Here is a 72,089-nt window from a genome sequence, read left to right on the forward strand (position 1 = left end):
GCTTAGCAGTATCTCTGTGGAGACTTTCTTAGTATCAGGGAAACAGACCTGTGACATGCAGCCACAGTACGGGAGACTTTCCATCAAAACCAATCTTCCTGTAATTCCTCTTGGCCTCTCCTTACTTCTGCTTCCCATTCTGTCATAGATGGTGTTGAAGAAGGTAGATAATGGATTCTGCTGCGGCTCACTGTGATAAAAGGCAACAGAGCTGAGTCATGTGATCTTGTAAGCTCTTTGTGTTGAGTGTAGAGGACAGATCATCCCACAGCAACAGGAGAGCCCATTGTTTCTTTCCCCTGAAAATGAATTCTGATCTGTAATTCCAAACATACTAAGAACAGGATACTGTGCATGATTTGAGACAAAAAAACAATTTTTCCTCCCAAAATCTGCTGCAAATGAATCATGTCAGAGCTTTCATGCCATTTTCCATTGCTCCCGTGTCTTTTTTTTAAATGTGAGTGTTACGGAAGAGTTAAACTACCGAATGCCTTTTTAAAAAGGAAAACATTACCGGGTCTGGCTCAGGCAAAGTGGAATTATAGCAAATTGTTCGTAAAATTAAACTGTATCAATATAGCAAACACAATTTAATTTCATGTCAGGCACATAAATCGTGTCTCCTCTAAAAGGGCTGCTTTGTTTTTATGCTGTTTGGGCTTGTTTCAGGTTCTAAGCACAATTTAATCAACCATTGCAGGTGCAGAAAGCAGAGTCGACTGTGGTTTGTGAGACAATAGCAAAAACACAAATTGGATTTTCCATTCACTTCTACAATTAAACAGTTGAGCTGCTGATTAGCACTTTTCAATTTCCCTCTTCACCAGCTGCAGCTGCTCTCGATCTATCTATCTATCTATCTGTAAGTCTAATTGTTCATTTTACACATCAAAACAAAAAAAATCTGCAGCCACCTGTTGTCAGTTGTGCAAAAGGCCTCATTCAGTTTTGATAATCTGCATTGCGGTTCCACTCACTGCTAATTCCAGTCATTATGATACGATCGCTGGTCCTGCACGACTGATTTACGTGACATCTGACAGTTTTGGTGCATTATTGCGCGTGATAGATGTGAGAAACAAAAGTCTATTTTTTTTAAGGTAATATAAATTTTTAAAAAGCAAACAAAAAATAGACGGTGTTATATGAGTGTTGCATTGATACTGTGAAAAGAAAGGCATACGTATATCTGATTAAATTTGCTTCCTACCAGTTTCTGCTTTCTCATTTTAAGCTTCACGCTGCTCAAAGTGTGATACTTGCTATTCAGAAAGCTCGTTAATATTTTATTTAAGAAAATGATCTCTGCGTTTTCATCTTCTTGTATCGAGACAAGCAAAGACAGGTGAAACAGGCTAATGGCCAGTACTTACTAAGGCAACGTGTGCCATTCTGATCAGAATATTAACACCAGCAGTCAGACACTATATATCTCCAACAAGTCAGGAAAGTACTTTCACACAGTTTCACACAGACCAGTTATTATTCCAGCTTCATATTTGTGACAATGCCAAAAGCTATATTTCTCTTAATGGAAATAAACGCTTCCAAAAAATTCCTGTTCCTGATCCGTCTCAGGAGTGACTCCAAAGGCTGACTCCTTTCCGTTAGGGTGATGGCCGCCGTCGTCTGGCAAATTTTTATTCTCATCTGCGTGCAGTGTTTTCATGTTGGTCAGAGTAATACGTAGCATTGGGTTTACTTATGTGAAGTATGAAGGAATGTCATACTGCACACTGAGCCCATCTTGCTTACATCATCTGTTCCGTGTTTAACAAGTGAAAATAAAATAAAATAAACAATAAAAGCAAAGGTGAATCAAATAGACCAATACGGCAAGGCCGGGATGGTCCATTTGGTAAAGTCAATCCGTTGGGCATCTTTCTTTGCCTTTAGACAATAATTCCGATGGCAAAAGAGCCAAACGGGACAGGCGGAAAAAAAGGGGAAAAGAAATAGAGGCAGCAACGCTTCTTTTCATGCTTGTTTTTGGTTGTGGTAGCAGCTCGGCCATCAAGTTTAATTATTATTACAAACTTTTTGTCTCTTTTCTCGCCCTGATACAACTTCCCCGAGAACATACCAGCACCTTTTAGAGCCTGAAAGTACACCAGGGAGTGTTTTTGGCTTATCATTCAAGGTTGTTTCTGAGTCCCTCCTCCAGTTTCAAAACCCCAAAATGACAGTGGAGAAAACACTCAACCTGAGGCTTCACAAGCTAGCTGGTGACGTCATGGTGTTATGTCCATCTATGATATGGACACGGACATAGCACCGTGTTGATATGTGCGACCAGCAGGTGCTGCTTGACCATAGACACCCACGCCACGAAGCTCTCGTGGTCATGGTCCGGGTGAGTTCTGGGTTTTTTTTCCACAGTGCCGGTGACTCCACCTCTGGGCGGAGTCGCTGCGTGTCAGCGTATTGGCTGCACCTGTGGGTAATTAAGCTGCTGGCATTTAAGACCAGCGCTCGCAATCACCCTTCACCAGATCTTCTGCTAACCATTGTTAGTGCAGGCGTCTCACTCTGGAGCTCCACCTGATATCTGTTTCCTCTCGTTGCAGTGACTCTGACTCTTCGCTGCCCCGTCACACCATCCCCTTAGCCCCACGCCACAGTGTTCATGTATAAACACCAGCCTAAGGGCTTCACTGTCTGGACTCTCTCACACTTTGCTCTTAGTTCATAGTTTAATTTGTCATTCTGTGTTTTCCACCACCTGTAAATAAAGCTTTGTTCACACGTATTCCCCGTGCCTCCGTTCTCCCGGGGGGGGCCGTGACACTCTCAGAGGAAAGTTTTTGTGCCGATTACAGACGAGGTTTGTAACTCTACAGTTACTGAGTCAGCAGAGCTTTGGTGATCTTTACACACTATTCACTGCCGTACTCAGTCATCCTGCTCTTTATGTGGACCGCCGTGGTTGAGGTTCCAGTAACTCCACTTCCAGCTAATGTTTCTAATGAGGGACTGCATGATCAGGAGTCTGATTTATACACCTGTGGCAAAGGGAACTTAAAACACCTGAATTCAAAAATTAAGAGCTGTGGTCAGACACCTTTGCGTTCACACAGTGCTTCTGTGATTCACACTTCATTTCTGGGGAGTGGTTGATGTTAAGAACTCCCTTTATTTTGTATTCTTGCATACTTCGTAAGTTTTCACGTTATTGAGCATGTTACAAAAGCTACACATATCTGAGATCTTAGAGCCTTTCAAGATTTTTGAAGTTATTCTGGAAATCCGTGGTAATATTTTACGACGGGTCAAATGAGAAACACATTTCAGCCACAATCACCTTGTGTTCTAAAGTTCAGTTGGAGTCTAAGTGTTGGTTTGACCGCTTTACAAAAGACACACTGTTCCACTCGCTGACCACAGCAGCCACGGACTTTGATTCATTCGCTGCAACCTTAACACAATGGATGTGAATGAAGCTTTGAATGGAGCCTCTATGCTGCATTTGAAGCTGGTAGTGGCTCCAGTTTAGTTTAAATTAACACAGAAAGCAAGAAGCCATTTTTAATTGCATTTTAAATGCTGCCAAATTATCTTTATTAACATATGTTGTTTTAACACAGTGTTTCGATTCTTGGATAAAAGCTGTCAAATGGTGACAAATCCTTAGAAAAATGAACTACGTCTGCAAAGCAGAAGGACTGTTTCTCATTGATTATTTATATTTTGCAAATGAGACGTTTGGGCAGTTTAATATAGGAAGATACATAAAGGTTGCATGTGCACACCATAAGTTTCAAAATGAATATCACCCTCTGTTGCAGGGATGATCATGAGAAAAGTGGTGGATCAGCCCAGGAGGAGCTTGTTAGTGATCTGAAGGTAGCTGGGACTACACTGACCAACACTGGTACCACACTACGCCGTAGTGGATTGAAATCTTGCATCTACACGTCTTCCTGCTCAACAAGGCACGTGTACATGCCCGGTGAAAAAGTGCTGAGTATGACACAAGCAACACCATCTACACGGAGGTGGAGACATCATGCTTTGGGTTGTGGAGGCAGCTGAAGCTTAGAGCTGACAAGCAGCAGCCAAGAAACCTGAAGGATTTAGAGTTTCTGCAAAGACTGGAGCCAAAGTCCTTTCTAAAATGAACCCAGTGACGACCTCCAAGAAATGTTTTACTGCTGTGCTTCCTAACCCTAAGTCATGATTTCCATGGAGACCAAATACTTACTTCACTCAGTGACATGTTAATCAATTTGGACCTTTTATGTCTATATTTAGGTCTGTTTTTAGGATTTTTGGTTGATATTCTGCTTCTCTCCACTAAAATGAAACTATTAGTAAAAGTAGAGACTGTTCATTTCTTTGAGTGAGAACACTGGACTTCACCTCACTGTACTTTTTCATTCAACGATACCACACTGTTAGTTTTGAAGCATATTTATCTGATAACTTCCAATTTAAAGAAAACTGTTCTATTGTTCCTGAGTAAATGCAAGCAGAATTAACAAAACTGGTTTATTAAAAAATATTCTGAAGGATTTGAGTGCTACTTATAAATAAAATCTCAGGACTTGTGAGTTTCCTTCAGGCCAAGAATTTCTCCCTGCAGGAAAAACCCTCCTTTATGGTCACATCCAACCAGCTAAAAGTAACTGATGTGAAAGATAAAATGCTAAAGTTCCTCTTGCTTCCACTTTATATGCTAAGCTAAACTAACCATCATGTGGCTCGAGCTACAGTACAAACAGAGTGTAATCAATCTTCTCATCGAGCTCTTGATAAGAATGTAAATGTGCTTGTTTCCAAAAAGAAGAAAAAAACATTTCCCCTTAAAATCCAACCACATTAAGCTGCGAGCTTTTCTGCACTTCTTTCTGTGCTCCTCTGGGCTTCAAAGCTTTATGTGGTGATTGGAAAAATCAGGCAATTAAAGTGCAGAGGGCAACAGCAGCATTCCAATTGGCCTGTACAGGCGCCCCCACACAAATTCTTTCAAACTCAAAAAGCCTTTGACAGGTTTTCTAAAAGTCTCCAGAGCTCACACAGGCGCTGCAGTTCTACATTCACCGACTCGCTGAGAGCTGCCAATCCACAAGCTCTGACACACACTCGGTTTTTTTTGTGTGCAGGCGCGATAAAGATCTGGTGAAGGTCGAGAGAGGGATCTCATTCTCAGCAGAGATGAGCCTGCCGATAGCGTCAGTCCTGCGGGAAGATTAGGCCAGTCTGATTCCACTGCCGCCCCAGTCGTCCCAGTGGTGTCATAGCTGCAGCACAGATGCTATCTCGCGCAGCCAGCCGCTGATGACCCTTAAAGTCCATTAAAGATTCCATTTAAGTCAGTAAGTGCGTGTGTGCATGTGTGAGCCCGAGCATGTGGTTTTGTGTGCGCTTCCATTCGTGTGGGTGAATAAAATCTGTACCTGCTACATTTTGATTTGACTAAGAGCTGCCAAGTACTACCCAAAGTTTTCTGAGCAGCTCAAGTGGAGTAATTCTGGCACCTCAAGGCTGTCTGCTTGGGGAGTTCTCCCCTCCTAGAGTTTCCCAGCCAGCCCCGGACTCAAGAATAATAATGTGGAGGTCAGAGAAATGGTTACACTGACAGCCCGAAGGTGAAAGACAGACAAAGAATAGAAGAAACGTTGTCTTGTCTGTGGTTGTTGTAGCTGTTACACCGTCGAGCTCGGCGTTTAGCGGGAGGCTGCTTTTCTTTGTTGCTCTCTCGATGATTCGAGCCTGACAGGACGATCGGCTTTAATCCCGGAGATCTTAGAACACGCGGTCCAATTCGCTACTTTGAATTTCACTTTATTCACCGCTTATCGCAGGTTGTTTTTCTTTCTACACCAAAAATGAGTTTGTGTGTGAAAAAGCCAAGTTAAAAATAAAAAAGTGCTTCAAAAAGACGCTGCTGAAGAAAAGATTTGTTGTTGTTGTTGAAAACCTTTACTCTTTGTCAGTAATTAGAGCGCTTTCATTAAAGCGTCACGCCGAGACGCACGTTCAAAACCATCTCTGGATACAAACACGTGTTTTGGCTGAAGACGACTCATCTGCGTGAAATATATGTTTTGCGTGGTCGACTAATTAAGGAGGGATATTAGCCGATATACCCCTATTATCCTTTTAAACATGAAAGACCTTTAGTGATGGATTACACAGGTTTATAGCAAAGATTATTATAAGGTTCTTTTTCTGGTATTTATGAATTGGCACAGGATGAAACTGGAAGGAAATATTTGCAGTGATATTTCCATTTTGTTGGACTGCAGTGTCAGGTTGTGATAATCCTGTTGGTTCTGCTCTTGTTTGATTAGCTCCTCTCCTTATTTGTGCATTCCTGTGGCCTGATTCACGTTTCAGAAGCGGCATTTAGTGTCGGAGTCAGATGTAGCACAGCGGCCGCTGTTTTGTCTAATTGTTCACCCAGAGTTCTGATCATAAACAAAACAGGCAAATTTGATTTAACGCTGACTTTTGTTAATCTGCTGTAAGAGGAGGCTACGTGTTCGTTTTGTACAGAGTTGTTCCACAGGGCACGCAAAGAAGATAAGTCCAGTAATTCTCATTGAATGTGACAATGTCAACCTGTTATCGAGAAAAATGCCCATAAAAGTCAAATAGCTTGTTATCGTGCAGCTCGGTGCGAAACAATATTTGCCTCAAAAGTCATTTGAAGAAGTGAAATACTTACTTCATTACTGCAAATAGTTTTATTGCCTTTGAGGAACAAACTTCACGATATTCTGCAGAGAGTGATGATGGCAAAGAAATTAGCCAGAAGGGGGATAGGACTGCTGAGAGGGCAGGCAGGACGCCAGCATAAACAAAACGTATAAATTAAAGCTAATGCAGTGATGAATGGACTCTGCACGATATCCAGATGTTCAGCAGCTTCGGAAGGAATAAAGAAACCCATTGGCTGATATCTAGTCAAATATGTTTACATGTAAAAGAATTTTTAGTTAAATAATGGAGTTGTATCAATAGCTCTGCTATGTCCTTCAGATTGTTTAGTAACATTTAATGCAGTCTGATGCTGAGAGAAGGCGAAGAGTCGAGGCCACAGACAGATGTAAGGGCCCAGTCTGACCAGTCTAGAGACATGTCACTGAAAAATGAATGTCATGCAACTAGTTGGCAGGTGGTTGGAGTTGGTAGGTGAAACTGGTCACAAATAAAACATCTCTGTGATTGCTTTGGTCACAGGAGGTTGGTGTGTTCTTCCACAGCAGAATGGATGAATGACAGTTTCTCTGCAAACACTGAGACCTGATGTCTTCAAATAAAAGATGCATGTTTTGGGTTTGTTTGTTTTTTGGTAAGGCACAACTTTTACTTTGGCATCTTCCATGAAAACTACAAGTGACTGCTGCAGTCTGAGCAGGAAGTTCTTGGTGCAGCATCCTGTATGCAGCTGATTTCACCTGGAGCCATCTGGTCAGAGATTACATGTATTTCCCTCGTGGTTGCTGACTGGTCTGAAGCCTGTGAGACTGAAACCTTAGTGAGACAAGCAGGCTGATGCCAATAATAAAACAGCAGGAATGGGAGAGCTAAGCTGCTTCTTCGTTCCTTTTTCAATTTGTGGGCTGGACTGAAGCATAAAACTCCAAATGGGCTCCACTCCAGCCCTTCTTATGTTGCCTAAGCAGCTCAAAGCTGGTTCATTAAGTAATGTTTAAGACTACAGATGTAAGAAATCATTATATCACAAACATCCCAAATACATACACCATCAATTTTACAGAGAAAAGCTTTTAACTTGAGAAAAAAATCTAATTGAGATCTGCTGATAAAGTCAGCGTGGTATGTTGTTGACACCAGTAATAAATTTCTCACGCAGTTATTAGATATGCTCATTTCAATATTCCAGTCTAATTACACTAATGCACATTAATCCAATTATTATTACAAATATTCTTGTACATGTTTTTCAGTTGTTTGCTTGCACTTTGTTTCACTTTCGGCTTTCCATTCTTCTGATCAAAAGTCTCTCCGGGTCACGCTGGCTTTAATTGCAGCTATTTAATCTACAAACTTTGTTTTTCTGTTACTCGTAAAACCTTTCTGGGAAAATATTTTGGGATTTTCAGATCTGCAAATTAAAGCTCAGTGCTGATACAATAACTCTCTCAAACCCTAAACAGTTTGCTTGCTTCGCAGTAGGTACTATGTAACAGGTTTCGAGCAGTTTGTTATCAAAGTTTTCTTCACAGTTCTACAAAGTCACCTGATTCCTGCTGGAACTCTAAGACTTTAATCCACTGCATGTGGAAAAACCTCTCCGTGTTTGTGTAGTGTCGGCATGCTCATGGGAATTCCACCTGAGCTCAGACTAGGTCAGGAGGTCTGGATGATGAACCAGCCGAGCGACCTGACTCGGCCCTCCACAGTTACAGTAAAATAAATAAGTCCTTCTGGATAATGAAGGAAATAAATTTTACAGATTTTCTTCTGAAGGACTGAATCGTTTTGAAAAAGTCTTGTTGTTTCTGGCCAGATTGCATCATATGATGCCTGACTCACATATTGAGGCTCTCTACTATCAGTAATGTAACCTTCACTGTCATTCTTATTACTGCAAAGCACTAATATATTGTTTGTGATCAATGCTCAGTGGAGGCTAAAACATGAGCTTTATTAAAGCTGATGATAAAGTAATTTGGTTATTAGTTATTGTAAGAGTCCATCAGCTCGCCTCTTTAGTGACTGACTATGGAGCAGATAATTATGTTTACCTCTAATTTATTTGTAGGTCTCCCCTAAATGCAAAACTGCTAAAGCAATGTGATTGTTTTCAGTCACAGCGGAAGATCCAGTGAACACGTAATAGCTTCTTCTGCTTGGAATCCTGGACCGTATGAAGAGCTTTGATCAACACGATTAGAAAAGCGCCACATAAGTGCCAGAGCATTTTTTAAGCTGTATAATCAGGGCAAAGGTTTAAGCACATCTTACAGGATGTGTATAAAAGGCAAGTTGAACATTAAGTCGCCTGATTCATTTTCTTGAGAACTGCAAGTCATCCAAAGACTTCCAGCTCTACCTTGAAGGACACGCGTATGAGAGCAGCGTCTCACAGCCGAGGCAACCATCAAAGGAAAGGTCATTTCGTCAAAAATGTGATATATTCGCCGTCCTCCGTGTATGTCGGGGTATTTTTTTCCCCCGTTCACTGGAACTTTTTCATTTCAAAATGAAACACTGTCATATGTTTCTCCCCCCAGGAAGTGCGCCCCTCTGAGTTTATCAAATACCAACTTATATTCACAATGCGTCTGGCCTTCACTGGGAAAAACATTCGAAAATAATACGTCCTGTTATGAACGCCAGACCCTTTTAGTGCACTCAGGCTGCAGTCTGTGACCCCTGTTTATATTTGAATCCTCCAGACATGAAGAAAAATCCAGTCATTTCTGGACGTTGGTGCAGGGAACATTTAATTGTTGCAAATTGTTCTAAATATCAATCAAAAGTTTCCTTTCCGTTTCATGTAAACGTGTAAAATGTTGAGTTGTTGATATCCTGATAGTTTCCCACAGTTTAAAGAAAACAGCCATTCCTGAATCACGTCTAATTGGTTTTGAACAGTGGAAAAACCCACTGCCTAACAATGCCCAGCGAGCATTATTAACAAGTTATCACCTCGTGTGCCAGCATATTCATTCATGCCAAGTATGGAGATGACAGGCAACATTTTCCCTGCTGTTTTATTGAGGTAACTTTCTGGAAACACAACATCATCTTAGACATGCCGAGCTGCACTGCCCAGCCTTTTATCGGATTTCTTATCCTTTTTTTTTTTTTTTTTTTTTTTTACTGATGATGTAAGTGCAATCAGCACGCAGAATGTGAAAAGCTAATCAAAACATTGTGTCACTGATCAGGTTTTGTGATGTTTCCGTTATTAGTGGGTGTTTCCAGAAAGAGCTTTGCACGTCAACACAGCACACGTTCCCCAAAGAGCTCCAAACTTTTTCAGTCGTTTTATTTTCTCACTGCATTTTTTTCTTTGAAAATTTCTTAAAGAATTCAGTGAAACTGGCTCATTCATGGATATATGATAATGCTGAAAAAGCTGTAAAAAAGACTGAGATACTGAAGAGCTGATTTTCCTTCTTTATATACTGTCTCACTAGTATTTCCTTCGGCAGTCAGCTTTCTTGAGTATGTTGCCTGGCCAGACAGACACTGTCTCTACTTTTAAGATTATGCTCAAAACTTTGCTTTTTACAAAGCATATAGTTAGGGCTGGATCAGCTGACCCTGAATCCTCCCTTAGTAATGCTCCAATGGGTGTAGGCTGCTGGGGAATTCCCATGATGCACTGGGTGTTTCTTGTTTCACTCTCCATGTGTTTGTACACCACTCTGCATTTATTTGTTATTGTAAATTCCCCTTGGAATCGAAATAAACTAAACTGAAATGAGGCCCATTCACCCAATGGGGATTCCCATGATGCATTGAGTTTTTCCTTTCCAGTCACCTTTCTCACTCACTATGTGTTAATAGACCTCTCTGCACTGAATCATATCTGTTATTAATCTCTGTCTCTCTTCCACAGCATGTCTTTATCCGGTCGTCCTTCTCTCACCCCAACCGGTCCCAGCAGATGGCCCCGCCCCTCCCTGAGTCTGGTTCTGCTGGAGGTTTCTTCCTGTTAAAAGGGAGTTTTTCCTTCCCACTGTCGCCAAAGTGCTTGCTCATTGGGGGTCACATGATTGTTGGGTTTTTCTCTGTATGTATTATTGCAGGGTCTACCTTACAATATAAAGCTCCTTGAGGCGACTGTTGTTGTGATTTAGCGCTGTGTAAATAAAATTGAACTGAATTGAATTCACGTATTCCGCGTAACATTGTACTGACCAGCAGTGTAAACAAGGGACGTTTAAAGACGTACTCTTTATGAAAACATGGGAGAGTTTGTCTAATTCAGCTTAATGAAAGTTAGCCTCTATAGCGCCAAATTGGTATATATATATATATACTTACTATAAGGTACTGTAAATCCCTTACAGTATTAGAGTGAAAATCCCAGCGGGCGAATGATCCCCTATGAGCAGAGGCGATGGTGGGAAGGAAAAACTCTTTTACTGGGAAGAATCTTCTGGCAGAACCAGACTCAGGGAGGGCCATATGCTGTGTCGGTTTAGGGGAAAGAGAAAAAGAAGAGCACAGAGAGTCAGAACGAAGCACAAACTATAGGAGAGAATAATTTGATAGCAAACAGTGTTTTAGATCCCCAATAAAGCATCAACCTTAATACTCAGACCCTGTATAGTATTTCGATCTGAAACACACAGGCTACTGATGAGCTAAACAGCAGGAAGTCCCAGTTTTGAAAGCAAACCTCAGTGTTAAGCCAGTGTAACTATACTATACTAAGTAACCGTAACATCCACAAGTAGGGCAACTACACAGCTGTAACGTATCATGACTGCGTCTTTGCGTACTGATAATATCGCAAATATCTTATAGGCATTCCCACAAAAATGCCAAACTGCAAAGCGAGATTAACAGTTTAGCTTTGTATGTTAAGCCTAAAGTCCACAGAGGATATTCAATTTAGAAAATTATTTAACTTTTGAGGCTAAAAACTGAAGTGATTTCAGCATCATCATCATCATCATCATGACGTGTCAGAGCTCAATGCACTTCTTAAGTATTATGTTTAAATGTACCAGCTTTAAGTGCTTTAATGTGCAGCTGTCACATTGGAAATAAACTGCAGCACCGAGAGCGCACTGAGGGGTAAAATAAATGTATTCACCCATCAACTCACAAGATTAACAGTTTTCTGCAGCCTTGCTCTCTTGCCTTATTTGCCTGCGTTTTGCCTGAATAATTTTTAATATTTTTCACAACCCCCCTTATAACCTGTTTCTGTGACTGTGAAGTAGGTGACACTCGATGGGTTCATATTTATGTGGAATAAGCAGAAGCCTGAAACAGAGAGCCTGGGATAATAGAGAAAGATGATAACCACTGTCTGTGATTGGCCGGTGACCTGTATAACCTGCCTTTCACCTTATTATAGCTGTGATAGGCTACAGCAGCCCGTCTGCAACCATGAACTGGATGGATGGATAACCAGCATCATGCATGATATCCATTGTCTCTGACTGGGGACTTTAGGCTTTGTCAAGCCAGCCTGCTACAGTATGTAACTTGTAACTGTAAATTAGAAATGGTAAAATGATCTTATATACTATCATCACACATTTTCAAGGATACGTTTAGTTTATACCAATAAAATCAAAACTTGAATAAATAAACCATTGATTTTATGTATTTCATTACATTTTACTCCAAATTATTGATTTTAACATATTTATACACTAATCATTTTTTGGAGTGCAGAAAAATACTGGCAATCAATTAACTGCCAGATATAAGTCAGGCCTTTAGTAAAGACTGTAAGTAACAGCTCAGCCGTCCTCCACCTTCAATTTAAAGCACAACATTAGTGTAGCAACTGTGGCTACTTGTCATGTTGCTGAAGGTGTCTGTGGAGCGAGCAGAGCGCATGCATCCTCATTATTCAGTAATGATGCATTTGACTAGACCGACTTTTCACCGTCAGGTTCAGCGCTGGATTTACATCAGCGCTGCACACTCAGCACAATGCCTCCCTGTCCTCTGGTTAGGTCCCAAGTGAGCCGAGCTGTATGCTTTGTAAAATTCCGAATAAGCGATGGTTGTTCCGTATTGCTTGAAAAACAATAACTGTCCTGACATTTTCATCCGCGCCCCTAAATGGCGCGGACCACTGACGAGGCAGCTACTTGTGCACTAAAAAGAGTGCGCCCCGCTACTGCTGACGTAGCAGAAAATGAACTTGGATTGTGGCTTCTTTTGAAGTTAAAAATAATTGACATTAGAAAATGCACATTCAAGGGCAAACAAAATATGGCTTCCAGCCAAGCAAATTGCACATCTGACTCTGCCTAACGTGCACAGACATGAAGGGAAGGAACAGGAGCTGCTGGGTTTGAATAGTAATGAGCACCGCAAATCCCCTGGACGGCCTTATATCTTGCTAACAAAGGCTAGTGGAGGTAAACCGCTATGTTTGTTGATACAAGGGGGAACTGTCATTTAGTCATATTGACAGAAAAAAAACACAGCTAAAATCTTCCATGCATGAAACATACTCATATTCTGACTCACATTAATCATCCTGTCAGAGTTTAGATGAAGTACATTTATCATTAATAAATTAGTCAGAGTCGGTGGTGGGGTAGACGAAAGGAAGGGGCAGGGTATATGCATGTGTGGCTTTGAGAGATTTTGCACTAATTATATCTTGGAGAACATGAAGGCTGGGATGTCAAACTGTAATACGTCTAATTCTGTGTTTCAGCCAATCACAGGAGCTAAGTCCTCAGCAGGAGACAGGTGACATTTGAGAACAGCTGGCTGCAGTTTCTGATGTCTGTGCTTAACTTTACGAGTGTCGCCGTGCACACGCCCCCGTGGTGTGGATATTTAAGGCCATCGGGTAGATCAGGACCAGTTTGTGTCAAGAGGTGAGACTGGAGAAGTTTTAATTCTACAGACACAAGCTTTATCTTACTCAACCATGTCCAATGTGCATTTCCAATTTTAGCTGTTGGCAGAACATCCTGTTGTGCGGGAGGAATGCAGTGTTCGTGGTTGAGTGTTTGGGGCTTATTTTCTGAAATTTAATGAGACTTCTTGCTTTTTGGCTCGAGGCAAGCCCACCATTGTTGAGTCAAATAGCGATTTCAAGATCTGATCCAGACCTGTTTAAATGTAGGCCATGACCAAAGAAAGATCATGAGGTTTGAGGTTAATGTTTTTATTTATATATAACAGGTAGAAAAAATGACCGCAGTATTAAAACCGATTCATTTCTATCCTGTTTAATGCAGAGGGGGAGAATTAGAAACCTGAACTGGATGCTCATTCTTGTCATTTGTATTTTAGGAGTAAGGAAATTAATTAAGAACTGCACAGTATAGCCTTACATTTGTTAAGTATCTGTAACTGCTTGCACTGCATATTTCCCCCGAGGCAGGTCACTGTGATCAGGGACTGAGATATAAGAACATTACACCTTTATTTCCTTATGACTCACGGCAGTGTGCAGATAGGATCTGTTCAAAGCTCCGTTTCATGGGACACCTGAACTGACAGATAAGAGGACAGAGGCTTTTGCTTGAGTCAGACCAACATCACTCTAATATCTCCTGAGGTTGAAGCCGACACAGGACTTTAAGGTAAACTGCATACAGAATAGCCTCAAGATCAACGGTGGGTGCTGTTGTCCACTGAATCACATATTTAAACTTTTGTATCAGGATCTTCCATATAAGGAGGTTTGTTTGTTTTTTTTACACCATCCTAAAGCAAACACTATTTGCAACAATATTGCAATTACTGTTTTACTTACATTTTTATGATAGTGCCAGTTCAAGCTCTTTATATTATTTCAAGATTCAAGATTTCAAGATCTTTATTGTCAGTACAACAGTAAACAGTATACAGTGCACCGAAATGCTGTTTCACCCCAAGCCCCCCATGGTGCATTTATAAGTATATAAAAGATATATCTCCAAGAGATATAAAACTAGGAATGAATTATTAGATAAAGATGAAAATATTTACTTCAATATTTAATAGAACTAGTGATAGTTGATGGGATGTCTCTGCAGGATGCCGGTTCTCTGCATCTTCAATTTTGAATAAATCCTCACAGTGTCATAGCAAAGCCCCCCCACACCTCCATGCTTCACGGTGGGAACCATGCATGTAGAGACCATCCCTTCTGTTAGCAATCAAAGCATCCATGTAGGGGTTTTTGGCACAGCACCTTCTTTGCAACTGATTTTACCCAGGCAGTGGTGCTGGGAGGTTGCTGGCTTTTCCTCACAAAGGTGCTTGTATCATGTCCAAAACTGTGGACAACTCTTAAGCACAGTTTGCATGACATGATATGAGAAACTTCAACATCGAAGGACCTGCCTGAGGGGAAATGTAACAGCTCTGGGCTTGGAGCCGGCTGTACAGTCTATGGTAATTATTCAAACCTTGATTACAAGCCTCTTATTTACATTGAATCTGTTACTGATTTTATGAGCTCCTTGTCCTGAAGATTGCAGACATGCACTTTCAAGTTGCCAGCTTGAAAGTAGGTCATGTAAAATATGAAAATATTTTTTTAAGCAGTTTTTTGTCAGTTGTCTGAATGTTTTTTTTTTCTTAAAGCAGAATTATTTGATGCAGCTGATGATGAAAGGCTACATTAACTGAGATTTGAAAGTTGGCTGTGAGCACCAGCTATGAGCTGTGCTGTTGGAAAATCAAATCCAGAAGACAACATGGAAAATGTGATTGAAACTGACAGCGCCGTAAGCTAATGATGTTGTTCAGCAGCTGTGTGTTATGATGTTTGGGGAATCAGATGATTGTAGATCAACACTGTCCCAGTCAAAAGGCTGACGATGACTGAATTAAACAAGTCCAGTTCTGTCTTTTACTGTTGTTTTCTACTTTTTAAACTCCTCCTGCCTCCTCCGGTTGTCACCGAACGCTGAATAAATTCAAGCTGTCAGAGATTTCAGCACAAGCGTTTTCTTGTTTCAAAATAACATAATAGAAATATGTAGTACACTCAGGTAATAAATTTGGTTTACAGCATGTTGCTAGGAAACAACAAGTGCTTATGAAAACTGTCAGCCTCCACTTCACAATTTGCTCATCATCGTCTTTTGTCAGCTGTCATTAGATTGGGCGAGTCTCCTGCTGCCAGTTATGTATATTATGGATAATTCAATAAAATATCTCTCAGTAACCTAGAAGCGAGTAAAAAACACACAAACTCAACGTTTTTATTCTTTTCAGTCATTAAGCATTCACGTCAAACATGCAGAAGACATCACAGTTCACATTTTCAACACATCCACATATTATTTAAAGTAGTTTGAAGACCTCACATGAAACAGTTTCTAAAATTCACAAAGCTGATGTGACGTTTGCTCTCTGCCCAAGTCTGAGCTTTGTGACATGATCACAAATACTGCAACTGATCAGAACTGAACTAAACAGATGGTCTATCACCAGTGTTGGAGAGTAATGGAGTACATGTACCGGCGTTACGTATTTAAAACACAAAATATGAATAACTGTATTCCGTTACAGTTACTGTTTAAAAAGGTGGTATTCACAATACAGTTACTTTGTTGAAATAAATGGATTACATGGCGGTCTGTTCCTGTTTCATATGTTAGGCTGTCCCCTCTCTAATGTTAGTAATTCCAAACAAACCCAAACAAAACGCGCATGAAGAGGCTCTAATGTCTGTGTCTCAATCTCGCGGCCCATGTCACCCCTACTTGCAGCCCGCATAATGACGTGAAGAAATATTTTTAAAAATTGTTCAAAAAATGATTTAATATGAAAACAATAGGCAGAATGCTACAGGCATGGCCCTAAAGAATGTAGCATCATGGGCAGTGTAGTCCGTGCTGCAGGGAGAATGGACTGCCATACACGTTATGTGTCTGTGAGCGAGGGAGGGAGAAAAAGGAGAAAAGTACGAGTTATCATCGAGCAGAAACGGGAGCTGGAAGCATGTAAATATAATAATAACCACTGCAGCCAAGAAGAGTGCCTGACGAGCCCAGTTGTAAGTAAGCTATTAAGACTCGACTGTACAATGTGTTCGTGTTTTCCTCCGAAACAATAAGTTCTGTTGGAGCAGCCTTTCAACGCCTCTCTCTGTCTCTCGCTAGCAAAGTTGACCCAGACAACAAAGTAAAGCTAGTTTTCAGCTACGAGCCCGACACGAACCCGAAGTATTAGCCAGAGGTCCCTTTACTACGGTTCGGAGCCGCGGACCTGTTTTATATACGCACGGAATAGTTTTCTATACGAGATCGCTGCAAAAAGTGCAGCCTTACCTAATGTCCACCTACTGTTACTCATTATATTAAGATTTAAACATCTAGTTGGTATTGGTATGGCGAGTAGCCTTCAGTAATAGTAATAAATCACATAGCAATAGTACATTCATGTAGTTGTAAAAAAGCATGATAATATATTAAGTAATCCAAAGTATTCAGAACACATTACAAAATACATTTTGGGGCACGTAATCTGTAGTGGAATACATTTTAAAAGTAACCTTCCCAACATTGACTATCACTGCTGAGGGAACATCACGACTAAACCGGATACTTCTGCTTTTTTGATCACACCTCATGTCTCGACGATGCACGACAGATTTGGCCCTCTTTGAGTCAAGAAGCTGGCAGTTATGACGTTAACATCCCCCCATGTCCAAGCCTAGTGTGATTACCGGACAGTTCAGCTGCACGCAGGCACATAACGCATGCGATTGGTAGCCACACCCAAACACAGAACTCCAACTCTTCCTCAAGAACAGCTGCTGTCACCATGTTGAGTAAGTAATAAGACTGGATGACATGTGAGCCCGTAAACCTCGTTGTGCTCTCCAAGTGTGTTTCAAAAGTGGAAGAAAGAGAGTGAGTGGGAAAGCTCAGAGAAAGTGAAGCGTACTTTGATCGAGGATCAAATCAAAGCAGCGAGATCTTGCTCGTTCTGTACGAAGAAACCTCAGATTACAAGTTGCAGGTTTGATTGAGCAGTGATGGGAATAACGGCGTTACAAGTAACGGCGTTACTTTTTTCAGTAAGGAGTAATCTAACTAATTACTATTCCTATCGTTACAACGCCGTTGTAACAAGGAACATGGTCCGTTACTATTTTTCAACAAACAGACGGTTGAAGCTGTCTTCAGCTTACCGCATCTTATATCAGCTGCAGGAAGTAGCTGTAAGTAATCTGGGCGCTACAGCTTTAAGCAGCTGCGCGCGCTCCCGCGGACGGCAATCACGATCACTGTCTAGCACAACACCTGGAGCTCAGGGGCAAAACAATCGCATGAGTGCTGCTGTTTGACTGAGGAAGAAAAAAGGAGTCGTGGTAAGTCAATCACATGACCACTTAAAGACAAAGCAGCAAGGTGACATATACCAGTTTATAAATTATGTTGATAGGCCACGTAAAACCAGAGTCATTTTAAACAAGATATACGCGGCGTTTTTACCTCAATAGTTTCGTCACGTTAGCGCTAGCAAGCACGCTCTGCTTATGAGCAAAAAACCAAAACAAAACAGCAGAAGTTTTAGGAGTGACGGGGAGAGGGGGAGGGAGAGAGAGAGAGAGAGAGAGAATGAGAGAGAATGAGAGAGAGAGAGAATGAGAGAGAATGAGAGAGAAAGAGAGAGAGAGAGAATGAGAGAGAATGAGAGAGAGAAAATGAGAGAGAGAGAGAGAGAGAATGAGAGAGAGAGAGAGAGAGAGAGAAAATGAGAGAGAGAATGAGAGAGAGAGAGAGAGAATGAGAGAGAGAGAGAGAATGAGAGAGAGTGAATGAGAGAGAATGAGAGAGAGTGAATGAGAGAGAATGAGAGAGAGTGAATGAGAGAGAATGAGAGAGAGAGAGAGAATGAGAGAGAATGAGAGAGAGAGAGAGAATGAGAGAGAGAGAGAGAGAGAGAGAGAGAGAGAGAGAGAATGAGAGAGAGAGATGTTTAGCGTGTTTGGAGTGTGTAGTTAATGTGTTGTCTTGTGTAGTTAGTGTGTAGTGTTGTGGATAGTTTTGTGTTGTGTGTCAGAACACTGAGGCGACTGCTGTCTCCAGGTAGAAACAGGAGTGATACACCTGCTGCCGACAGACCTGCAGGTATCAGGCTGTGATGTTCTCCTTTATAGTGGACACAATATTTTTTTGGAGTGGCACAAATAATTTGTGGCATCTTATTGATGAAGAACAGCTGATTGTTCTGTAAATAGTTTGAAATGGTTATTTAAAAAATCAAGGTAAATGGATGCAAATAAATTTGTTGTTTGCAAAACTTGTGCATAGGATTTTAAAATTGACAATTAATATTTGCATTTGAAGTTATGAAATATGATTCATTAAACATGTTTATGGTTGTTACAGTAAAAATATAACTTTTTCTACTCTGATTTTATGGTTTTTGTCTGATTTTAGATCAATTCTGGTTATACAGTATGACAAAATGAGAACATGACTGTAAATTCAGACACGTGAGGTTGTGCTAAAAAGAATGATACCAAACAAGGCAAAGCAAATAGTTTTTAAAGGTAAAATGTGGAGGGAAAAACAAGAGTAGTAAAAAAATGGCCAGTTATACCCTGGACCCCAGAGGGTTAAACGTTCTTTGTTTTTTTTTTAAGTAACGCAATAGTTACTTTTCCAAGTAATTAATTGCTTTTAGAATATTGTAACTCAGTTACTAACTCAGTTACTTTTTTGAAGAAGTAACTAGTAACTATAATTGAATTACTTTTTCAAAGTAACTTGCCCAACACTGTGATTGAGAAATGTGGAATCGCACCAAAAAATAAATAAATTGTCCTGATTGATTTTGTGAAATATGGTGAATAAACAGACTCGACATCTGTTCATACTTTGTTTCCTGATCCAAACGGAGTGTCATTGCTCGCTTATCAAACCGACTCCAACCTACCCGTAACATTCAGTGGACCTCTGTCTATAGGCTGTAACAACATTAACCAACTTTACATAAACTTACAATGAAGCAAAGCCAGAGAAGAGAGCTAATAGCACAAGTAACAGTGTTACTTACTCATTTATAATGACAATCTCTATTAGCCGATAGAATAAGAACGAGCTCAGAGGAGAAAGAGAGATCCAGAGCTGCGTACGACAGCATTTTGACAGAGGACGCTCGCTGCGTTCCAGGGGGAGTCATTATTTATGCATTAGTGATGTGAAACTAATTGCATTCATCACCACCTCACAAGAGCCTGCAGAGCTGCCATGCCATTTCAATTTAACATACAGAATCATTTACAAATACCTGCCAAGTGAACAAAGACGAGGGGTGAGGCGTGTTGGCTCCTGCATGGGTGCTTGAATTAAAATGCTGCTGTTTTTCTTGTTATTTTTAAATGGTGATGTGTTTGTTAGCAGAATACAGTTTTTCATTTACATCAGGGGTGTGAAACATAAGGCCCAGGGGCCAGAATCGCCCCGGCAAAGTATCCAAGCTGGCCCACTAAACAGTTTTGGGAAGTAAAGATGTGTCACGGCTGCAGTCGTGTGGTGTTTGTGTGAAACGACCCAAAATGGAGGCACTTGCTGTGATGCGAGGGGGCTTTATTGGTGAAAATAACAAAAGTGAGGACAGAACTAAATATAAACCTAAACTGGGAAAATGAGTAAGAAACAAAACCCGAAACCATAACTCACAGAACAACACGCAGGGAAAAACATGTAGAGGTGACACAGGGATGAAGAGCAGAGAGACGTGGAGGTTTACCAAATTACACAGACGGAGCAACGATGAGCAGAAGCAAACACACACTATAAATACACACCGGGTAATGAGGAAATGACACGCAGGGGTGGACACAGCTGAAACTAATGGGCATAACGAGACACAGACCTTCAAAGTAAAACAGGAAATTCACAGACTGTTTTACAAACACAAACTCAGGGACACGAACAGAACACACAGGTAGGGATAAAAGGATAAAAGAACACTAAACACAAGAACCAAAACCCTAGGAACTGAGAAAACAAGAATTAACCAGAAACTTAAGATGACACCAATATTAAACACAAAATGCTGGGTCTAACCACCCAGGACCATGACAGGATGTTATCAATTTTGGACTTTTAATTGTACTTTAATAAGTTTTGCAGCTTCTACTAATAAATACATTTCTGGGTTTGTCTTTTACAACAGGTCTACAGTTTAAAAAACAACAACAACAAACGGATATTTCCACAGCATGTCTTTATCCTGTCTTCCTTCTCTCACTCCAACCAATCACAGCAGATGGCCCCGCCCCTCCCTGAGCCTGGTTCTGCCGGAGGTTTCTTCCTGTTAAAAGGGAGTTTTTCCTTCCCACTGTCGCCAAAGTGCTTGCTCATAGGGGGTCATATGATTGTTGGGTTTTTCTCTGTATTATTGTAGGGTCTAGCTTACAATATAAAGCAGCTTGAGGTGACTGTTGTTGTGATTTGGCGCTGTGTAAATAAAATTGAATTGAATTTAATATTTCCTGTTAATTGACAGAAACATTCTCTTTTTCTGTGTAAGAAATAAATTAGGAAAATTACAGAAATTTTCATTTATTTTAATCATGTAGAAAAACTAAGAAAAAATATTGTTGAAGTTGCCCTTTTTTTCTTATATTTAGATATCTCAAGGATTAAAATGTTTAGTTACATTTCTTTACGTTTCACTGGTCCGGCCCACTTAGGGTCAAATGAGTTGGAGATCCTTGGTCTAAACAAACTGTGACCTAATCAATGAAGTTCTAACGGAGCACTAACCTGTTACTCTCTGCTCTATACTGAAATATCAACGCGAGGGAACATTCCAAGCGCCCTCGTTTGCTTAACCAAAATAAAACTGGAAAAATAATACAGCGGCAATTTTGGCAAATCCAGTATCGCAGACTTGGCAGGAGGATTTTCAGTTGCCTTATATCTCTTCCAAACTAGTGGCCCAAAGCCTCATCTGGGCTGTGGACTGTGACTGGCAAAGTGCTTTGAAAATAGGATGGGGGGTGGACAATGGGATGAAATGTGCTGGCACGAGAAGGGAACAAGTTTGGCTCTGCCTTTCCTCCACTCTGTTCTGCTCTCAGTGCCAGCCACCCCCCACCCCCACCCTCTGTCATCCCACTTGTATCTCTCACTCTTTTGTCTCTTCTTCCGTCTCGATGCTACACCTCCGTTCTGCACCCCACCCCACCTACGGCTGCACAATCTAATCCGAGCAGCTCGGCTCCCCTTTGAACCACCTTACAATTGGGCGAAGATGAGCGCTGCCATTGATGCATTGTAGTTACAGCTACTCTGCTCTGCTGGAGTTCTGACTTTGATCCCTTAAGGCTGGAGAGAAAACGCTGGGTGGCTACAGCGCTGTACGCCGCCGCTTCATCGGGTCCCGCCACGCAGCTGATCCCCATCCGAACTGGCCCGACAGCCCGCAGCCCCGAGGCCTGGCGTAACGCAGATACGGAGAGGAAATCGCCATATTTGCTCCCCCACTTGCTCTTTTAAAAAAACAACTGGTAAAGAGCGTTAAGGAACAAAATAAATCACAGCATCAATATTTTAAGTGCTGTCTTTTTTTGGAGGGGGGCATTCGCTTGACACACACTGTAATCTACTACTTCACCTGACACTCTCTGGCAGGATGGGCCGGATAAACTGTGCGGGGAGAGCGATGCAAGCGCTGCACTAACAGCATCCTTTGAAGATTAGAGGGAGTGGTGAGCGTAGTAAATTGCTCTCCCCATGTTCCTCGGTGGCAGAGACAGTTGTGAAACATTTGTCAGCGACCTCTTTGACAGAGCAATGTCACGAATGGGAACTGCAGCCCGGACGAGATTTCCTTTCCAAATATAGAAGCTAAAAAGAGGCGAAAATGCAGAACAGAAATGACAAGCTGCAGTCCTGCCACACGTGCCCGGCTTTGGCTGTTAGAGCAGAATGGATAATTAACAAAGCTAACACAATACATCAAGGTTAATGAGTCTATATTAAAATTCTGAAAGTGCATCACAGCCAGTCACGCTTAAAATGAGAAATGAAGAATTTTTTACAAGCACATGATGATACCAAAAACCAGATATAAAATAAACCCCACGGGGATTTGACTCCATGGTCTTCAAACTATTAAAAGGTACAATGCCATTCTTAGTCTCCTTATCGAGCTACACTAAATGCCATCTGCAATCCACCCAATAATAGATTTTGACATATTTCAAAGGATAAATCAAAACCTTGACCTGCACTAGAGGAAAGGTCAGGGCGGGGGTCACTAAAGTTATTAGGATTTATCTGCTGAGTACCGTGGCTGTGCTGATAGCATACCTTAAATCCTTCCCTGTAAAATAGAGACAGACTGACATGGAAATCTACGTGTAACTAAATCTGTGATCCATCAGGCAAAATAATTTCTTTCTTTCAGCTGCCAAAAATAAATTGGGCTCCTTTTCCAAAGTAAAGAAACTGCAATGATTAAAATTGTTTTCTTTGTCAGAAAATAAGAGCAGTTAGAAGCTGGTGGAGGATGGTCCAGTAGAAATGTCTGTGATAAAGCAGAGAGAGTGTAAAACAGGCATCCTGGACTGAAATCTCCAGAAGCATTCAGCTGCAGTACAACTTCCAGAGGAAGAAGAAAAGGAGCCGTAACGTTATGGCTCAGCGATCTCTGGGACAGAAGAATAATCAGCGGTCAAATCCAATAAAAAGTTTTCACCACAAGTTGAGGATAATACACACCAAGCGTGCTGCAAAATAACGACTCGGAATTCATCATTTTTCCAATAACTGCAATTCTCATATTACATAGTACCTATACACACAGGAAATCTTGTGTTTTTGCTTAAAACTTGTCCCCACCATTAAAAAAAGAAGACGACATCGAGCTGATGTTTCTAAACAAGAAAAAGAAGAAATGGAGATTCTGGGTTCACCAAACTCTCAGGAGAAGGCGGCAGCATAACTGCACGAAGGGAAACCTGTTTGTCCCTGTAGAAAACCAAACACTGCTAATATGAGCATGATTTGACTTGATAAAGACGTCGCTTGGCTTTAATGTTCTTACGCTGCTCATCTGGATATTACTGCTGTCTGTTATCGTTGTTATGGACACAAAACCGTCTGTAAGGTTTACAGAGAATGGTCTGAAAAAGAGAAAGTGTTCAGTGAGTTATCTGGGTGGACAGTGGCCTTGTTGATGTCACAGGGCAGACAACCACTCATTGCAACCAAACCTCTAAACACAGAGCACATTGAGCCCTGAAGCAGAAGGACTACAGCAGCAGACGACAACATCAGGTACCACCAATGGGAAACTGAGATCAGCCTTCAACGGGTCACATAAATTAGACCAGAGACGGCTGGAAAAACAGTGGCTGGTTCGATGAGTCTTGACCGTTGCTGTGTCTCCAGTCATCCCAAACCAAACATGACGGCGAGTTCACTGTTCAGCACCGGATCTCAAATCAATAGTGCAGCTTCAGCGTGTAGTGAAATGGGAGATCTGTATGATGGATGTGCAGCTGACAAATCTACCACTGTGTGATGCTGTCAACTCAACATGGACCACATTCTTTCACCATGTTTTCTATGCCACGAAGATTTAGAGCAGTCCTGGAAGGAAAACCAGGTCCAACCTGGTACTAGTAAGGTGTACCTAATAAAGAGGCCATGTGAGTAATGTATAATATTTCCCAAAAAAAAAACAAAAACAAAATAAGACTTTGTGTGTGACTGTCTCACTGAGCACATGTGGACAACCAAGACATTAAACACGACATAATTTTTAATTTAAAAAGTCCTGCTAAACATGACAGGAATATGTTTTAGTTTAAAATCATTTTATAAAGGTTACATCTGTGTACAAATAGTTTAATTAGAGAAGACTTAGAATTGGAGAAGTACACTGAATGGATTTTGATACAAACACAAATGTCTTCAATTTTACATTAAATGTTAAAAAAAACAAACTACAAAGATTTCCAGTAGTCTGACTGCAGGAAATCAGTGAGTAGCCCTCACAGACTCAGTCACACTTCACAGAGACACTAGAGAAAAAGTACTGAGTGTCTTGAAAGGAGAGGGGATGAGAGCGGCATCGACCCCAAGAAGAAAAACGTAGAAGTCACCAGATCTTGCAAGAAAGCCACCAAGTTAGCTGGCACTCTGTCAGATTCTGTATTTAGAGCGATTCACAGTCACCCAACTTTGATTTAATGAGTGTTCTTTGAAAACAAATGTCTGCTTAGATTTCATGCAGCAATAAAAAAATTCCAACATAAAGGCAAAACCAGGCGACTCAGTAAAACCGGTAGTTTTGTGATGCCTTCTGTTTCAGCCTCATTATCTCAAAAGCACTTCACGCCTTTTAAATGTCAGGCTGTGCTGTTATTCTACAATTTAAAAAAAACAGTCAAATCTGAAAGGATTCTGACCTCATCTGACAAACTGAAATAAAAAAACCCAACAAGTTCATTGCTTTTTCACTGATAATTTAATTTCAGCTCGTGCGACGCTAATAAAACTGTCAGGCACAACCTTAAAATTAGTTTGGATGTATTATGCTGCCCTTTATTATGAGGTTAAATAAAACATGCTTGATAATTCTGATTTATAATTTGTTTCTTTAATATTTATTCTGTTATTTGAAATAATAATAATAAAAAAGACAGGAATAATGCTCCAAAAATCATTTTGTAAGTGCTAATCTGTTAGGGCCTTCGGTTTGCATGCCGGCTGTAAATGAACTGAAACTAAAGTTAAAATGATTGACGCCTCGGTTGAGGCCTGGTCCGGCCTGCAACGAGGAAAATGTTTGCATGATTTAAAGAGCTGTAGCAGAGAAGAAGTTTGCTGAATTCACAAATTTTCTTTGTTTACGCCTTCAACAAAATCCTGCTAATTACAAATAATTAGCTTCATGAGGCATTTGAGGCTGTGGTGATGATGCGATGCTGTATTAGCCATTCCTTTTGATTCTGGCATCATCTTTGGACGACCTGATCTAATATGTTTGGTGTTCCATGACTTATGACTAATGGATGAACAATATTTTGACCTCTGGAAACAAAAAGCTATTATATTATCTATAAAATATGAGTAAGCGATGAGAGGAAAACAAGGTGGAAAGCTTTGAAAATATTACAAGCTCAGTTCGAATCAATGCACCTGTGGGGTTTTGGTTTTCATATTTCACAAGCCAAATATGGGCATGAATTGAGGACAGAATGTAGAGCTATTCATCCAGGCTCAAAACATGTTGTTAACCTCTGTGGAAAATGGGGCTTATAGGAGTAAGCTGTAATAATACGGCAGTGCTACAGCAGCACTATGTCTGCTATAAAGGGATTTTATAAATCCAGAATTCTATCACGGCGGCAGGAATCTACACTTTCCAATGTATTAAAGTTAAAAGTGCTCCTTTAAACCCCCAAATGCGGTTTTCCAGGATATAGAAACCAATGGAAGACTGCTTGATCTAAGCAAACTGTGAGCAAATCCTCAGTTTTGAGCTGACTGAAACGCCAGTACAGTAAGTACAGTAAGTGCCCAGCACTGCAGGCTCAAACATCATCATTTTTACAGTCTGTGGCTGGAGGTCAAATTGCATTCAGCACAATTTATTTGTTATATACGCCGTCCATAATTTTTTATAGTCCCATTACTACACCAGTAAATTTAAACTACTGAAAGAAATTGTACAAATAAAGCAATAAATTATGTATATGTAAAACACTCATTACCATGGAATGTAATTTAATCATTTGTTTTACAGTGTATTTCCCATGTTGCATTTTTATCTTAAAAATTGATTTTTTAACTCAGGCCCGTTTAAGCACACAGATTTAGTAACTAAAATTCTGCATTTTTATATTATAGTTACAGTAGAATATATCTGGTAAAAACATCAGGTCATCAGGTTTTTGCAGTGTAATTAAAAACAAACAAGAAATATATGTAGACACAGATAAAAGTCATGGAGGAATATAGTCTGTTTAGCAAGCTTGCTGACTGCTTGTTAGCAAGCACATATTAGCTTTAGATTCAAGGAATAGAGCAGCGCTCCCAAACCTTTTTTGCGCCACGGACCGGTTTATGTCCGACAATATTTCCACAGACCGGCCTTTAAGGTGTCGCAGATAAATACAACAAAATAAAACCAGTACCAGTACCAAAAAAAAGAAGATTTATTCTAACACACGAGAAAAGACCCAGGGAAACAGAGTTAACGATAAAAACCCTGAAAACCATAAATTTCACACCTGAGCCTCAACTCTCGCGGCCCGGTACCAAACGACTCACTGAGCGGTACCGGTACCGGCCCTTGGCCCGCTATAATAGAGAATCTTTTTGTTCTTTCATTTAGTGAACATTCATAAATCAGCTAGCTGCATCTCTTAAACCCTGCGATTCGTTTTCATACCATGAATCTGTGTTACATGCTAGCTTGGCTAAAAGGCTAGCTCAGTTAGTACACTTGTTTTTTTAGCAACCATAAATGTTAGCAGGAGGCAACTGCTCAAGCAAAATTATGATTTTAATTTAAATATTTACAATTTTTTATTTACTAGTTTGAATGCTTTTGGCTCTCCTATTAATAAATACTAAGCAATAAATGCTAAAAGATTAACAAAAGAAGGTCCAACTGAACAATCTGATGCCTGTGATGGAAAATCTGCATCTTTTTGTGAGGCAGTTTTAGTCTTTAGAGATACTTAACTTTCTTATAAAGCTTCTTTAACTCTACATTTCTGTCAAAATTGGAGAAAAATGTAAACTTTTCTTTCTTCTTCTCTATCTCCCAGAGTCCTTACTACAGCACTCGCTCTCGTTTTATTAAAGCACCGTGAATATGCTCGATCTGACTGAGACATCGGGGGTAATTGATCATCTCCATGTTCTGGGTACAGTCACACATTTTGACAAGTGAAAAGAGAGGAACCGCTGCGCTTCATTGTCAGAAAGACGGCAGACAAAAGGCAATAGAACCGATGATAAGAGATCGTCTGTCCTCATTTCCCTTGCCAGTTCAATTCAATTCAAGTCTGCGGCACACGGGGGGAGCTTAGCGATGACTAAAGGAGGTCTGGATCCTTATCTGTTAAAGAGAGGAGAAGTGTAGAGTTTCACCCCTGTCAGCAGGTTTCTCTGCAGCAGACGGCGAGCGAGGCAGCGTGCCGTGATGGACTGCAAGCCGGGATGGGCTCATGTCTAAATGTCGCAATGTGCGATAAATAGTTAACGCGCCCCGTCTTCATTCTGAGCCAGCTTTAGTCAGGCTGGAGTTCAGGCCACATTATGAATAAAACATGTCTAGTGTTATCTGACCAAGGAGATAACATATATGATATCGAAATCGTAGGCACACAGGCTTTCATAGAGGTGAACAGTCTGATAAATGATGTGACAGTTAACAGAAAACAGTCAAGTCAGTTTGCTGACTTATTATTCATATGAGCTGCGGCACAAAAAGTAAAAAGATTTATAGTTTTACCAGCAGAAATATGAACACAGGAATGCAAATATCTGCATATATGAATAAGCTTAAGCAGCGTGTGCATGCCTCTGTAAAGTTGTACATGCTCAGCAGCGAGGGGGGCGGATAGTAAGATGTAGGTTTATTGACGTATTGATTTCAAAGCCTCGCGGTGAGGGAAACACTGCATTCTCTAAATCGTATAGACTAAAGAGTAATCTTCCAATTTAAACTGGCACGGCGTGCTGTAAATAAATCTGGCAGAGAAAGGAACTGATAATGACTTTGGGCTGTGTATTAAATGTTAGGTGTTATTTGGGTCGAGTTATTCGGTGCGTACGGTCAGTGCCCGCATGGATCGTTTCTGAAGCGTAAAAGAACGGAGAGCACATTAAGTTAATTCTTAGTTTAATGTGATGAACTCACTGCTGAATACAGCTAACTGCTTACAAAGTCAAACAAGCAACGGTTGCCAGAAAAACTTTGGCTGTCCCTGCTGTGTTTCCTCCAGGTGGTTCAAGGTTCAAGTTCAAGGTTCAAGGTTCTTTATTCGTCACATGCATAGTTATACAAGTATAACACAGTGAAATGAAACCTGACACGCTCCTCGACTTGTGCAAAAGGGGGGGGGGCATTATATATAATATATACACTAGGTGAATGTGCAGTAGTAGCATCCTCGGCAACAGGATACGCGTCCAATCGATATAAACTCACAGCAAATACCATTTTCATTGCACTGTGCCAATTTTGAACAAAGTTATTCCATCTATGATTTTGTCAATGTATAAAAAATAGTTGTAAGATGGTTTTACTTCAGATGGCCTTTTAAGGTATTCTCATTCATCGCAAATAGCTAAACTGACAATGATAGTAGACCAACACACCACCCAATCCAACACAGACCTGTAATGGCTTCTATATATCACGTCTACCTGGTGATATGCTGGAGGTTATGTAGGATTTCATGCAATTTGCGGTCAACTACCAGCATGTAACCCAACAGCGAGTTAAAAAAAGAAGCCCTGTTTTTTTGTTATTGCCTTCGTGCTGTAGGTAAGTGTAGCAATCTTTCAGAAGGTACTAGACTCACAGCTTTAAGCCATCACCCACACAAAATATCTCAACTCTGATAAACTCTTCACCCAATTCCAAATGACCACATCGGGTACAAAACAGACTCTGAAAGAGAGACTGCAGTTATATATGCAATAAGATCGGCCACAAAACAAACTGACAATGTTTCTGTTCAGTAAACACCGACTGACAGTTGCTTTTTAAAGCCAAAGGAGGGTTTTAAACTGGCACAGACCATTAGCAGCTCTGGCCCACAGACTGCACACATGCTGTGGCTCGCTATATCTTTAATGTGTTTTTCATGCAACCACTGTTTTCCCAGACATTTGGGTCAACATCACATTATACGTCTGTCATACAGCATCTGGATGTTCAGGGGATGCAGACACCATCCACAGTGCATGACCCACGTTGCTAAGCAATCACTTTGAAAAAAGAAAGAAGATGTTTCTGGCTATGGATCACCGACTGCAGGTGCATTTATATCCACCTGTTTTAGTTTAGTCGTCACATGTATAAAGGAGAAATTCAATGCGACATGCTCCTTAAGTTGCTCGCAAGACACGTGTGAAAAGAAAGGCTTTGAAAAATGAACCACAAGGTGTGAAAATGAAAGAGTAATATTTATATCATGCAGCCAGTTATTATTACATGACTTCACTTGAACAAAAATATGTGTGTATAATTGTGTCATCACTGAAGATGGTGTCAAGGAGGCCTCGCTTATATGTGTTGAATGACAGAGGGCTGGATTGACACTTTCAGCGGCGTGCACCTTTCATTGTTTTATTTTCTTCAACTGTTTTTGAAAAATCCAACTTGGATTTTTAACATGAAAAATAGGTGGAGCGTTCCATTTCACTGCCCTGTATCATCTCAGCAGTGAACAAAAACATTAAGATTTCTAAACGATTCAACAACTATGAAGTTGTTGCCAACACACTATACTGCCAAACGTATTCAGTCACCCACTCAAATCATTGAACTCAGGCGTTCCAATCACTTTCATGACCACACGTGTATAACATCAAGCACCTGGGCACGCACACTGCTTCTGTAAACATTCGTGAAAGGATGGATCGCTCTCAGAAGCTCAGTGAATTCCAGCGTGGCCGCCTGTGCAACAAATCCAGTCATGAAATTTTCTCACTACTATATTCCACAATCACAGTTAGTGGGATTGGGAATGACAGCAATTCAGCCACTAAGTAGTAGACCACGTAAAGTCACATAGCGGGGTCAGCAGATCCTGAGAAGCATAGTTTGTAGAGACTTTCTGAAGAATGAATTGGTAGTGTATGTGGCCTTCAGGTTAACTCAAGAACAGTGCATAGAGAGCTTTATGGAATGGGTCTCCATGGCCGAGCAGCTGCATCCCAGCCTTACACCACTGGGCCCAATATAAACAACGCTGCCGCTGGACTTCAGAGAAGACGTGTTCAACGGGGTAATGAATCACGACTCTCCGTCTTCCAATCCGATGGATGGGTCTAGGTTTGCCGGTTGCCTGCAAAACTGACTGCATTGTGCCAAGTATAAAGTTTGATGGGAAAGACATTTGGGGCAATTTCATGCTTTTGTGTGATCAGTTTGGGGATGGCCACTGTCTGTTACAAAATGACTGTGCACCAGTGCACAAAGCAAGACATGGATGACTTTGGTTGGTGTGGAAGAACTTGACTGGCTGGCAGAGTCTGGACCTCAACCCGACAGAAATCTTTGGGATTAGTGGAGACTGCGAGCCAGGCCTTCCTGTCCAACATCAGTGTCTGACCTAACAAAAGCGCTTTTGGAAGAATGGTCAAAAATTCCCGTAAACTCACTCCTAAACATCATGAGCAAAAATGAATGAAGATTTTACCAGAATTTAGTAAATGCTAAAAACATCATGCAGTTTTTTAACTAATGCATCAGTGCTAATTTGAAGTTCAGCTCAAATTAAAAGAGAAAACCTGACAGAATGGACTGAGCAAAAAGATGACATTTTGCCAATCAGCAGTGCAGGAGGAAATGTGGCGAGCATATATGAGTTGTTATCAACCATCTGCACACCTCTCACCCACTGCGCTTCCTCGGCCTGCCTTTTTCTCTGCTCCCCCCCTAACTCAGTGGCTGGCGTGTGATGCTTCGCCAGCTCCATCTGATTGCTCAGATCAGATCCAGGCACAGCCAGATGTGACCCCGACCCCTGCATGTTCTTGTGTCATCACCGAAGACGGTGCCAAGGAGGCCTCGCCTACACGTCTCGAGAAACAGAGGGCCACACTTGATACTTTCAGTGGCGTTCACTTTTCAACTGCTTCATTTATTTTTTTCAAGTGTTTATGAAACACCAAATGGGATTTTTAGCGTATTTATGTGTCGATGTGTTTTGAGCACTGATAAAATTTCATAGTCGAGTCACAACAGGTCTCAAAAATAATGGAAGGCCCTCCTGGGATTATCTATAACAAGGTGATTCATCCGTCTCAGATGCATCAAAACCAGACTTGTGGCCTTTCAGGTTTTGAAATTCTGACCTTTATTAAGCACCCCCTTGAGAAACATCTGTCTAATGTTCGAATGCTGTTCCAAAGTTTCATCAGCGCTTTAGGTTTTTTTCCCCTTAATGTGAAAAACCACCTGCATTAATCCTTACACGCAGATGCAATCGGCTAATGAACAAAGAGAGCGAGATCTTACAGTAACCCTGTTGGTTTTTCCCATGACAGTAGTGTTAATGTTGCTCATTTAAGAGTTCATAGACTCACAAATTTGCATCTGAACATCTGTCAGTATTGAATATGGATATCATTTGCATATTTTAATATGAAGGTGACCGTGCCGTTGTGTTTCACTGATGGCCATTCAGCAGGATCTTGGAACGTGCAGCATGACTTTACTCACAAATGAAACTTTGTTATACTTGCTGCACATAAATAAATTTATGACAAATAAAGATTTAATTTTGTCAACAGCCTTCACAAACTCAAAGGACTATTACATGTGTCATTTTCAGGAAGTCTTTTATTCAATTCAATTCAGTTCAATTTTATTTATATAGCGCCAAATCACAACAAAAGTCGCCTCAAGGCGCTTTATACTGTACAGTAGATAGCACAATATTAAATACAGAGAAAAAACCCAACAATCACATCATATGACCCCCTATGAGCAAGCACTTTGGCGACAGTGGGAAGGAAAAACTCCCTTTTAACAGGAAGAAACCTCCGGCAGAACCAGGCTCAGGGAGGGGCGGGGCCATCTGCTGCGACCGGTTGGGGTGAAAGAAGGAAGACAGGATAAAGACATGCTGTGGAAGAGAGACAGAGATTAATAACAGATATGATTCGATGCAGAGAGGTCTATTAACACATACTGAGTGAGAAGGTGACTGGAAAGGAAAAACTCGATGCATCATGGGAATCCCCGGCAGCCTACGTCTATTGCAGCATAACTAAGGGAGGATTCAGGGTCACCTGGTCCAGCCCTAACTATATGCTTTAGCAAAAAGGAAAGTTTTAAGCCTAATCTTAAAAGTAGAGATAGTGTCTGTCTCCTGAATCCAAACTGGAAGCTGTAAATGGAAATGCACAGACCCATCATCCTTACTGTTATTCCACCTAAATATTATTGTAGAAATGGGGTTTTGATACAGTCCAGAGTAATCAGTGGTAATTATAAACTTCTTTCTCGTTAGTCTTTATTAATCGCTGCCCGATCACTGTGGGCAGAACCCTGCAGTTATCATAAAAATCTGTGCATTAGTGGTGTGGTGTGTGGTTTTTGATTAATGCAAGCAAAGCCCATCACAACCAACACCAACAAACAAAAACATCCTCCTCCATATTTAGCTATTTAAAAACATAATATCGATCAGATTAACAAGGATGTCTTCACCTTTCTGCGTTCCTTCTTGGCTGAAGAATGGTCAAATATATTTGCTTTTATAGTTAAATAAATATCTCTTGTTGTCATGATGTGCTGTGCGGCAGGCAGAAATTGGACCCAAAATGCAGGACTCACGGAGGCAAAAACGTGAACTTGAAAGCAGCTTTAATGCTGACCGAGGAAAACCAAACAGAAAACCTAAACTGGAAAGCTAGAACCAAAATACACTAGAAAACATCAGGAGAGACACAGCACGAGGGAGAACTGACGTTAACGACGCAGAACATTGGAGGACACACACACTATAAATACCCAGGCAAGAACATGAGGGAACGAGAAACAGGTGGGAACACAGCCGGGAGAAATTAGACTAAACGAGACAGAGGAAGCGAAACTAGAACATTGACATAAGATATGAACCTTCAAAATAAAACAGGAAATCCACAGACTGAACACAGATAACTCTGACCAAGAACAGGAGGAACACAATACAGGGGCCAGAGTGACATCAGGGATAAAGGAATACACAAGCTAAGAAATATAGAACAGAAACCAAAACACCAGTAGTCATAAGCCAAGAACCAAAAGGAAAACAGCCCAATAAACAATAATATAGAATCAAAACACTGGGCCACAGGCCCAGGATCGTGACACTTGTGTTAACAAATGTATTTACTATTAGCTGACGGTGACAAGTGGTGGAGGAAAAGAAGCAATAAAACATTACAAAAACACCATTGTATACAAAACTCTTTACTGGAAAATTATGCATAAAATATAAAAATGAAATGTTCCCTATCAGCATTAAATAGATTGATGTTAGTGCTACATATGTTAATGGTTGAGTTCATTTTTTATACGTCATATTCTGTTTAATGTCTTGTTTCACGTTCTGTGAATTGTATGTTTGTTGTGGCTGTTCAGAAATACAGGCCTACATCTTATTTGAAAAAAAGGTATATTAATATATGTTACTAACAAAAACATATCAGCTTAATTCAAAGGACTGAGCAGTGTATGACATGGTTAACGGACAATATCTCCAGGGGGGCTTTAAATATGAATGAAAATTGAAGGGGGGGGGAGTTGGCTGGTTAAACGTATTACCTGTTTCATAGATGCTAATCTGAAAGTGCTCGTGCACCTCGTCATCTTTCCTGTTTTTATTAAACTGCACATGGTCAGAACTGCTGTCCCCTCTTCATAAATGTCATCTTTCCTAGCTTGTGTATTAAATTAGTTATTAAGAACTTTTTGACGCTCCATCTTCTCTACATGTGCGGGTCAAGGTAGCTAGCAAGCGAAAACTCATCTGTTACAATGATAGTGCAGTGAAGCTTGTTTACTCGTTTGCTAATGCTACCTGTTTTTCTACACAGAACCTCAGATCATAACTGGTCAGTGTAAGCAGAGCCAGCAGCAGATTGCAGGGCAGGCTGCTCCCCTGTCAGACTAGCGGATTGTCCATTATGTGCATTCATAAATAACCAGAAGTAATTCTGCTGCCCTTAGCTGCCCAACTCAAGTCAATGTTGGTAACGGGTCACCAGTTTTACCGTCTGTAAAATGGAGAGTGCTGCATACAGTTTCCTACGAGTAGAAAGCGCAGCTCTAAGCAAGTCTGTGAGAGTCTCAGAAAGGAGAGAAATCATCTTATTTTGGTACTTGAATATCAATATCGATTTTTAGATTTGACAAGGCAAGTACTGCATGCTTTGCTTGCCCTGACGTATTGCCGTTTCTGTTCACTTACACCAATAACAGCAGTTAAGGCCACGCCAGCACGCAGTACAATTAAGCATTTACAGGGCTAGATGGTAGTTGCTAAGCTACCCATTATTTTGCTAGTTCTTTGGGCTACTTATCAGGCTAGTCAGTCACAGTGGGTCATGTAACTTTTCTCCATCTTTTTTTAATATTATTACTCACAATTCTGTCATTGTTTCCTTTTTTATTGCTAGTTTTTTAGCTTAAGCTAACCACCAGCTGGCTAATCATTTTGACATCGTCCAGTAGAGACACAGGAAGAGATACGGTACTAAATGAATAATAAATAAAAGATGCCACATGGTGAAAGATGAAGCTAGTGTGAATAGCCTTCTCTTTAAACTCCACAAGGGTATGACAGCTGAGGTAGACCCTAAAAGACTCGGGTCACACACACACACACACACACACACACACACACACACACACCTACCTATCTATCTTATAGATAGATATGTTTAAAATAATTTCTCATTATTTTAAACATATCTACCATGGGCCAAGTTCTGCCTCAAGAACAACTTTTAGAGATTAGTAAAATCTCTTTCTGAATCTTTCTCTTTTAATGTGTAATTAGCCATTCTCTCATATTTTGTAGCCCATTTTGTTCAATAAATAATGAGTCTAAGACCGAGGAGGGGAATAAAGCTTTTTATTATAATTATCTTACTACTAGTCAGAAAGAAAATGTGCCAGCTTGCTAGCATCGCTTGATTAAAAACAGGAAAACAACTCTACTGAGTTCATTTTAAAGATGTACTCAGAGGACAGTTTCCATTTTCATAGAACAAATGAAGTTAAAGTGAGTGGTGCCTTACTGCTAATACACTGTAATAACTTTGTCAATTTGGGATTTCCTGCCTTCTCCCTCTGTGAAGACAGCTTGCTGTTTGTTTGTAGGCTTTAAAAAAAGACAAACTTTCAACACATTTTAACTATTTAAAGGTAAATAAAAAGATAGTTTGAGCAAAACATGAAAATTTCCTGTCCTGTAAAAAGTGTTTCCTGGACAGAGGCTCTGTAGAAAATTCAACTACTGAATTAATTTAACTGAGTCCCAATGAGAGTAAGCAATAATCGAGCCTACTGAAAACTCATTTTAATATCAGTATTATGGGTTTGTAATTGTTAACATAGAAATAAAATTGGAAATGACTGAATAATCCAAGCAGTACTTTACATCAAAGGGATGAAGGACTATACCCACTGTTTGCAGCGACTACTTTCATATCGTTTGTGTTTCTTTGGAATTAATATGCAAATGTCCGGAAAGATTCCCTGTTCTGCCATCTGTTGTGACCGTCTCTCACCCTCAGTCAACAGTGAGCGGCAAATGTCTCACTGATAGGAAATAAAACTTGGCATTTGTTAAATCTTATATCCTCTGATGCATATCCAATTTTGCATACATTGTAACATTCTGTAAAAATTGTGCATATTGATGGATCAGCCTCAAACGATTCTATATAGAAATATCCAGAAAAAGAGAAAGTATTTTTATTTGAATTCATCAGCATACAGATGTTACGAATTGTGACATGCCAGTTTATAGACTAAGTTTAGAAGTCTAGGAGAAATTCGGGAACAAACATACAGATCCTATGATTGTCACAGTATGACGGCAAAAACAAAGTCAAGCTAAAGCAGTTTGAAGATGTTAGTTTAGGAGTGCTGTTGTGGTTTAATGAAGACCAACAAACGAGAGCACACAGTGATGCTCTGGACAGCAAATTTATTACGAAATGTAAAGAACTTTGCACTGAGTCTACAACGAAGTGCAGAGATGGCAGCATGCATGTAAATGATGTCAGTCAAGAGCAGAGCTTGTAGAACAATGCACCCTGTAGAGACTGTATTACTCGAATTAAAAAATTAATACAGGGCCAGTTTTCATATTAAAAATCCATTCTGACCTTCAGCTTTTTCATTAAGTGCTCAATAAAGAAAAGCCTATCGTCTAAGCAAACACTTAAGTATTTGAAAACAACATGATTGTGTTTTTATTAGCATTATAACAAACTATAACACATGCAGTGAGGCCTGCAGCTGGTGACAGTCTGGAGTTCGTCAGTGGCCTGACACAAAGTAGCGTACGGTGTTATCGTCATAAAGGTGCACTTTAGCTGTAGATGCATTTTTTCGAAACATGAGTCAGTTTAAAATAGTCAAACCTAACTGGATAAACACACTGACATCTGAACAGAAAGGCGGGTCCCATCACTGGAACCAACATGACTGAGTCTGCCTCATAACTCAACACAGTCAACAAACAAGTCATCAAAGTGCTGCTTTCTGTCCAGGAATTAGTTTCACACAAATATTATTATCAGCTCAGTTCTGTTTCAGTTGATAGTAGAAGGTTTGGATACACAGCAATACATGTTTAAATCTGAAGAGACTTCACCCTTCACAAAAGTAGAACAAAGGCTGGTTTCCACATTTTAGAGACGATATTACGCTGGATTTTCAAACTGAATGATATGCTCTGCAATAAAAATCAGCTGTGAGCTATAGAAGAGCAGCTCAAGATAACTTTTTTGGATTAATAGATTTCAATGCTTTAAGGCTCGCCGCAGTAGGAATAGACCTAAAAGCAAATGCCTCTCTTGATAAATCAGTCTGAAAGGACAATGCTGAGAATCTCTTACATTTCAAATCAGAAGCAGATTATAAAATGTCCAACAATATCAGCTTCACTGTTAATGTCAAACGAGTAAAATAATATATGTTCTGTCAGGAAGAACTGGAACATGTCGGAGATTTTATCTGTTTCCAAAGTTTAGAAGGATTCTTGAGGTTTTCCGAAAGATATATTAGTTGTTGATTTGGATTTTCAAGTTAAAGTTGTACATTTATTTATGAGAACTAGAAAGTCCTGTCAGCAGGGAAATCTGTGGTCATAGTCTTGGCCCAGGACACTTTCCATTCAGGTTAAACTGTTGTACCGTGAACCGTGGACAGATATCCTAAATCTCTTAATATGAGTGGGCTTATTGGACATCATCATGGAAGAATTACAAAAAGTGTTCGCGCACACACAACATCATGTATTACATTCTGCTGATACAGGTCATTTAAAAATGCTTGTTCTCCAGATTGTTTAAAGTACTTTTGAAACCATAATGAGGCTTGAAGTTGGGTAATTTTGAATTTCTTCACAGGCAATCGAACAATTATGGCTGATATGATTACAAAATACTGTGGTGGATGAAAATTGGTGAAAAGGTGCATTTGTGAGAATGTTATCTACAACAAAGATTTACTTTGATCTTTTGGGTTGAGCCATGAAGGAACAATTGGAATATCTAAATATTTAGCTCATAGTTTGGCATCCTATAACACCTTATAACAGTAAAATAAAGCAATGTCTGGCTTTAGTATACATTTTGATAAGGAGCTACAAAACCGTAATTTAACGGGGACGATCAAATTTATGAACATTGTAGCCAACAAAAGCAAACGGGTGGTCTGGTGCCGACTTTTTAAACCCAGTTTCTGACGAAACCATACTATATCAATATAACTTGCAAAGGCTAAATGGACTGATACTTATGTAGCACTTTCTGCTCTTCCAGTTCACTCAAAGTGCTTTATACAACAAAGCAACACAGAGAAAACTTTTAACATTACAAAGCACAAAAGCTATTTTTTAATCTGCTGGTGTGAGAATATTTTGATGGCAACAGTTTGGTTGCACATTCTCAGATAACAATCCGGTCTTTAAGTGATGACGTGATAAATCCTGCTTCCAGGTCCAAACTACTCTGTGTTTAATAAGGCTGTTGTGTTTTTAACATGTTTTAATGCTTTGTTTCCTGAACAAGCCCCTAAAAACAGTCAGTGATCACTGTCGGCCTCTCTCGGTTTTTATTACCACTGTTTATTTTTAAGTTCAGTTTTTAAACCTTAGGATGTAACTACAGCCCAGCCCATGCAGCAGTATATTAATAACTAACCTCGTATTGTGGATGGATTATCTCAGTTGTTCTCCTGACTGAAGTTTGGTCCATTTACAGCATCCTGCCATGCGATTGCATTTGTCCCTAACCATCGGGAACCCTCACATTAACTTTTATCGAGTGGAAAAAAGTTAGCGTTCATCCTCCAGCTTCAGTGTGTTTATGCTATGCTAACATAGCTGTGTCGCTAGCAACCACGTAGCACATCATTATATACCAGCTAGCCCAACTTCAGTAACCCTACAAACGTCACTGCTGTTTAGTTTTCTGTCTTCATTTATGTTGGAAGTGACAGCAGAGCTGTACGTTTGAATTTTTCAGAAATCTCTCAGTCAGAACATGCTATATCATGTTTAGGTGGAAGCTAGCGAGCTAACTTCCTGCTAACTTCTAACTCTGTTAAATTTAATAAATCCTGTTTTCATGGATGTTAAACTTAATTGTTACACCTGGTAAAGCAGCAATGCTGATCATTTTATTAAAGATGAAAAAATTAAGATACTTTGTAGCTCTCAGTGATGCCGCAGTGTTCGTTTGACTTTGGGACCTGAAGCGGAGTTTGGGCCCAAACGTGGCTAATGACATCAGACTTAAAGACCCCGGATAGCAGCAGCAAAATAGAGCATTTTAAGTTCTTAGTTTTGCACTCTGTACCTCTGGAAGTAGAATGTGAGGAAGCTGCCATTCACTGTAAATACAACAGCATCCTCACTTGTGACTTGAAATTACAATGCTTTTACTGTCACATGGGGTGAATTAGAAGTTCTGAAACTTGATGAGGGAGATGGTAAATATCCACTCACCCAACGGAGTGCAGATGGCCCAAAAAGGCACATGTTAATTAAGAAACTAACCAGATGTGTGTTGCTAGCAGTTTCAAGAAGAGCCAGCAACAGCAATCCATAAGGCAGGATAGGTCACTAAACTGGGTCCCAGACCAACATCGGTTCAGAAGTAATGCCATCTCCATTTTATATTCATGTTATATAACTCAACATAGTGCATGTGCATCTACTGAGTGGAATCAAAAAGAATCTTCTCACAGGTATAGAGAGTTGTTTAGTCACCCAGGAGTGCTCGTGTATCCCAGTGACACCTGAAATAGTTGCAACAGCCCAGCAGCTGTGACAAAATAAAATTTTTATATCGCCTGACAGAATAAACAAGAGTAACTCAAATGAGTGTCTTTTCCAGATGTATAGAAATGTCTTCCTACTCTTGGCTGGATTTTTGGTGAACACAGAAAAAGAAGGACACAAATAATGTCCAGAACTGGTGGCCATGTTGGATTATAGGGGGGGACTGACTTCGCTGTGAAAGTATTGGATCTTTAAGATGCTTTTGTGACTGGGCTTTCACTACAGCTTCATCATGCAGAGCTATGAGGGCAATTGAATGGCGTACATGGCAACAACAGATTAAAGCAGTCAATGTTTTCTCCCTCTGTTCTGAAAACAGCCTGTGAGCAGCTTTAACACAGAATATGTACTGACATTGGCTCATTACATTTGTTTCCATTTCGGAGTCTGACTGTGGTACCTTTGATGCTCCATCTCTACGCTCCTTTAGCTGCTGACATCTCATCATTTGAAAGATATCAATTCCGTGACGAGATAATCACTGCAACTTTATTGACAATTCAACTGTGACCTGATACATGACTGTGTTAGTAAGTCATTGTTCTCAGCTGGAAAAAAGTTGGCCTCATAAAAACTAATTTAACTTCTGAAGCAGGCCATTAGCCTCTTAGCCTTTGACAAAAGGCTGAATCTGAAAATTCTTACTGTATGAACCGTTCACACACTAATCCCGTGGAGTCCTCTGTTTTCTCTGCAAGGGGTTTAGGAGGCTCTCGAGCACCATATGTTGTGCATCATCACCTTAACTAGAGGCATGTGTCTCATGGCGTGTGTGGATGCGTCTCCATGTGTCCAAGTGCACAGATGTATTTGCTTGAGCATGTACATGGCTCTTAGATGTTTTGCTGTGGATAAGATACTTCAAGGCTGAGATAAAGATGCAGAACAGGTGGTCTTTTAATGACTCGATCATGGCTCGCTTACTCTATTTACTTCACTGACGAAAGGAAGAGCTCTCGCTGCATTACCTTTCTCTCTTCCTTGAGATTCACTCTGACGGCTGTTGTACGTGTTTGTGCTAACCGGCTAAGGGTAAACTCTCCATAACCCCCCCCCCCCCCGACTTCAATCTAAATTTAGATCTCTTTGATTTGCCGTCTTAAAAGCAACAGAAGAAATTACTCAGCCAACCTCTGAGCTTGTTGCTCGTGGCCAAGGTGACTGCACCTGGGTTAGGTAAAACGTTTTCTTAGCATCTGGTGAACTTGGTTGGTGAGAAAGCTGCTTGTCACAGTCAATCAGTTCGCAGTTCATTATGATTGACTCGGGCGGGAAATCTTTAAGTTGCTCATGCATGGCTGGAGGAGAAGAGATGGCGGCACATCAAAGCGTCACGGATGCGGTTTGCTCATGCATGCTAACGTGGCACCAAGGTCAGGAGAAGTTGCTAAGTGACTGCTCCCAATCCAGCCATTAGAAATTAAAGTGTGCATTGATTTAATGCTTCCTTGTATGATCCAATCAGCCTGTGATGTTTTAGTCGTGCAACTTCAGAACAGTTTTGAGTGCTCTATTAAATGGCCAGAAATGCTTAAATGTCTTCTATTTCCTACTAAGTTGATATTAAAGGTAAGCAACCTTTGTGTTACCAAAGTGTTTGATTTAGACTCTTTTTTTCTCTGTCAGTTGAAAACTGTTGATGACTTCAGTTAGTGTTGGTTACGTAACCCTCCGAGTAAGGAGATAGCGGCAGCACACGCCACCGTTCAGTAACATCCACAGAATGTTCTCCACCTCCGGTTGATAAAGCAGAACTTGGGTGGTGGACAAATTCTTGGTCCACTAATGGTGAAAAAGAAAATGGAAAGCATGCTCCCGGTCTTGTTGCCCACCTGTAAAGCTGCCTTCATGCTTGGAAAGAGTGCACTCTTCAAAAGAAAACTGATCAGAGACCCAGCTATCAGCTGTCATCACCAGCAATAACCCTCCACATGAAAGTCTGAAACAGAAGTTGAGATTTGCTCTCTGTGCAATTTTGATCACATTTTGGTAAAATCTCAGAGCACACTGTGTCAGTGGTCAGGATGGGACTTCCAGGCAGTGAAATCAAAATTGCAGCTATGCTGAAAAGTCTTTGCACATACATGAGAATATGATGCTGAACACAAGATTGGTCAGATTTAACGGACAGAGGTCAATGTCAAAATCAGGGGCAGTGCTAATGCTAACCTTAAATCCTAACCTGCTGTTGCATGCATACATACATACATACATACATAATCTGCTGCTTATCCATGTCATGGGCACAGCAGTGTAGCAGAAATGCCTAGCCAACTCCTCTAGTTCTTCTGGAAGACATCAAGGACTCCCTAAGCCAGCTGAGAGATGTAATCTCTCCAGTATGTCCTGGTTCTGCCTCTGGGCCTCCTCCCAGTAGAAGATGCTTGAAATACCTCAACTAGGATGCATGCAGTACTCATCCTATCCAAATGCCCTAGCAACCTGGCTTCTTTCATTATGGAGGAATAGCAGCTCTGCTCTTAGCCCCTCCTGAGCTCCTCACCCTATGACTAAGGGAGAGCCCTGCCACCCTTTGGAGGAAACCCAGTTGCGCTGCTCATCCATGATCTCATTCTTTGCTTAGTACCAGGAGCTTGTGGCTATAGGTGAGGGTAGGGGAGTAGATCAACCAGTAAATCAGCAGCTTCACTTTTATGCTCAGCTCTAGGGGTTCGGTGCTTTTCTAGATGAGGTGACACCCACAGGCAGAGGCCCTGATGGTCCAGTCATAGACGATTAGACTTCACAGGGTTAATCAGAGAAGCTGGACTGTCTTGTGCTTCTGTAAAAACAGCATAATGAGAAATGGAATAATCGAGGCCAAGTTTTGAGCACGGTTCCCAAATGCAGCGAGGAGACATGAGCTAAAGTGTCACTTTCAAGTGTTAACTTGCTTTACAAGCAGCAGAAAGTGATTTACAGATGTTTCTGCCCCAGCTTTCAACTCCAAGGCTCTACTGCTGCTCTATTTTCTGATTGGTGGAAATGATGTCAGCTGGAGAAGAACACGCAGAAGGTACAACTGAAGACTCCTAAACTGCTGGGGATGAAAAAGAGAAAGAAATTATTATTTATACAGAGCAAAGTGTTATGAATTACAGGCAAAGAAAACTTTTAGCATTATTAGGATGACAATCGAAAAATGTGCGTTTTTGAAAATTACATTGCTCGTGGGTTTAAAGCTGGTTTTATTTCCCACCCATTTCAGTAATTTGTCATATGTAACAGGACAAATTGTATTAGTCACCACACCTCCGGGTTTCTTGCTGCTGCTGATTGATTTGAAATAACTCAGAACTATCTGCTCCTTGAATACTTTACTCACCACTTTGTTTGCACAGTAGAAGGAGAAACTGTAATAATAAGCAAAGTATTCCATCATGAAGAGTTTGTGATGATAATTGACTGAAATGCAGTCATAAAATATGAGGTTTACAAAGGTCCTTTTAGAAAATTGATCTGGAACTCATAGTCACACATTTACTACACTATCTATCTATACACTAAAGCACAGAGCCAGCTTCCTCATCAGCCCATTATTTATTAACTACCTGTCAGAACAGGTACCTTCAGCTAAATAATGTATAATAGCATTTTTCTTTGTTATTCATAGAAATCAATTTACCTTTATGCTCTAATGCCTTGAATCAACTGAGATTGATTTTTCAAGACTGGTTTCCATTCTAGTCATGCTAGATTTGTGTTCCTAATGTGTGTGTGCGTGTGTGTGAATTAAGAATTTGCATTTTAAGTGTTTTTTCCCCAACAAGTTTTATTATGAACCATAAATGAAGAGAGTGTGGTTAAAGCCAAGGATTGAAGGAGGACCAGTATTTGTGATGACCAGACACAACACAGATATATCCTTGATGATAAAAAACTCAGTGTGGCTTTAATTCAATTGTATTTCAAGCTTTAAATTTGTGAGTTTTGTCGTGCATATTTGTTCAGATGGAATATCGGTTTTAAAAAATGCCCGATTGCTCTCTGCTCCCTTTCCAGACACCAAAAAAGTCCAAAGTGTGTGTGTGTGTGTGTGTGTGTGTGTGTGTGTGTGTGTGTGTGTGTGTGTGCGTGCGTGCACACGTGCTGCGTTTGGGATGATTGAGACTACATGTCTCTGCTTCACAGAGTAGCAGCCAGCTTTTTGTTTGTCTGTCCCCTGAATTCTCTTAACAGATGCGTTCCTAAATTAACATTCCCGTCCTTTCCCCTTTTCCCACCTTGCCTTAAATGCATCTCCAGAAGCCCTCATGCTTGACTGTGGAGCTCCCTGAGTTGAGTGCGAGTTACGCCACAAATCTTTGTTGGGGGACAGAAAGGGGTTTATTTCATATCATGCTCCATAAACCAGCACTAAACCGGTGAGGGCGAGCAATCAGGAGGTGAACACATTGTGGGCCGCGGGGACTCTCCAACATGGCTGCACCTCGAACTCCCCTGGATTCACACCAAGCGTTAAATCAAAGATGGGGGAGCTGGCTGTACTCTGGGCCTGAGATTAGTGCTGGAGGAATGATTCCATGCTAATTGGAAAAAAGAAACCCTATGACACCTTTATAAGCAGAAACCCATTATGGGGCGTCATGAAGAGAGAGGGAGAAATTGAAAATGCGACGAATACAAATGACGGCAGAGTTTAAAAGCGAGCCTGCAGAACTTGTGATGGACGGCTCGGCGTAATAAGGGATGAAAGTATTCAAAGTGAAAATCACAAAGTAACCCCAGAGAAGCCTGATTTGAAAGCAGAGGACTCTGGGATATTACGGCACCAGGTGGGATAGTTTAAGTTAAGCCATTAGGTGGGATGAAAGGTTGCCCTGAAAGTAGATGGATGCACCCCGCCTGCTCTGCCATTACAACACCTGGCACAAAAGGACAGCAGATTTCAACATTTCATGATCGTACCCTCAAAGCCTTTTTTCGGTGTGAAAAGGAACGGACATAATGTACTGCAGGGAGTAGGAGCTGAGAGGAGCTTCGGAGAAAATAGAAAACCATACAGACAGCGTCGCGCCTAATAACGGGCAGAGGTTCAGCTGAAAGGTTGGGGTTGTACAGTTAATTCAAGCTGACAGGGTAGGGGATAAAAATTGGTTTCTCCTCTGCAGCCAACTAGAGGGCCAACCCCGTCCAATCTCCGTGATGAAGAGGAGTACGTGCCCCTCCCCTCCCTGGTAGATGGTGAAGTAGGAGCGAGAAGGAGGTGCTTTATTGAAGGTGAAAAGTTGCAATGTTTTCTGAGTGGACAGCCTCAAGGGCAGCTGGCATGAGATTAGAGGATGTTATTAGAAAGCAATGGGCTGTACCTTCCACTCATAATCCTCCCACATGGGAACGTGTGAGTGTGTGTGTGTGTGTGTGTGTGTGTGTGTGTGTGTGTGTGTGTGTGTCTGTGAGTGTGTCTAACCCGATGCTATCAGTGACATTGCATTCCCTGGACTATGAAAAACAGTCGTTACTCCTACACCCAGCTAAATGTTTTTTTTCTTTTCCTGACACTCAGCTTCACCTCAGCAAACCCTGAGTACACCACGTCCAAGCATCCCCAAAATCCTGCAGCAGGCGGAAGACAGCTGCCTCCCCCGCGTGTACCGGACATCCAAGCATGCTTTTTTGTTTGTTAAATTGGTTCAATCTGATCAACAAGTCATTGCCTTTAAAAAAATATGTTAATTTTATGCATAAATCAGAGTGAAAAGGTCTTTCAACAAGGTTTATCCATTGTTCAACCACTTACCCAATTTAGGGGGTGGGAAACATCACAGGACAAGAGGTGGGGTCCTTCACGGACAGGTCCCCGCTCCATCACAGGGCTAACACAGAGAGACAGACAACTACACACTCTCACATTCACATTTAATGGATCAGTCACAATAGAGTGGCAGCAACCTCCTAAGAAAAGTCAGTGGCTGCATTTGGTGACAGGTTACAAGTAATGGCGACATCTGATTGGTCACCAAGAGGTTGATCGCAAGGCGATTGCACAGGTCGCAGCATGAAACGCACCCTTTGTCCAACAAGCCACTGTCTGACTCTGTCTGACAGATTCGCAAATGTTTGCAAATAACTGCCATCTAATTATCTAATAATAACAATAATACTGCAATCGATCTGAGTCAACGAGCGCACCTCGTCAGCAGTGCATCTCTTTGCAACAGCGGACGCTTGTCTGGTTGGTTTTTCTGTTCTGAGTATATTCCTGTATAACATTCAAGGTTGCCAAGCGTCTGTGTCATTCTGCAGTGAAATCATCGTGCTGCAGCAAATGTGTCGTTTTTTGTAGAGGTATTCTGTAGCTGCTTCAGATCTGTGAGGTTCTGGCAGGTCTCCATCCTGAAATACCAAAGTCGTGTGAAGAAACCATTTCAAAGGCAACTCGACTGCAAGTTCATTGCACACAGTCGCAATAACTCTGGTTGTGCCACAGTCTCCAACAGCTGTTTTCCTAGTGTGACTGTAGCATGTGTGGGAGTTGTGCTTCTGCATTAATAAATATATAGAGATATTTAGCTCTAACCTGACATATACCTTCCTAGAAATGTAACTACAGTTCTTAACAATTTTTTAAAACAAATATGCAGAAATATTTTAGAACTCTGCTGTTCAAAACAAAAATATTGTTATTTCATGACAACAAAAAGGACGTCTCTAATGTGCGAGTCAGAAATTCATCAAGCACAATGTTTAACAGCGAAAACTGATTTTCCCCACTACCAAGGAGTTGTTTTACTATTTTTCATAAATAATTAGGTAACATTTATAACACCACCTGCCAATAAGGTGTAGTTTGCAGGAAAGTACAGGATGCATGGGATGTAAGATGGTGAAATATAACATATTTTTATGTAATTATTTTATTGTTTCCTGCAAAAACCTGACTTGCTGCCTGCAAAATGCACCTAAGTACAGGCTACTTGTACCTTATTTGCAAGTCGGGTTATAAAGGATTACCAATAATTATTTATAAAATATAATTTTACACATAACAAAATGCAGGAAAATTAGAGCTATGTGTTTTTTCTTATATTCAGTGATCGTCTTTGTTGTTAGGTTCCCTGCATAGCTTTCAGACTTGCAGGAACTAATGCAGCCCATTGATGTATTAAGGAGGACTAAAGTCTGTCCAGGTGAACCTGACGGTTCATCCAGTGACAGCTTGAATAGGCTCCCCTGGGATCATATGTTGGACAGGTAGAAAAAGGTGGATGATACATACTGGACTCAACCATGGCGTCCTGTTCATTTAAATGAAAATCGATTACTTTGTATTGGAAAAGAAAAGTGTCCTGAGCTGTGTGTTTGCTTCCTCATTGTGCTCACTTCCCACGATCATTAGGGATTTTTTAGGAGGACCCCTTCCTCAACAGATCCCCTAAAATCCCAGGACATAGACTTCACATTGCTCTGTAATCATGGAAATGCAGAACATGTTTCTATGTTTTGTGGAGGTTTTACAAATATGAAATACATAATTAAAAATGGAAAGAACAGGAACCCTTGTTCTCTTTCTTTTCATCTCAATATTATCTGCCAACATACAGACATCAGTTTCATTATGGTGGTCTATAAGGAAAATGCTTTCTGGGCACATAGGAATTTTTGTAACTAAAGCGACCCGGGACAAAGAAGAAGATAAGCAGGCGGGCGTGTTGAGTGAGTGATCTAGCAGTGCTACACGAGCGCCTGTAAGCTAGTAGCAGTTACTGTATCCCTGCTAGCCGCAAGCAAAGATAAGAAGCAGGTGAGTCCCAGAATCTTCTTTTAATTTGTCATTTTAAACTTGTAAAAGCTTTTGTGGGTAAGTAATTTAATTTAAATATGCAGTTATATGGCGAAGATGCATTTAAAATCAGTTTCAGTCAACACTGTAGGAGTATGGTAACAAAAAATTCAAGTAATAATTGGTATGAAGCCCCTCTGCCTTCATCAGTCCATTCAGGCTGTCTCAGTGTCTTTGGCGACTTAATATAATAACAGAATGACTCCATGATGTTGTAATCAAGGCACTGCGGGGGGGCCATATCTTCTCTGAGAGATTTATGACTCTTTATGACTGTGCGTTTGGGGCGCTTGTCAGAATGAATTTAGGTCAGACAGAAAATTAGCTTGATAAACCATAAAATACTTTGAATTAACCACATTTACAATTGACAGGATATTTTTCTCGTGTCAGATCAGAGTGTAAAAATGTGTTTTTCCTGCAGCGCCTTTCACATACATCATGTAAGCAAATCGAAATGAAAGCATGGTCACTGCTCAATCTATAAATTAGGTTTTCATTTTAATAAATGGTGACATTGATGAGAAAATATATTATAGGATACATTATAGCCATCTTCTAATAAATGTTAATTGCTGTTTTGAGCATGACGATGCCTCGCACTTGCACCGGTCATTAATTAATTCTTCAACTGCAAAATCGCTTTAAATTCATCAAAGATGCAGTTTGTAAGAGTGCTACGAGTGCTCCGCTGTCTTAATATCATTATGTACCTGAATCATGTGCAGGATCATGGTTGCTCTTTTATGTTTTAAGTGTTATAAAACATATAGAATTCATATTTTATAATGCTTAATGCCATGTCTGCTCACATTCGACTACAGGCGTTTTGGGCCAGTTTAGGCTGGATGTACCCCTCCCTGGCACCCAGACTAGAGAATCTGTAAAGGGACATTTGGTGACCGTGTAACAACAAGTTGCTGTACCTGGGAGACCAGTTTCCAGCAAAGTAAATATGGGGTGAAGAGCATGTTTGTGTGGAAAAGTCTGGGGCTTGTTATTGAGAGGTGGTTGGACATTTTTACATGTGTGACCTAAAAAAACCACACAAACAGTCGAGGCCACAGCTTTGATATTGGTATCTGTGTCCATAATTAGTAGCCATAAAAGAAGTCTGACATTTGTTCAATAGTGTTTTTAGACTCTTGTATTCCCCTTCCTATTGCAATAGTAATCTTTTCTATTGCAGGAGCAAAGCTGAAAAAATTGCTGGTTTCAGTAAAAAACCACAAATAGAGAAAATATGAAAAATGGCAACAAAAACAAAGCTTTCCACTGGATTCACACACTTGCACCCACTTGCATTTCCTTCATGGAGAAAGAAGCAAAAAACTTCAACATGTTAACATCCGCTTGACCCATGATGACGAACATATCTCAGTATATTATTGTTGCTATTCCCTTTTGCTTTTTATCAGTTTTTAAACGTTATTGTTTTTTTCTGTATTGTTGTTATTTATTGATTTTTTTTTTAATCTTCAAATAGCTGTTCAAAGTGCTTTATAAATAAAATTATTATAATTATTATAATGTAGCAGTTTGTTAAACAGCTTGGAAGGGAAACGTTGGCCTATACAGAATTAGCCCTGAATAAGGAATAGCTAGCTAACGTTACCCTGTGGTGCTTGTGTCTAATGTCAGCTAGCATACAAGTGTCAGCATTGTATTGCTGCTATAGACCATATGCTGTTTTCAGAGCATTCATGGTGTGACCTGCTCTCTCTGTCTTTTGCCAAGTCAGGCTATCCCGGCTGAATCTAAAGTTAGAGCCGGTCAAATTCTCCCAAAGCAACAAAGTCAGAGAAAAAGTGAAGCAGAGAGAAGAGATTCAGCTAAGTGTTGTAAAAACACACCAGGGACCAGGTCAGATAAAAAAAAAAGCTAGCTAACACGCACACAGTGAATGTATGTGTGAAGTTTTTTCAGTATAGTTGATTCAACATAAAACAGTCAATTGAAAGTCTGAGGTCATTCTATATCTCATTCACTGTTTAATTGGTGTATGTGAGTCGTTTTGTACAGTATGTCAGCGCCTGGCCTTGTGTCCTGTTCGTGCTATTGCTGCCGTATTCCCACTGAGTGTTTGAGGTCGCACTTACAGCTTTAGCATACCTTGAAATCCAAGTCCTCAGACAGGCTTGCCCGTTAGTCCTAAACACTTTGCATTTGCAACATAATGAATATTTTCCGCTTTAAGGGTGTTGCTGGACTTTATATGGTAGATATATATTAGTATCTGCCTCGCCAGGACTCCACGAGGTGGTGCATTGCTCCGTCTGGCCGAGTATCTTAACAGTATCCCCGTGGTGTGTGCCGTGTAGTGGCTTTCAAATCCTGCACTGTGTGCTTTGAGATATGAGAGAAAGCATGTTTAAGTTTATTCTTATGTGGATGCTGCAAACCGCTTTCAAAATCGGACAGGATTTCAAAACTCCTGAAGACCGAGTATGTGTTTTGTAGTGAGCTAGTCTGGCCGAAGTCTTTCATCAGAAAACTTATAATGATGCCGTTGTCCACCAATGACATTAACTGCTGTTGTCTCCATGGTAAAGCTTTAAACGGGTTCCTGAGAACAAGGTCATTTCAGGGGACACAACTCTCGCAACGCTGCTTCCTATACTCATTCATGCATCTCTATTACTACCAAGGCTCTTTCATTTACAATTCTATTAGTATTTGCCCACAATATCTCATATATGCAGCACAAAGGTTATCAATTCACTTTCACTGACCCTTGAATTGACCTGTTCTTAACCCGAGGGCACGTCAGTTTTACAGCTAAGAGAGCTCCATTTTCTGCAGTGCACCGTTTTCTCCATCTTAGAGGAAACAGGATCCGAGTATCTCAGGAGTGATAATGCTGCTGTTGTGGATGAGTCCTGCCTGTGCTCATCTCAAGTATCCTGTCAACAAGCATTATCCAATATGTTCTTTTTAGCCAGCATTAATTGAAGTTATTCTTAAATAACTCATTTGATGACTCGCTTCGAGCAATGCCTTACAATTACAAGGCTTGAATAGTTTGAATGCTGATTAAATTATATCTGTGTGTATCGCTGTAACCCATTTATCCATCAATACTCTGCTTTCTTTCCAAGGCTAGGTTTTTAAAGATTAGCAATGGCAATAATGGCAGTTTGAAGAAGCCAACTGCTTTATGTGTTGTTTTTCTTTCAGTTATGCACACATACTCTCAAAGTTTATTTTCTTTTTCAAATATATTTTGTTTCTACTTGCATCTAACTGGAAAACAGTCATTTGTATATAAAAGTTTGTAACATTTACTTACAGAAATGCTAAAAGTCCATACGCACTCTAAGTGAAGGGTCTTTTTACAGTTTTCAGCATCTGACAATAACAAGAAATTAAGCAGATTATATGTTTTTGGTGCTGGACCTGTTGTGGGCTGCTCCCTGGACTTCACTGAGGAGGTGACTGAAAGGAGCACGTTGGTCAAACTCACACAACCTTCTTGCGCTCTGCATGAGGCAGTGAGGGTGCTAAAGTATAGTTATTAATTGTATTTTCTGGAAGACAGAAAAATGCATGCTTGTTGTAAGTATTTCCATTAATTACAGCAAGTTGTCCAAGTCCTGAAGCAGGTTAGCGAGCTACTAGCCAATCAAATAACAGTATTCTCTGTTGCTGGGGTAAACTTTATACCCACCTTAATGTATATATATCAAAATGTTACAAGATTTGAGCCGTCAGTATAGTCCATCAAAGGATAATCAGTGTTTCTTACCTGTTGGCTGGTGCCAGTCGTATCCCATGAAGGAGCGGCGGCCATCTTTAACCAAAATACTCATTTTTAGCTTGTAATGAACAAGCTGTCAGTCATTAGTCTCCGCCCCATCGCTCCCCTTTGATACGCCCACTACACAAAAATCAGGGTCAAAAGTTTGAAGCTAAAAAAACAAAAAAAATTTTCAAAAACAAAAATCTATTCAAAATAAAATAATTCATGTATTTTTAATAAAAAAAAAACAAGCCTACAAATAATAATTATTATATCACACAATATTTGTCCCATCTAGACACAACATCTTGACCTCAGCAGCCTTGGCTCTTATTTTCTTTTTAAATTGGAATAACTCTACTATCTGATCTAATGTAATGTTTCATATTATTTCTTATCCATCCATCTGCTGCCACTTTTTCAATTTGCTGGAGCCTGTGCTGGACAGGTACGCCCTGGACAGGTCATCAGTCGTGGGGCTAAAATTCTTATCATTATATCAGTTTGGACCTTTTTAAATGGCTGCTAATGAAGAAAGGCACAATATTATTACAAGACGCAATCATAAACAGATGAGAAAACATAAGCTAACAATTTATGATTAACACTAAATAATCTAAACAATGCACATATGTATACAATGTATCCTGTAAACGGCAGCTGATCAGCTGTTTTAATTGTCAAACTTAAATAAATCATCAAAATCCATAAGAAACATTTTCTCTCTGATGCAGAAAACAAATACGCTCTCCGTGTAGCCTGACTGTGATTATTGAACATTGATTAGTGAAGCAGAACATGATAGGCTAAAAAAAACTACCACAGTACAGTCACAGAAATATGTTAGCTTACTCTTTGAGCCTGCCCACCTTTTTTACTTTGCTGACTAGACAGGATTCGGTGCTCATTCTGAGGGAACTGAATCCTAATAATAACAGGACTGCTAAATCCTGCACATTAATCCTGAAATTCAAATTCATAACTGATTAAAAAATAAAAGGAAGTCAGCAACGAGGAAGAAGCCGGAGTCGTGCAGCATCTGGCTGTTATTGAGACTAATCCCGAGGAGACTGGAAGAAATATTCACAAATTTATTATTCCAGAATTTATTGCCACACATTCTGCTCACAGTTATCTTGCCATGGGCAGCAGCGTGAGTGAGTTATAGCAATGCTCTGTGACACCGTGTGTCACTCTGAAATCCTTTTTTCCAAGTTTTCAGATATCCAAAACCAAGAAGGCACGTAGGCCTTAAATATACCTCACAGGTGAAGCCGTTACTGTAACACTTTTTAAAAACGACGATTTCCTGACATAATTCCCAAAACCAAATATATTTTTACAGATGCATTAACTATAGCTTTGTGTCTTTCTCTTCCAGTTTCCTACTGACATGCAACATGTAATACATGTTCTATGACTTTTATATCTGACAACGTACATTTACATTTACTACGGGCAGTTCCCAGAGTCACTGTATAGCGTACAAAGATCTTTCTGAATAATTATTACAGTGCATATCACTTTTTTGTGTCTAAAAGTTTCATTTTTATGTGGATGTAGATCCACTGGTATTCCTATTTATCCATATTATATATTCTGTATTTATATATGTGTATATATATGGTATATTTATGCTTATATCCTTACTCTCATTCCCCTTTATTGTATCTGTAGCATGCAACTTCTGTCGGTGCTGTGCTACTGGAAACTGAATTTCCCACTCGAGGGATTAATAAAGTTTCATCTAATCTAATCTAATGTAATTTAATCTAATCTAATGTCCAATTTTTTTTTAATAAAATTTAAGCCAAATATGAGTTTATTTCAGATTTCATTCAGAACTCATCCAGTGTTAATGCTAATAGCATCCATTGGTCTTTATGAGTCATATCTAACTAAGCTAAGGCTTTAGTGAAAACCTCAACAGATATAGATTATTGTAAACATCAAATATCAAGCTTGAATTTATATCATGCTTTCTGTTAAACTTGTGGTAGCTTGTAAAATGTGTCCATATATGAAATACTAAGTTATATGTTTAATGTGTGAGAATGCCGACAGCCACAGCAGGTCCCCCGTAAACATCGGAGCAGTTTTGCATCTCCTTTTCCCTCCTCGTCACAGCACGCTTGGCAAAATTTAAAAATTCAATAAAAACAGCACAGCTGATGATCTCTCTTCATCTATAATAAAGCACAAATTTGTCGACATGGTGATAATTATAAGAAATTTAACTGAGCGTCTGCACGGTGGAATGGCTCACCATAATTGCAGCTACTATAAATGCTTACTTTATTGCCATTATAAAGTATTCATGCTCCGTGGTTGATGTGCTCAGAATGTTTCACGACAGCGGCACACTGACACACAGCATGAATGATCAGAGCAATAAACCCCCAAAAAGGGCAAATGGAGGATAATTCGTGGGAGTCAGTGCAGCCACAATACTAGTATTTTTACACGTTTGAGTTAGTACTCTGTGTTTAAACATGAATCCAATTTTGTACCTTCACCCTGCTTTTATCCATTCTGAGCAGCCGAGGAAGTGAGCTGTGCCAATTCAGCCGAGTCCTCAAAGACAGGAAAAAGGAAAAGCCAGAGGGAAAAAGGCCTTTTCCCTTCCTCGCACCATCCAGCTAATACGGACCGAGCGTTCCTCAAAGATAAGGAGTATATGCTTTTTGTATAAAAGAAGTCTGCCATCGCATTGCTGTGTAACAAATCCCAAATTAGTATTTGAAAAGATAAAAAGCAAAATTATTCACCGATCAGTTTGTTCCACTTACTGTTTAATCTACCAGTAAGTGTATGCATTATTTGCATTAAATATGCATTATTTCTTGAGGTGAAGTATGTTGTAGTTGGAGTGGAGAAAGGAACAGATATGAGCTAATATCTTAATTTTCTTTTCACATAGTTTTTTTCACATCATGGTTAAGTGCACAAATACTCCAACAGTGCTATTTTCTGTTATGGATATTTAATAGAAGATGTCGTCAACAAAGGTTCATTTTCTGTGGAAAAACAGAAACATTTAAATTATTCCACAATGTTAATATTATAAATTGCATTAAGTGGAGAAATTTAACTTTTTGAATCATAAGACATTCTTTAGGCTTTAAATATGAAGCCATCACTTAAGTATCAAAACTGTTGTTTCTCTAATGACCTACTTGGCATCTCTGACACACCCCTATCCCGGTTCCAATCATATCTCTTTGACCGCTCCCAGTTTATCCAACTTAAACCATTCCACTCTCGTCTATTCCCAGTCACTTCTGGTGTACCCCAAGGTTTGGTCTTCGGTCCTATTCTCTTCATAACATACGTCCTCTTTTCCATAAATCTGATCTTTTGTTTCACTGTTTTGTTGATGACGCCCAGTTATGTCTCTCCTGCAGGTCTGATTCCTCCCTCCCATCTTCTTCTCTTACAGGATGCTTATCCCTGTTAGAGCTTTCAGCTGCTCTGCTCCCAGGCTGTGGAGCTCTCTACGCCCGGATATAAGACACTCTGGTTCTCTCCCCCACTTTAAATCTCAACTCAAAACTTGTCTGTTCAAGTCTGTCAGTGTTTGCCGGATAGTCAAGTGACTGCAGCACTTGAACCTACATCGTTACCATGGATGTCACATGTCCAACATGGCGGACAATTTTGCGGTCAGGTGGTTAGAAGTCAAATGACTTCAAAACCTTCATACACACACTTAAAAATGCCAAACTTTAAAGCAGAAATATGCTTACAGCATCACATGAAACCAATTTAGTCTCTAATTTCTTCAATTGGTGTTTCTAATCTAAGTGGTGTCTATTTTACCCCTTTGTGGTGAGTTTTGGGACCAACTGCTTAGATCTGCATAAATGCATGCAGCATTAGCGCGGCTGATCTGAGTGACACGCAGCTTTGGATTATTGTTTAATGTACATCCAGTAGCTTTCCAATCAAGCTTCTTTGCCGACAACTTGTTTCTCCACTCTTATCCAAATATCCACGCTTTTATTGAGTTCCAAAAAATACAACTTGATGCTAAACTGATATAAAAAGGAACTTCCCAAACCGATGAGGCTCCATCGGATAATTACAGGCTATGGTTTTAACCATAACTATGCTCATGCTCACATCAGAGCTGATTATGCGAGACATGGAGGTTTTAGCCATGTCGTTCTTGAAATTTCTCAGTGCTATCTTTTCATTTCTAAAACTTAAAAAAAGTAACATCACCCACTTTAGTTATTGTTTTTTTTATCAGTGGTCTGTTAAATCCACACCCACATAGTCCAAATAACGACCCTGATTTTTTACGTTTTAAACTGCCATAGCTACTACCGTTTCCTCTTGTTTTGCTCGCAGCTTCACCTGTCAACCTTCTCCCTCTCATTAACACACATGTATTCTGTCTCGCTTCTACTGGCTTTCACTCCTCTTCTTTCCAGTGCATACCTTCACCTCTCCAGGCTCTCTTACTACAGATCACAATGTCATCTTCCAGTATCATAGTTCATGGAGACTCCTGCCTGACCTCACCTGTCACCCTGTCCATCACCATCGCAAACAAGAGCTGACCTCTAATGTAATTCCCCCCCCGACCTTGAACCCATCTGTGACTGCTACCTCACACCTTACCGCTGTCTCGTTGTCCTCGTATGTCCTGCACTGCTGATCACTGCTGACTTTCTCGTGCGTATCTAAAGTACCTTTTGCTCACCAAACTTGCCTATTTAATTATAAATATATAATCTAGGCTTTTTCAGACATGAAATAACATGATGTTAAGTTGGGAGTCTTGTTTAATTTTTAATATGCTGACATGGTGAATAAAGTGCTTTCCTGAATATTCCTGTACTCAGCATTTGGTGTGATGAAATTTAAGCACATAGAGACGGCATTCTCCTCTGATTTCGTTCTTCTTTTTTTTTACTCTAAGTTTTTTTTTCTGTTTTAACCTTTCCTGGCTCGGTCATTGCACGAGGAGAAGCTGGTTCTTTCACAGTGTGTATGTAGCGTTAGAGATGATGATTGAAATCTGAAAGGCGGCAGGTTTTCCTCTGTGCCGCTGCAGCCTTTTCATTAAGCTGACTGCATTCAGTTCAGACTTGCGCCACGCTGAACGTGGAATGGAAATGTTACAGGTCAGACCTAGCAAGATTGCAGTGGCGACTTTTACGTTAAAGTGACAAGGGTGTTTATTCAGACATAGTAAATTGTCATCAGGTGTGCACGCCTAGCCTTGAAGGTCACCGAGGCAATTTGCCGATTTGAAACCAAGTGTTCTGGTGCTTCAACAGCACCAGCAGACTGGGTCAAAGATGTACGTGTGATGCAGCATCCACCTAGCTGACCTTTAGTCTCTGAAGTCTCTGCACTATTATTACCATTCAAATACAGTAAGTCTAGACTTTAGAGTCATTCCAAAAAACCGACTGTGTTACAGTAAACAGCATTCTCACCAATCCATTTTATATACAGGCTGGATAGCAGAGAGTTTGAAGCCAATCCCAGGTGACTCTGGGTGATAGGTGTTCACATCCAGGACCAATTTAGAATCACCAGTTAACAGGACTTCCAGGGTGTGATGTAAATATAGCAGGTGCAGTATAACCTGTCCAGACGCTTGCTGATTCCTGGAACTTTTTGATGACACCTCATTTGCATGTTTTTGTACTGTGGGAGGAAATTGGAACAATCCGAGAAAACCAATGTAGGCTTACAGTATATCATCATTAAGTAATCCAGACTATTAAAGGCAATTTAAATGCATCACTAAATCATTTAGATGATGTAGGAAAACTTGGTAATTTAACTTTGGCATTTAATGTGACTCAATTTGTTGGATTTTTCATTATCTTAATTAAAATTATACACATTAGACATTCTTTATTCCCAATGAACACTTGATGGCTGGTGATATTTAACATCGCATACTTTGGCTTGTTTTTTCTAAAGCTGGATTTGTTCACTGAAAATGTCAAAGTAACAATTAAAAGGTTAGAATAACATTAACGTCTGTTATTCAGCCTAAATTATATCTCACCAAGCAGAAGGCAGAAGTTGTTTCGTGCACAGCGTGCAGTGAAACAAAGAAACTTTTTATTTTCGATAGTAGACTCAGACACGGGGAAATTATATGCCTGCAGTGTCTTTATAACTGCTGAAGCCTAGTTATCAATGCAACCTCCATTCCATCAGCGGTACACTTTGGCACACGTCGCTACATCAGATGTTTAATTGGCCGTTCCTCGGTATAAGTGGAGAGCACTGAAGAACTGCAGTTTATCCATCAAACAGTACCTTAAAAATGACTGCCTATTCCTTCTTTTCTTTTTCTTTCTTTTTTACACAAAATTACAGCTTAGCGAGCACAAGAACACGAGTGGATACTAATCTTGACATTTCTTCTATGACTAAATCGAGGGAAAATTGACAAAGTAATATGCACCTCGATGAAAGGAGCAAAAATGTGCCGGTTACAGTGAATAGCATTAATAGTTGATCAAGTGTCTATTCAAACAGCCACTGAGGGTCAGAACTTTGGTATAATTTGGAGGTTATTTGTCCAACCTGAGTTTCTTTTAACACAGAGGACTACACGGGGCTGTAGGCTTTCTCATTAGGTTGTTATGGCAGCATTTTTAAAAATATTTTATATTCTATTGAAAAAGAAACCCTTCATAAACCCTTTGCAGTAAGTGCTGCTCATTTGTTGGCCTCCATAATAATCATCAGTTGTTGGGAATATGTGAATTTGTGCAGACTAGTAGGACTATTCCATTCAGGGGATTTTATTTTATTACAGCCGGGCAGTTTCACGTGTGCGTTGATGAATTTAAGTATACAGAAGTATTCACTGCCACACATAAAAGCCCTAAATCCCCCCCCAGGACCTTGGATGGTGTCATGCAGCCTTGGCCCCTCCTTTTGGCAGCATGCCGCCTCCTGGCAGTCAGAGCTCATTTTACTCGCTCATCCACACCCCTCGCATTGATCTGTGTCGCCCCGGACATCCTGCATGCAGGCATCAACTGAGTACCGCTTTTACATCCAGTCTGGTGCGCAGATGGCCTACATGGACCCAAAAGTGAGGACTTGGTGTTCCAGATCTTTAGTAGTGGGAGCAGGGGATGATTGGGGTGGGAAAATACTGGGCAGTGCGAGGCCACTGGCAGTGTCAAGCAAGATGGACCAAATGATGATGCTGTATAATGTCTGCGGTTGGACAGATACGTGGTTCTGTTGGCAAATGGGAGAGAACTGATCCACCATACACTGTGGCACACTGGGTAGATGAAGACAGGGTGTCATAATGATGAGGTGGGTTCAGCTCCAGAGACGAATGCTACCAGCTGCCTTGCTGAACAATTGGACAGCACAGTGAGCCTCTAGCAAGGATCCAACTAACAATGTAAAAGTGAAGGAATGACCAGGCATCAATCAGGGTCAATTACAGCACGAGCTGTTAAAGTCATTTACGGCGAGAGGAATTACACAGCTGATTCACAGTTGCCAACATTTAGCTATAATAATTCAACAAAATTGGTCTTAAACTCCAATCCAGGTGCATGACATTATATAGATTGATATTCACTAGCAGGAGAAGACCGAACACACACACACACACACACACACACACACACACACACACACACACACACACACACACACACACATGTCTGGTTTGCTATCCTCGTGGGGACATCCCATTGACATAATGCTTTCCCTAGCCCCTTACCCTAACCCTAACCATTAAAAATGAATGCCTAACCCTAACCCTTACCCTAAACCTAACCATAACCTAATTGTAACCCTGACAGTAAAACCGCATTTTGAGTGTGAAAATTGCTTTCAACCCCGAGGGGACCTGGATTTTGGTCCCCACGGTGCAGAAAGTCCCCACCAGGATAGTAAAAGTCAGATTTTGGTCCCCACCAGGATAGTACGAACCCGTACACACACACACACACACACACACACACACACACACACACACACACACCATGACTTTGTGTTTTTGGAAAAGGGGCTGCTATAGGGATGAACTCAAAGACTAGAGAATGATGCCGAGATTGAACCTTGGATGCAGACTTTTAGTCGAGTTGTTGGTTAGCAATTAAAACAATTCACATCAAATAGTGTTTGAGTTTGGAATGAGCTGCTAACCACAATCACATTCAGACAGGCTCAGCATGGGGGCTGACTGAAGATTAGGCTTTCTCGATGTCATTGCCAATCATCTATTAGTTGTTTAAGGAGGATGGGATTGTGGTCACTACTGTTACCACATCTTCAGGCATTGCTATAGAGTGGCATTTATCAGCCGAGCAATAAACCTGTCAAGTGCTGTCACGGTCCTGAGTCTGTGGACTTCGTGTTTTTCTGTTTGTATTTGTTATCCTTGACTTCATGATGTGTTTTGATTCTCTTGGTTTTTATTTCTGTCTCTAGTATTCCTAGCTCCTTAGTTCCTTGGCATTTCTGGTGTTCTAGTTCTAAGGTTGTGGTTCTGTGTTACTTCTATTTAGTGTACAGTCATTTCTGCCAGTGTGTCCCTTTGTTCTCTGTCAACTGTATCCCCTAGTCTAGTCCACGACTGTCATGTTTCCTGTTTTACTTTGAAGGTCTGTGTACTATGTCAATGTGTTGAGTTTTGCCTCCCCTTTGTCTTGTCATGTCAGATGACTCGCAGCTGTGCTCTCCTCCTGTTTCACATTCACTAATCACCTCAGTATGTATTTAAGCCCTGTGTTTTTCCCTGCCAGTTGTTGCATCCTCCACATTGTTGTGTGTGTATTCTTCGTCTTCTATCATCAGGTTAAAGTCATGCCACGCTATGCATCTCCAGTCTAGTTAGTTTAAGTTTTTATGTATTGCCAAGTTTGTCGTACCAGCAAATAAAGCTGCTGTTTAAGTTAATGTTTTGTCTCGGAGTCCTGCACTTGGGTCCAGCCACACAGCTGATCGTGACAAGTGTGAAGTAGATTTGATGAGCAGTTGTTGAGAAAACTGAAAAACACACACATCGCATCATATTACACAAAAGTCCTTCTTTCATTAGTAAGATAGCATGATGAGGGTCTATAGGGTGGCTTAGCAATCAGACTTAAAGTTCACTGGGTTTTAATTGCTATTTGGTAATTTGATTAACTGGAAATTTTCTGCACTGAGAACAACATTATCAACCAAGGCAGGTCCATCAGTTTTACATAAAAGGCCTTGTCCTTTGGAGGAGCTTAACAGCCCGTATCTTAATGTGTGGCTACCTGTCATGGGTGTTGCTTTTGTTTCCACACTACCTGCACTGATGATGCAATCCTGGCAGTGAATTTTAGCAGCAGAACACAGCCTTAGTAAAATAACATGCAATATTCTGATTTTGTGTTTTTCTTCCTGTGTTTAGTTCCTAATGTATGAAATGTGGCAGTGTTTCCAGTATTTAATTACTATCCCCATTAAACACATTACGGGTAGTTAAGTGCAACAGTGCAGCACACTTATAATTACAGAAAGAGTGGGGCATTTCAGTTTCTTGTAAAACAGCAGGATGTTTTCAGAATTCTTCATAGGTTACACAAAACTAATATGTGTTAGTTCGAGTGTATACTAGTGAAAATGTCCTTGTTGGAACTTCTTATAAAAAGGACAGAGATGGTAACTGTATCAGTCATCTTCTTTATTTCTCTGCAACAAAGCAAACAAGCTTACAGTTGGAACATATTGGGATTCCTTCCCTTTTTATCCACTGAAGGTTGGATCCTAAATAACTTTCAAAGATGAAGTTAAAATGTGTTTTCAGAATTATTTACATTTTTAACTCAAAATTAATAATTAAAATATCTAATCTGCAAAATGACAAGACTCCTGCTGTTACTCTGGAAGAATCTGATCTTTCTTTAGATGATCTGTCAGGTGGGATTGTATAAAATTCCCATTAAACCTTTTGTCTTGAGGTTTTCATTTCTTTATTAAAAATCATGTTTTCATTTTTCATCAAGTCATTTGTATCAATTTTTAATTATACGCAATAAAGTCAGCAAAAAGATACATTTTCCCATTTTCTGAACTATGTTTTCAATTTCAGTTCTCTCACCCCAACCTGTCGCAGCAGATGGCCCCGCCCCTCCCTGAGCCTGGTTCTGCCGGAGCTTTCTTCCTGTTAAAAGGGAGTTTTTCCTTCACACTGTCGCCAAAGTGCTTGCTCATAGGGGGTCATATGATTGTTGGGTTTTTCTCTGTATGTATTATTGTAGGGTCGACCTTACAATATAAAGCACCTTAGGGCAACTGTTGTTGTGATTTGGCGCTGTATGAATAAAACTGAATTGAATTGCAGAGGATCTAAAAACATATAAACTGATTTAACACCAAGTAAGACATGGACCGTGTGTATCACTCAAAATATAAATTTACCATATTAGCACACATCAAAGGCCTTTGTTGCGCGCCAAGGAGACAACAAAATTTGCACATTGGTGAAAAACAAACGACTTCTTGTGTGAAGTAGATCGCAACCCTCTACCTGACAAAGAGAAACTACTGTATGTAGAACCTGCCTGTTTTATTGCTTCAGCAGGATCAGGGACACAAGCAGCCATCTCTACCAATGCAGATTAGATGGTGCAGATATGTTAGTACTTTCAATCAAAGCAGGAAGTGATAATATTTTAGATGATATAAAGGCTACTTTTCACCGATATGAATACAGGTGTGCCTTGAAACTTTGCCCTGTCCTTTGGTGATCCTTGAGCATAGAATGTTTGAAAATCACTCCCACAGAGGTGTCATTGTAAAGCCTTGAGCTAAGTGTTTTCGCCCTCCCCATCTTGTGCTGTTTTTAAAGTGGACATGATGAGTGGGGCTCTGACCAAAAGTATACCCATTCTTTTTTTTTCTAATTGGCCCAGGAATTTACATCATTTGTATTCACTAAGAGTTGAAACCAGATCATCAGAAAAGGGTTGGTTAGGGTCACAGATGAGTGGAGATGAACTAAACTTCTACAGATGAGTTGCCACTGGATTACCATTTAGTTTAAGGCTCTCCTACTGGCTTCACTTTCAGATCCAGTAGCTTCTTTGTCTTTTATGTACAGTGACCTTTTACCCTGAGGCCTGCTAACACGTTAATGTGGCCTTGAAAGCTAGGCAAGCACGTTCTTATCACAAAACTGACAAGAAATAAGATCATTAGTGTAATGGGGACTTGCGCACCCTAAAAATTGACCTCCATATTAACGCGCTCCGCCGTGCCGCGGGGAGAAAAACACTGACGACTCACCGGGGTTTGCAAAAGTTCACATACTTCTAGAAATACTTCAGATTACGCTTGCTGTCTCTACGCGACAGGAACAAAACATCTTAATTTGACACGGCAGATACAGCAAATAACAGACAAATCACTGATCTGACTGACTTGCGAGATTGTTGGATTCCACAAACACTTGGAAATAATGAGCTGCTTCAAACACAGACAAAAGAAGCACCGTGTTCTGCATAGCAATGTGTATATAAGAAAAACTTGACTGCACTGAAATGTATTTGTTTGTGCCAGCTGTGACTTTTTTTAAATCTTGCATTGCTTCTTGTAGAGTGTGTTGAAGTGTTGGCAGGATTAGTAGACACAGTTCAGTTTCTGGGCAAACTCACAGGTTGCCATATAAAATGAGGTCACTTGCTTCCCTTCGGATTCTAATGGCAGTTATTGATGTCTTTAATAAGTTTTCCCCTTTCTGTTGGGTATTAATGGACGGCTTGATTCCGGGTGGTGCCGGTGGTGCCACGAGAAGCTGAACAGACCAGACAGGGAGGCAGATGTGGAGAGAGTGAGACGACAGAGATTGAGAGAGAGAAAGTGGAAGAAATCCCAAGAGTTCAGTCATACTAATCCCTTTGGCCGAGAGCTGTGAGTCAATTATTCTTCATTTGTCTTTTATCTTGCCACTACTGTCTGAGAATGGGGCTCCTCCAAGGGCTCACTTATTGATGCTGTCTGCCCTGAAGGGCTCACCATAATTCTGAAGATGGGACCAGTGGTGTGCAGGGTTGAAGGGGGTAATTGTGTCAGGAATTGGGCTTGGTCAGTGAGCGGGTACCTCATATTGGGTTGTAAAAGCTGACATGAGTGGAGGCTATATAATATGGAGTAAAGGGTGCTTGGCAATGTTACAGTTTTGATAAGGTTGGAATTTATGGGAGTGAGGTTTGTTTTTTGTCTGGACAGAACCATCTGCTGGACCGTTCAGTGTAAATTACAGTAAATGTGATTATGTGTGCTTATATATAACATGTAATGACACAAGAAAGGGGATTTATAGTTTGAAAGTTAAAAAAATATCAAGAAGTCAAGGAGGTTCGTGAACACTCCCAGGATACAGTCCACAACTATAATAACTAACTCAGGAGTAGTTGTTATAGTAGCTCAGCAGTATCGTGACTACATGGTCAGAGTAACAGTGTTTAATAGGAATGACCATAGGTATGTTAATGTATTAGCATGGACAGTATTACTGATGTTAACATAATGGTTGGCCCAAGCTCACTTTAATAATGTGAGAGTTTGGCATAAATGTTAGTGGGTGCATCAGGAGTGGGAATCGTGTGCATGAAGTTTATGCTGTGATAATGAAAAGTGTACATAAAATGACAAATGTGACTTTGGGTGAAGATTCTTTACGTGAGTTTGATTAAATCTGACCAATAGTGTAGGAGGTGTGATTCCTGCAAAACTGTCGACAGACAGATGGATGGACGAATGGATGGACAGACGGGTGGACAGATGGATGGATGCCTCGCCGTGGCGTGAGCTTATTGGTCCTTCAGCCAGATGAGCCAAAAGTTGAATTCTTAGAATATTTCAGCACCCCTTTCTAAAAAGTCGTTTCTGTACCATTGCTGTTTCACTCCATGAGCCTTTGACTGAGAAAATGTCTTAAACTCATGTTACAGACTGTTATTTCAGCCTGTAAATCTTCTCAGAGACTTACCATGCCCTACACTCATGCAAAAATACATTTGCCAGCGATTATCTTAACTGCATATTACGCCAGCGATGGAATGAATCCAAGTCATAACTACTGAAACGTTGAAGTCAAGCACTTACATATTGATCTTCCAATTTAGGGAAAAGGTTGCCATGGCACAGAGTGATGAAATGAATCTGTGTGTTACAGCAATTCCTTTGAATTTGAGTGTCAGTATTTTTCTTTTTAGAATAATAAAAGAACCCGTCAGAACTGTTAGATTAAAGGAAACCTAGTGTTCTTGTGATGGCTAAACCCAGGGCCACACTCTAAAGGCGGTAACTCTTGTATTTTCATTTCTTCATTTGAACACAGTAACACACTTTAGTTTCCAATAACTTTATTGATTGATTTGGATACATTTGTTCTATTTGTAAGCGCACATTTAGTTTACTTATGTATTCATACCACTTCATTACTTTGATTTTTGACTAACCTTTGTCTTTTATTTCTTACCTGCCATCATTCCTGGGAGTTGCTGGACAAAAGATGGTAGCCAGGGTTGGAAACCACTAAATGCAAAGAGGGATAATTGGACCGCACCACCACTTCCTGCTGAAGGGGAGAATGTGTGTTTTCTTTAATTTAAAACAAAGTATTTGTATTTAATTAAATATTTTAGTTTAGGGTTCAATGGTTTTTGATTTTCTTCTTTGTTGTTTAGTTTATTAACAAACCAGACTATACTGCATTGTTTGTCTTTTACAGTTGTGTTTGTTTAGTTATCCCTTGTGTGTCACAATGGTCTGATCAGCCATTACATATACCCTTGTGTGTCATTTCATGTTTAGGTCAGTTATGTTTGTGTGGGCAGTCATTTGGTTTGTTACGTTGCAGTTCTTGCTTGAGTTGAGTTTTGTTTATTTGACCTCTTTTATGAGCTCAACATTTATTACTTTTGTAAATATAATTTTTGGGTTAAATAAATGGCAACCCTATTTTTCAAATAATTCCTGTGACGACTCCTGTTTTCAACTCGGTCCATCACAGTTCTCATTTCCAACTCCATATTTTTATTATGGATTGAACTAGGGTAGCTTTGCATAATTCAGAATTCAAAATAATCCTCATTTATTTCTTACTGGGTCTTAGTGTAGCCCATTAATTCACCCACTAACTGATAGGAGCCATTTTACCTTCCTTTATCCTACTGTGAAGGTAGCTTTCTTCTTAATTCATTGAGGTTTTGCTGACACGTGTCCATTAACCATGTGATGTTAACTTATCTGACATTTTGAACATGAAAACTGTGGTAACGACGCATGATCAGCTGAATAAGACCCCAGTCAAAGAAGCTTTCAGACCAGTTTACAATCGTCTCACAACCACCACTCATGAGAGAAGATTGTGTATTCCCCAACTGGCTTGGAAACCCCCTCGTTATTGCTTTGGTTGCTAGTATACTGTTGAAATCATCATTTGAATAGAAGCGACAGACTCGGTGATGAACGCAGTCCAGCTACTCTCTGAACTGCAGTGAAACTGAAAACTGTGAGGCAAACATAAAAACCTAAATACAACTGTGGCATCAAAGCAATCACAGGAGGTTTTTGGTGCAGCACCTTTTTTGCAACTCATTTTGCCCACTGAAAGCCAGCAAGCTCAAAGAAACGCTATCAGGGAAGACACGTTTTTCTCAAGAAACTGGTTGTGTCACGTTCAATGCTGCAGACAACTCAGCAATCTGGGAGCAATGTTATACTACACGAGAAAACTCCAAAGGAAAGTATCTGTGAACTGGTAAACTCAAACATAGCATGCATATGTATTTGTTTTAATGTATAAACTTGCAAAAACGATTGTGTTTGGGCAACTATTTCTTTGTTGTAACAAAGCCTTAAATATTGGAAACTCTGCCTATTTCCCTGTAAGTGATCACACATTTGTAAGGAAAATGCATTTTGTTTTGCAAATGAAAAGCTTCCTCTCTCTTCTATCTGTGTGTGTGTGTGTGTGTGTGTGTGTGTGTGTGTTCGTGTTCATTCACTCTTATTATGTTAGTTTTGCTGGTCTATGTCACGACTTGCCACAGTGGCCCTCGGCTGCTAGTAAGCAGCTGAAAAGATGATGCTGAGTTTATACCAGTGTGTGAAAAACAGTATTTCAATCAGTGTATTTGTCCTAATATAAATATAATTTATATAACACCTAAGGAAAGTTTATGATCTTTTTCAATCATTAGGATTCATGCACTAATTACCCATCAAAGCATAGTCAGATCATTATCTAAATCAGTTATAGACAAGCACAATCTGACTAAACCAACATCACACACAGACTTTACATGTCTTTATTGAACACACTGAGTAATGAGTCACAGTCCAGGCTGAAAAAGTAAGTAAGTAACTCACTGAACCTTCTTTATCAGCACGAACTCCAGCAGAAAGTTTCTGTAGTTCTTTATGTGACCCGTGTAATGATGAGGAGGAATTTTCAACCATACTGACGAACTGAATCGATTTGTCAGTATTTTCCGATTTTGATTGGCTAATCATTAGTCTAGTCTACTCTGCCAGTGCCTGTAACTTAACCGAGAACTTACCTTTCCCAGTCTCATGCCAGGCTCTGAACAAATACAGACACTAACACTTTTAACTAATGTCAAACGAGAGAACACGAGGAACCAAGTGAACCCAGAAATGAGACAGAAAGAGGCAGAAAAACATGAAGGACATAACTATGGTGTGATGATGACTGATGACGACAAAGGCAAGATATGACATAAATCAAAACTCATCCCTGGATTAACCACAACTACCTAAACCTCTTTGTTTCAGGCAGCTTTACGAAGCCTGAAATCTGTCATCATAACGGTGGTTATCAACTCTGAAGCAGACAGCCGGAGTTAATGGACAGAGTCTGCCGCTCTGCTCACATACATGAAAGGGGCGTTTGATTCGTCATTTGACTTCTAAGTCCACACAAATTGGATCAATTGAGGGATGCTTGGTCCAATCTGTGAAACTGTCAGAAGGATGGATGCTAGAGATCATTAAGGACTGGGAAGTACTGCAGAAAAGTGTTATAGTTGGAATTTCATGTTTGCCACAACTGCACTGAACATTTGCATTGCATTTAAAGATACAATATTTTATACTTTTTCCACACTGTCAGTGATGGCCTTGATTTATAACTTGATAACTGCAAATTCGAGCTACGAAACACTAAGCTGTATCCACTTAAACATTTAAGCTACAGTACAGGTCTGACCGTCTCCCATAACCTAATAAAGGGAAACTCACTAATCACTTGACAGTTTGCTGCCAGATCAAAAGAAAGATTTCACTGATTAAAAATTATTGGCATTCTATGATCTACAGATTTGACAGATTAATGTTCAGGTCTGTATTCTGACAGCTGCAGCTCCAACAGTGCAAAACAGCAGCTGATTAGGACCAAGCACATAAACATTTATACGTTTTCTACATAATCAGCTGAATACTTCAGTGACAGCGTGACGCACCATATAACATACTGCTAGAACTTTACAGCTGGCCTTCATTTGGTTGCAGTAGTAAAGCTATGGTTCAGCAGGGTGGATGTATTCCATTAGCAGCAAATCTGTATAGTACAGCTTAGTGTAAATAAAAGAATCAGAGAAAATCTGGACCTTTTGATTATGTGTTCAGCATAAGTCGAACTAGCGAGGTAAAAAGAAAGTCACTTTTGTGACCCTGGTGACACTGAGAACTCTGGCAGTACACTCGTATAGCTCACTGATCCCTTCAGTTTGCTTCATACTACATCCCTCAAGACTCAATATTACTAAAGCTAAAGCTCACAATAATAAAAGAAATCAGACCAGGAATAAAAATAAATTAAACAAACAAAAATCAAGACTCAAATATATCAACCAAACATCCAAAACACAACTCATCAAAAACTGAGGCTAGCTGCTCAATGCAACTGATTTAAATGTCCGAATTCAGGAAACAACCAATTCAGTTCAATTTCTGTTCAATTTGATTTATTTTGTGCCAAATCACAACAGCAGTCACCTCAAGTTGCTTTATATTGTAAGGTAAAGGTAAATACACTACATTCTTCTGTAAAATCTATTAATGCAAAGTTGAAGCCTTTTTTTGGAAAGTAGGAAAGAGGTAGGAAACCATGATGGTCCCTCCACCATTCTTCAAAGCTAGGCTTGGTGTTCACAGCCCTTTTCCTCTTCCTTGCTGTAATCTAGAAACACTGGTTTCCATCATGGTGTTTCTGCATTGACACCTTTCTTCTTTGCTATATTCCCCACAGTGGGCAGATGAAACGAGGTTTTAGCAAACAAAAATGTTCCCCTTTGGTTCTTTTTCACCTTTTTTAAGGTTGCACACTGTGATCTTTAGATTTCTGCAGGATGCTCCGACGGAGAGTAAGAGTAGTTCTGGATTTGTCTCCATTTGTTGTGTCTTTGTGCCTATTGTGGACTAACGTGCAGCCTGTTATCATTAAAACACTGTTCATAACAACCAGTTTGAAAGCTGTTTATGTCTTTATCTATCTCTTTGTCCAAGCAGCTTTTGAGCAAGCTGTTAGCACAGCACTTTACTTACTCAGACACAGGTCTGTTTGTTAGTCGCATTTTCTTTGTCTAAATGTGACTTAGGTGACGATCAGGAACCATTTTGACAATATTCAGTGAATGAACATGTTTTTGTCTTTTTTTTTTTCTTTTTTTTTTTGCTACTATAAGTATAAACATATAAAGATGGATATGGCATTGGAGATTGGGTGTCACAAGGATGGAGCTGTTTTTTATTGGAGGACAAGATCTGTTACTATGGCCTTGGGCTGATAATGAGGCTTTAAATAATACAGTGAGCCTTCATTTTAAACCTGCCCTAGTTAACCTTCAGCTGTTACTACATGCACAATTATAAATGATTTAACAAACCAGCATGCCAATAACAAATGTGCTGATTCCCTCCAGGTCAAAGTGTCAGATCTATACGCTGCTTGTAGCATATTCTGTGAGTAGCCTTTTTGCTTTCATTTATTCTAAAAGCCATGAGATAACAGAGTTACAACAGCTAGTTAGAAAAACTGCTGACAGACAGCCAACAGAGTGACGGAAGGAAAGAGGGGGGAGAAGGAAAGAAAGAAAGAAAGAGGCGTCCTGCTATGAAAAATCTCTTTGATGCTTCAGTACAACCTGAGATGAAACGTTTGCTCTTTCATCTCCAGGTTTCTGGAGAAATATAGAAAGCCTTCGTCCTTGAAATCGCTGCAAATATTGTCGTATTCTTTGAATGCAGAATTGTTCATTTTTTTCTCTTTTTAAATATGTCAGTTATATAAACGATATACACAAGGCATCCTACTGTATGTGTTCACAACAGATGTATTTGTTGCAACTAGAGATTTTCTCACATTAACTGCCTCTGTGTGTGAACAGGGTTCAACAGGATAATAACAACAGGAGCAAATTAACACTTGAAATTCAGTGTGTGTCACACAGTGGCTTCCATATTAAAGGATGGGAATGCAGGCTCGTTTCCATTTAACATAATGTCATTTAATATGAATTCACATGTTGTATTTTATATCTGTTGGTTTGTTTTTTCTTTTTTTAACATAAAATGATTAATAAACTTTGTGTTATTTTACTCTAATCCGTGTATGTCTGTCATTATATATACTGTGTGTACACACACACACACACACACACACACACACACACACACACACACACACACACACACACACACACACACATATCTGAGTAAGGTCTTTAACCAAAATAAAGCTGATACTGATTTTTTATTTATTTATTTTTTTACTTTTACTGTTTTGAAGTTAAATGTGTGCTTTTACAATTTAAAAGTCAATTTAATTATTATGAGAGTAGGCTTTGTTTTATTAATTTGCATAAACTGATAAATAATTGAACTGTTAAAATAGCCTGAAGCTACTCTGTGTAAAAGAAGGCATGTTTGTTTTCCTCCACCTCATTTTATTTATTCGTTTAAAATCTCCTTAAATTCATAGTTACTATAATCAAAAGTTAAAAGAATAAAATCATCAGAAATAGCTCAGCCGCATGTCTTACAAGATTCAAATGTTGGGGTAAAAAATTGCTAGTTGATAAAGGTTGCTGATCCATCTGCCACAAAGTGTGAAACGTACTCTCTTTTTTTTGTCTCATTAGATTGAATTTACGTATCAAGAACAAAGACACCTGAGGAACCACTGGCCAATGTTTCCATGCCAATGCTCTATAAAAACATGATCCTATGGGTCTATTTCCAAAGACAAGTTATGCACCTTCAAAACCAGAGGACTCGTGTAAATAAGAGACCTGCAGTATTTTAAAAATGACTCATAAATGGAGCGTTCTTGTAAGATGTCATCATGACCGATGTCAGTCTAAATTTGGTTTTCACTGCTTATTTCCTTAAAGGCATGAGTGAGGTTCCTGGAGAGAGAGGCTCACAAAAATGTCATGCAGCCAGTGAAAATTTAGACAGAGCTTGACAGGAAATGTAGACAGAGAGACAGAACGAGACGAGGCAGGTTTAGAATCTGTGTGATGTCCTCTGTGGAGACACAAGACTCACAAGACAGAACCTCAGTGTTTCTTCACCCAGTTATGGCTGATTGACAGAAATGTGAAACTGAGAAACACATCAAACAAGCTGGTAATGTATAAAAATGCGAAGCATCCAACTACACTTTGTGGTTATGATGATGTATCATTCTTTTCTATTAAATTTTACCAACACATTTTAAAGTAAAGGTCCCTTTGACCTTCTCTCTTGTATAAGCGTTGCATACAGTATATAATATGTTCTTACTTGGCTGCCTAAGGTCCGTGTAATCGCCACATTGCTGCGGCACAGTCTGTGTTATGCTATGCTGCTTCGAAAGAAAAAAATAAAAGCATCTTTCTTGTATTTTTGTATTGTTTTTCTCCTTTATTATGTTCTCTAATGAAGTATTGATTTCACAGAGTTGGAAATGAATATCAGCCGGGCGCTGTGGGAGTGGGCTCTGAGGTAAATCTGTGTGTGTTGGTAGATTTTTTTGTGTAACCCTTGTTCTTCTTACTGAAACAATGACTCAAGTGTTAAGAGGCATGGCACTCGTACAGCTATCATTTATCTTGTTATGAATTTAAGGTTCATTTGCGTGATCCAGCTTCAGTTTGAAGTTTGCTGTGACAAGTGCCGAACGCACTGCACTCATTGCTAATTACGGTGAATCCAGCAATTCAATGGATGCTAACAAAACAACAGGTAACCTCAAGCTCAGTTCAAGACATCCGTCTTGCACCGATGCTTATCCAATTAAAAGTACATTTACCATAAACTCAGTTGCTTTCTGACGCTAATTGCCCCCCAGCCCCACCTCACACTCATACTCTACCTGGCAGCACTCCATTGTTTGTTTTGCACTTTGCTTAAGTGCAAGGTTGGAAGTGCAATACCATGAAGCATCCTGTGAATCCACTCGTCCGTGGTCTCATCTGATTATAGCAATTATACTAATGTCTCAAAATTAATGCAGTAATGATTTATTGGCGCTGAAAATAGTAAATGCAGGTCTGCCCACACTAGCACATTTAAGGCGCATTGGTCAATTAGCCAGTCAATTAAACAAGGCCCACGTGTCATTTCCATTCAGATTCTTTTAATTAATACCATTGCTGTGCGAAAACAGCTGACCCATATAACGTGTGTGTGTTAGA

Source organism: Pelmatolapia mariae, linkage group LG15 (assembly GCF_036321145.2).
Source record: "Pelmatolapia mariae isolate MD_Pm_ZW linkage group LG15, Pm_UMD_F_2, whole genome shotgun sequence".
Lineage (NCBI taxonomy): Eukaryota > Metazoa > Chordata > Actinopteri > Cichliformes > Cichlidae > Pelmatolapia > Pelmatolapia mariae.